This window comes from Danio aesculapii, chromosome 22 (genome assembly GCF_903798145.1).
Source record: "Danio aesculapii chromosome 22, fDanAes4.1, whole genome shotgun sequence".
NCBI classification, from domain to species: domain Eukaryota; kingdom Metazoa; phylum Chordata; class Actinopteri; order Cypriniformes; family Danionidae; genus Danio; species Danio aesculapii.
This window is the reverse complement of record NC_079456.1, coordinates 7,501,553-7,573,641: the sequence shown is the minus strand read 5'-3', so window position 1 is coordinate 7,573,641 and position 72,089 is coordinate 7,501,553. Positions and strand designations below refer to the sequence as shown.

General features: G+C 35.7%; 3 protein-coding genes across 3 annotated transcripts; 1 reads left to right on the top strand and 2 right to left on the bottom strand.

The window, feature by feature from the left end:
* Positions 1-10,787: 10,787 nt before the first annotated feature.
* Positions 10,788-18,310, top strand: LOC130216603 (uncharacterized). Its single transcript, XM_056448496.1, has 4 exons — positions 10,788-11,139; positions 12,346-12,681; positions 13,899-14,029; positions 18,296-18,310. The coding sequence occupies exons 1-4, from the start codon at positions 10,788-10,790 to the stop codon at positions 18,308-18,310; spliced, it is 834 nt and encodes a 277-aa protein (XP_056304471.1).
* A 23,713-nt stretch (positions 18,311-42,023) lies between these two features.
* LOC130216160 (uncharacterized) lies at positions 42,024-59,028 on the bottom strand. Its single transcript, XM_056448052.1, has 5 exons — positions 58,865-59,028; positions 53,725-54,057; positions 51,498-51,833; positions 44,432-44,583; positions 42,024-44,064 (listed from the first exon to the last, which is right to left on the bottom strand). Exons 1-5 carry the CDS (start codon positions 58,914-58,916, stop codon positions 44,035-44,037), a joined length of 903 nt encoding a protein of 300 aa, XP_056304027.1. The 5' UTR covers positions 58,917-59,028; the 3' UTR covers positions 42,024-44,034.
* A 3,695-nt stretch (positions 59,029-62,723) lies between these two features.
* Positions 62,724-70,197, bottom strand: LOC130216602 (uncharacterized). The gene is made up of 6 exons (XM_056448495.1): positions 70,151-70,197; positions 69,757-70,068; positions 68,526-68,813; positions 68,338-68,460; positions 67,350-67,417; positions 62,724-62,774 (listed from the first exon to the last, which is right to left on the bottom strand). Exons 1-6 carry the CDS (start codon positions 70,194-70,196, stop codon positions 62,724-62,726), a joined length of 888 nt encoding a protein of 295 aa, XP_056304470.1. The 5' UTR covers position 70,197.
* Positions 70,198-72,089: the final 1,892 nt, after the last annotated feature.

Sequence of the window (72,089 nt, the reverse complement as noted above, 5' to 3'; positions counted from 1 at the left end):
AAGTCTTCGCTGAGGCCAGCTTCCAGCCTCCACCACTGAGACTGCAGCTCTGCACAAGACGTTTGGCCAGCGGAGAAATTAAAATGGTCGTGCCCAACTGAGCCTGGTTTCTCTCAAGGTTTTTTTCTTCACTTCCGCCTTTAGTGAAGTTTTTTTTCCCTCTCCGCTGTCGCCACTGGCTTGCATGGTTCGGGATCTGTAGAGCTGCGCATCGTTGGATTTGCTCTTCAGTGTTTGGACTCTCAGTAGTGATTATTAAACCACACTGAACTGAGCTAAACTGAACTGAACTTAAACACTACAAACTGAATTACACTGTTCCTATTTACTGTGACCTTTTATGTGAAGCTGCTTTGACACAATCTACATTGTATAAGCGCTATACAAATAAAGGTGAATTGAATTGAATTGAATAGTACTGACAACTCTCTCATTCAGATCATGCAATACAAGTAGGTGTTTTCTGTTGCATGTCTTACACAGAGCCTTTAATGTGCATCTGGCTGCATGATGATTGCGGCCACACAGCCAGCACCTTTTGTTTTTACGAATCCATGCCTCTTTCTGCTCTTTTGTTAGCTCTTTGAAGTTAAGACACCCATTGAGGAAGTGGCTGGAGTTGTCACAATAAGGACAGTAGGCGTGTGACTTCTCTCTATACTTAGTAAAGCTGGGCTTGAAATCTAAAGTAAGCATTCGGCCTTGAGTAGGGTTAGTGGGCTTTCCAGCACCTAGTAGGATATTTGTTGATCTCCCTGAAGGCTTGTGTTCATGACGACCTTCTCTCTGCTTGAAAGGTAAGGGTGGGGCATACATAACTGCTTTGGCAGTGTCATCTTGTACTTGAAGCTCGTATTCTAACCAGTCAGCAAAGTGTAGAAGTGTAGGGAACTGTGATCCTTCAGGGGTGGATATATATCTCTGAAAACTGATTTGCAGCTCATGGGGACCGCACTCAAAGGGCAAAGAGCTTGAAAGATTTAACATCCCCTGACTTAAGGTTGGGACTTTCCAGCACTTCTGCAATACTCTGTGAATGAGCTTATGGGGCTGACCATACATCTTTACCAGAGCGTGCATCGTGTCTGTGTAGGGTCTCACTGAGTTTACAATAAGAGTCTGCCACTAGGAGAGCCTCCTCAAGCTCTAAATGATCCGTCAGAATCTGGTACTTAAAACGTTCACCTCGCATCTGCTGGCAGAATGTTCTCCAGTGCCATACGTAGTCTGGAAAACTGTCTTGGGTCAGCTGTTGTCAAGATGGGAATTGTAGGATTAGGGCCTCGATATATCTGCTCTTGGGTGTGCAGCATCTCCATCCTAGCACCACCTCTGGGCGTGAGGCTGGACTGAATTCTCTTTCTGTCTGAAGGTAACGGTATCTGGGACAAAGGGGCACATTTTCATAGTGTTCTGTTCCTGTAGGCTGGGCTGAGTATGTGTGTAACCTCTGAGCATGTACACCATGAGCATCAAGTGCATGTGACATCCTAGAAGATAAAGTCATGTCTCCCATTTGCTCCGTCAGCTGCTCATTACGGGCTGGTTGAGGAGTAGGAACTTCACAGCCATGCACTGGAGGTTCTATGACTAATGAGGGATGGTGGCAAGTGAGTGCGGGGAGCTGGCACTGGTGTCTGAATGCTGGGGCTACGCTGCTGGATCTCCTGTCTCAATGTAGCATTCTCTGTCTTGAGCCCTTGAAGCACTGACAGGATTTCTGGTAGAATAGAGCTCATTGTCCCTTTTCATCTGCATGCACATAGACTTTATATCAGAGGCTTGCTGGACTTGGGAGTGTCGCTTATCATACCCTGTCGATTCATATCCAGATGGCTCTGGCCATACATCTTGGAGAATTAGATCATCTGCATATGAGGGCTGACTCATCGGAGAAGATGATCGTGATACATTCGCTGACACGGGTGCGACTGCTTCGAACGGCGTATTCACTCAGACGATTAGATACTGGAGCTCTCTTCACAAAGCCTGATCTCTGACTTCGTAATCTGCTAGATATGCAGGTTGGCTTATTTGTCATCTTGGTCTGACAGCAGGAGGATCTGGCTCAGAATTAGACATCATCTCTCTACTGTGACTGATGCTGCGGCTTGAAGGACCACTTGAAATGGAGGGGTTCGTAGATGTATTAACTTTGGGTGTGAAACACAATAGGAAGTCGGTCAGAACTGAGTGAGATGGTTTCTTAATTGAAGAGAGGCACTCAGGATATTTAGATAGATTTAGGTTTACTGAAGGACTTGGTATACAAATGGAACATATGTGTGGTTTCTGAAACAAATAAACAATAACAAATAATCAATAGATGTTCGCAATAAACATTAATAACTGAACAGCACACAACTCAAGTATAGTAAGTAATAATGGCCCAGTAGATAATCTGAGCGCAATCCTCTAAGTGTCCACAAGAGGGCGCCACGAGCACATGAATGCTGCGTGATGGCAGGGCTTTGTCTGGGCATGTGCAACGTGAATGATCACCGCATGTAGCCAATTATCGTAACTTAACGTGCACATACATGATAAACCACAAATATACAGTAGTAGCATGCTAAAATGTGTACATATGAACATATAACTACAACTTGTACTTAAACATTTGATAATTCTCGAGTTTAAGCAGGTAATACAAGCAGTATTGTGCTAACAAGCTGCTATATGTAGTATGAGAACAACAGCTGATCTTCTGTCGATAATAGCTTTATAAACAGTGATCACTTACTTTAAGACACGCACACTGTAACACAGTATACCACCAGTACCTGTTATGTCTCTTTTTGCCGAGTGAGTTAGATAGCAGGTGTGTTATCCAGCGTTATCTCTCGTGTGCACTGTCACTCTCAACTAGTTCTTTGCCCAGCCCACCTCGATGATGCTGCGTTGCATTGTGCACACTGATTGGTTGGTGTCATCCGGGACTTCGACAACAATGTTCACACAAATCATTTTCTTTAACTCCCAGTATTGACATAGTTGAATTTAATTCAGTGTGACCAAGCCTCAGTGTAGTTAGCATAACTTCTTCCTTTCTGTTTCTACCATATACATTTCTTTTGTCTCTAAATATAAATATTATATAGATGCCGTCGCTTCTTATCTCCATCCCAGATTTCTTGCCATTCTTTCTTAATATTTTATTTAATAATATATTCAATTTCACCCTTTCCCAAGAGAACCCCAATATCTAACTTATTACTTTTCAATGCTTCCTTTGCCATTTTATCAGCCATTTCATTTCCATATATTCCTTTATGCGCAGGTATCCAGCAAAACCCTACTGTCCCTCCTTTCCTATGTATAGGATATAAAATTGTGGATACCTCATAAGTTAAATCTTCTCTGGTTGATCTGTGAGTAATAAAGATGATAATGCTGATGCTGAATCCGAACACATAACTACCTTCTCAGGGCATATTCTTTCTTCATCCTGTTAATCCTATAATTAATGCAGTTGTTTCTAAAGAATAAATTGATAATTTATCTGATAATCTTTTTGAAATTCTTATCTTTAATTTTGGAATGTGTACACCTCTGCCTGAAACTCCTTTTCTCTTCCCAGTCCCTTAACTTTTCTATTTTTCCAGACAGGGGTGTAGAGGGCATTTTAAAGGTGCGGGGGACAGCTGTATGAAATCCAAAGGTTACATTCTTAATCACCTGTGTAGAGGCACACCTTTCGTGCATGTTACGTTCCTGTAGCATTCCTGTGTGGGCGTGATTATTAGTATTATTTTTCCTCGCTAGTCTCTCTCTCCTTATGTACCAAACCGTTTGCAGCTTCTATTTCAACACACCAGTATTTGAAAAAAAACACGAGTAAAACCGAATCTTCTTTTTAAAAGGGTTTACTGAAGAAATACAAACAAAAATACAAAGTTACAATAGACTCGATATAGCTCGGTATAGCTCGGTCAAAAAAATGTGTTGCTTCCAACATCCATAACTGCAATCTGCCTTAAACTAATGACCTCATGACGTATTACTGTCGGAAGCCAAAATACCAAAGTAAAGGTTTTTAAATTGTATCAATTATTAAACTATGCATTTTCGATAATACAAGCACAATGAATTCTTATTATATTTAAATATCAATTTCACCATGTTTTAAACCTTTTAACTAAATTATTATCACTAATGAAATTACGCAAAACTGGCTCTTACAACCTGTTTCTAAATGGTCTGCTCTAAAATATGTTCCTAAATGGTCTGTACACCCCACCCCCCCCCCCCCCCCCGGCACCTATGTTACTATTTCCTATTCTCATTCTTCTATAGTTACTAATTATTTTCTACTCATATTCTCATTCTTTACTACCCCTACTTTATTCTGTATAGAATACATATTCTTTGCCTCTTCATTCCATTTTTGTTGCCATTTCTTCTTCTTGGTTTCATGGTGAGTTGCAAACCAACTGTAGAGGTGCATATCGCCACCTACTGTGATGGAGTGTGGAAGAGACTGAACTGGTTTCCTAAATTTATTGTATAATCCACTGTTCGTAATGAATCTTATAATTGCCATTATTTGTCTCCCTGAATATAAACCATCTTCCACTGTCTCTTCTGTTTAAACATATGTTACATAAACCTGTCTGATGTTTCCTTTAAATGTGTATGTCCTCTTCTTAAACATTCTGTTAGAATGCCACTTCTTCCAATTCCATTGATTTTTAACTCCCTTCCTTTTAACGACTGTTTATCAGCAGTACCCCAGTCTTGTCCTGACACTGCTCTCATTAATTGAATACCCTTCTGCATTTCTTTAATATATAATATGATTCTTCCAGGTTAACATTTTATCAAACCATTATCTTAGATACTTAAAATGTTCTACTTTCTCTAAACATGACCCATATAATGTAAGCTGTAAATAACCATACTAACCCAACCTAATAACCATTTCTCTACTATATCTATGGGTTCTTGATTTTATCCATAATAAATGCAATATTTCGTCCTCTTTTCCACATTATTCCATCGTCTGCATACAGTGCTGTATTAATTCCAGGAGCAACATTTTTAAAAATATCATTAATCATAGTGTTAAAAAGTATGGTACTAATCACACTTCCCTGTGGAGTTCCGTTTTCTATATTCACAATTTGTGAAACTTCACTACCCACTTGGACTTGAACTTGAATTGTTTTATCAAATAAAAAACTCAATACCCAATTAAACATTCTTCCTTCAATACCAATTGTCTTCATTTTAATTAATCCCTCTTTCCAGAGCATATCATATGCTTTTTCCATATCAAAATAAATTGCTACCAATCCCTCTTTAACTGCTATTGCTTTCCAATTTGACTAATGCATCTAATGTTGATCGTCCTTTTCTGAAACCATATTGGTATGATGCTAACATTTCTTTAGTGTCAAATATATAATTAAGCCTATTTACAATCATTTTCTCCATGAGTTTGCATAAGTTTGATGTAAGAGCAATTGACCTGTAATTCCCTGCTATCGAAGCATCCTTCCCTGGTTTAGCTATGGGTATTATTATAGCATGTTTGCAAGACCTTGTTAATCTATCTCCTGTCCAAATTTTATTATACAAGTCCAATACTAGTTTAAGTATTTTATCATTTGCAATGCTTAAGCATAATGTGATCATTTCCATCGCTCGTCCATGTGCTGTATGTTTAATCTTATTCAAAACTCGCTTAAGTTTCCATATTTTAAATGTCTTGATGTTGAGTCAGAATTTCTCCTTTTGCCTTCTCCTTTCCATAATAGCCATTTTTCCTTCTCCTGATATTACTGGTATATTTCCACTTTTATAAACTCCAATCATCTTCTTTAACATTCCATAGTAACATAGTAACTCATATATCTAATTGTTACTCTTTTTGGGATGTCCTGTCCCTCAAATTGTAACACAACAGACTCACTGTCCCCTTTAGTTCCCTCTCTTGTTGCTTGGAGTCTTTGTATACTAAGTATACCACCTTTTAAGCATTTACTTCTTCCATCCCTACACACACTGGGATACCCGTAATCACCATTTACTTCATTTTTTTCCTCCCCTGGTCGATGCCAACACTTTCCACCTGAAATTGCTCCAATCTATCTAGTTTTAAAAATCTCTCTCTGACCCACATCTTTTCTTAGCATTCTTGCAGATCTTATATCGCCAATCACTTTCTTTAAACCCACTGTTAATCTGACTGAGTTTACCACTTCCACTCCGCCATTGTCCCTAAACTTAATAACTATTTTATTTTCTTCAGTTTCTCCCTCTTCTAATGTACACATATCACTTTCCACTCAACTCCAAGCTGCCACTAACACCTAGCAAGCTATCCGCCCTTTTCTTTTTTTAATTTAAATTTTTACTTCCTACCTGTTTCCCGAACCCTTTCTTTCTCCTCATCTCGACCTTTCCCATCCCCTTCTTCCATCTCCAGTTCTGTCACAAACCACCTCTTGTTCAAAACAACAAAGGTCTGGTCACTTTGAAGCAATGATCACAAACGAAAATTAATTAGTATCCTCTCAGCTGTTCTGACTTCAACTACTCCAAGCCAAAGTTGTCATAATTACGCTATTCATTATTCTCGTTTTCAAACAAAACACTGCATTTAATAGCGCTAATACTAACGCCAGTTAACACGCTGTGCTGATAGCAAATGCCTTGGCAAAATACACCATAGCACCAAGCAAAAAACCTTAGCACCGCTCAGAACACATTAGCAACCACTCAGAAGACCCTAGTAATAGCCTAGCAACACCTTATCAATCACCTAGCAACCACTCAGAACACACTAGCAACTGCCTAGCAATGACTCAAAACACCTTAGCAACCACCTAGCAACACAGTAGCAACCAAGAATACACTAGCAATGCCTTACCAACTGCTTAACAATTAGCAATTCAGAACATTTATTTTTTCTTTTTAAATCTTGTAAAACTTTGACAAAACATAAATTAGACTTAAACTTAAAACTTTCAAATTTTAGGTTACATGAAACTTAAATCTAACTTTAACCTTAGAGCTACTTAAAATATCTTTTAAACTTTAAGCTACTTTAAACTTAAAACTACTTTCAAACTTTAAACTACGTAAAACTGCTACAAAAACTTTCAGTCTAAGCTTTCTCAAGCCAGCCTAAAGTTTTTGACAAACTTTTTAATCTAGTTCTTTATGTAAACCAAATCAATGCTTGTAAAAGCAATGTAGTTTTCAAGAGTTCACACTTAGCTGATGATTGATTATAAAGCTTGTTTGGCATGCTGTCCTGGGAGAGAGCCCTGAGCTCATAAGATCCTCGAGCCCGGGGCTCCCTCCCGTTTGCAAGGCGAGAAGGGAGTTTGAGCTCAGGTAGATCTCGAGAACTCCCCTGCTGTAGTAGCTAATGAACAGATAGTGATTGCTCTTAAGAGATAACTACTTAGGAGAACGTGCAAACTCTGCACAGAATCGTCAGCTGGCTTGGTAAGGACTAGAACCAGTGACGTTCTTGCTGTGAGGCAACATTGCTAACCACTGGGCCACTGTGCCAACCATCTAGGAAAGGAGGTGGAGTAGGGGTGGAAGGGTTAGAAACAATAGAATAATTAGTTTAGAAATAAAGCTCACTAATTGAAAACAAACTGACGCATACGCACAGAAAACCATTCCCGCACCTCATTTTGCCAGCCCTGCTTGACACTGACGCTCTGCTCCTGCTCCTGGTGTGAATCCTAGTTGTTAACATGTATGCACTCAAAAAACTTGTTACTCACGTGCTGCTCAATTGTTTATGCAGAGATGTCAGCATGCACTAAATAATATGATGATGATTATTTTAACTAAACTGTCTTTTGTGTTCTCCAGAATTGCCATATGGAACTAATATTCAAGCAAAAGACTTGTTTAAGTACTGACATGGAAATCTGTTAAAATGACTTGAGTCAGACAAGAGTTAGAGCAAAGTAAAAAGGTAGTTTATTAAATTATTTCTGCATGACACCTGTTGACACACACAGTGCGGATGTGTAAGAGACTGTCTCAGTCTTCTCAACTGTCAGTTTCATATCCCTCACATTTGTGCCAAATCTAGGAAACACATTTCTAGTGGAGAAAAAAAAAATTGTGTTTTTTAACTCCTGTTTCTACAATGTTTGTGACTTTGCCCTTGAATCGTACATTATGATTCTGTCTGCATTTTACAAAATATGTTGTTTATCAAGATGTTCATTAAAATTTTCCATCACAGTACATTGGGCCACGTTAGATTTTATCCTCATAATGGACTTCAATAGTGAGAACTGTAGTAAATGGTTCACCTCTAGGCTCAGCTGGCAATTGCAGTGTTCTGAATGATGGCTGAGACACCCGAGAGTCATCACAAATACTCTGCTCTGCATGACAAGTCTGTGTTGTTGACGCCACAGCTGGTGAATGAGTAGCGAGCTGCTGGAAAGAGGATGAGAGATGAGCTCATGGCTTGATCAACATGTACAAGCTAAGTTGGAAAAAAATGGCAGAGCTTGTAGGGACAGGAGTGGTCAAACCAGAGTCTTTAACAAGCATAGAGGATACAAGCTTCACTACCTCAAGCTCAGTTTCTGCTTGTTGCAGCTTGTGATGTCCTTCTAGCTGCTTGAATAAGGCTTCTTTTGCTCTGAGAGCTTCCTCATGAATGTGCTGGGCTTCTTTAGCTTGTGCCTGTTGCTGTTGGTATACCACATCGGCCAATGAGTCCTCTGCGACCTGCTGATGAAGACTAGTAGTCTAGACTAGACTAGAAATCTAACTTCCTTTGTTTAATCTTCTCCTTCAAATTAGCAGTCTGAACGCTGGAGAGTTCTGGTGGAAGACCAATGCCTGTGGAAGTGACAGATTGCCTATGTGTCCTGGAATGAGAGCTTGCTCCACTATAAGATGTTTTCCTCAAGCTGCTTCTTGAATGACTGTGACAGTCTGTAGCCAAGTTCATAATCGTCCAGATGAGAAGGGAGATTAGTCTTATGACATGGTCTGTCCATTGTCTGTAGTGCGTCATCTTTTGCTGAATCCATATTGGTGTATAATTGCTCTCCTCCAACTCAAAGGACCATATTATGTAGTGAAGTCCCACTACATTTAAGATTTTAGCTGACTAAGGTGACCAAATATGGATCTGATTTCGGTTAGAAAATCAAGAGTGGAGAAGAGATTCTTGATGATGAGTCATAGATATTTATTTGTCTATTAGAAGGAATGTGTCAGTAGAGCCGCCATTTTAGTACAGGGTGGCGCTCCTTTGAAATGAATGCAGGACCAAGGTGCAGTGGAGGACTGTGAACATCCTAAGCCAGAGATATACACACATATACACGTATATCTATGATCGGGAGTTTTCAAAGTGGTCTGTATATTTTACATCACTTTTCTACATTGATGGATAAGTGACTGCACGGACATTCCTGACAATGAGTGTGTGTTTGTGTGCATGGAAATGTACTATCCTCCCTCCCTGTTTAATTTGATCTAATCCATGCCCTGAAACACACCGCCTCTCTTGCTTTCATTTCTCATTCTAACAGAGAGAGCGATTCGATTGTGAATGAAACTCAGTTATGAACGACTCGTTCACTTAGCCGACAATAATACAAGTTTCTGGCACCGCAGCATCTTGTTGTCATAGTTCATAACATTGTTTGCTTTTTTTATTTAACAAAACTAACATAAGCCTGGTATTAAGTGCGAGTTGGTGCTCCTCTGCCTTATTGTGAATGCAGTAAGTGACTGTATTATCATCAGTAACGTGACTTGTCAAGCACAAAAGTTTCATAACATACAAAAACGTAAATAAACGAAGTCTTACCTATGAAATGTGATACCTTTGTGCTTTGTTTGCTTGTTATTACACTCATAAACAGTGCTAAAGTCCAGCATCTTCACATTGGCTCACTGTCTTGACTAGTGCGGTTGAATGACATTTGTCCTGGGAGCACTGTACAAATGTGGCAGCGCTTATGACGCATGTTCAGGGTCTGTATGCGATATTTAGTGTAAATATCTGATGAGCATTTATATTGTATCTTGAATATTATTATTATTCAAGTGAGAAATGCATTTGTGATACTGCAAGGAATGGTCAACAAAAAGAAATGAAAAAAAATAATTTGTCTAACATTTGTGTGTCACTGTACTAACATGCTTAGAGAAATCAACCAACATAATACAAAATATACATAACAAAGTCTGTATTTTCACCCGTAATGGCACACAAAATGATAGTACACAAAATAACAGGGTACTATAAGCCGGTATGTAAACAAACACTTGCTGCATTCACACGTAATATTAGTATGGAGTGTGATGACGCAGCAAGTTATGGCTAAAATAAACAGTAAACCCTGATCGTCATAAACACTGGAAATGAACAATAACATACATGACATATACTAATCAGAATCAAACATATATATGTACTAATTTGTATTAAATAAAAGCATTATGCAGAGCATAACCTGTAGCAAAAACAATGATTGACAATCATACCGTGCTGTTGTGCATCATGTATAACTGACCATGCATGATTTTCAACGTAAATTCCTATAATAGGCTTTCTGACAAAAAGCGTCCAATGTGGGCTTTGTCTTTACTTTTATTATAGGCTATTTATATTTATCTTTTTTTTTTTCGTACTTCTGCCGCTTGATATTAATTTAACATTAAATTCTTTTGAATGAAGATTTGCTTATTTGTTTGCTTGTTACATTAAGACATTATACATGTTTATCTACTTACAATATCTATGATATACAGTACTATTGTATACTTTTCTTAGACTTATGTTGACTGTATCAATTCTTTCTTCAGGTGTGACGGGTGTTCATGCAGATGTTGTCTTGGTGTCTGTGATGGAAGAAGATTCAGTGACTCTACACACTGGTGTTATAAAACAACAGCATGAATACATCAAGTGGTATTTTAATGACATCCGCATCGCTCAACTCAATGGAGATGTCAGTGATATGTGTACAGATGTTCAGTGTAATAATGGCACTGAGAGATTCAGAGACAGACTGAAGCTGGACAATCAGACTGGATCTCTGACGATCATAAACATCAGAAACACAGATGCTGGAGATTATGAACTGGTCAGTGACAATGAGGAAATGATCTTTAATGTTACTGTCCATGGTGAGTTATTTGTGTATGTTTAAAAAGTTACATGTAAAATATTTAGATTACATTGATGGAACCACTTTATTTAATAATAATAATAATAATAATAATAATAATAATAATAATCAACTGAATTCAGTTCAAGTTTATCTGTATAGCACTTTTTACAATAATTATTGTATCAAAGCAGCTTTACAAAAGGTGCACATTATTGCATTACAATCTGATTAAGTTAAAGTTACAAGCAAACACAAGTTATTAAATATAAACAGTTAGCCTGCAATTTTATATCACATCGGTGATGACTATGCGTACATGTTTAATAAAGTGTATTTGTTGTCCTCAAAGTTCTCTATGGTTCGCATCATCTCTTTGTGATGTTTTATAAACACATTTCAGGAGGAGCACATGCAGATGTTTCATCAATTCAATACATCATTGACAATCATTGTATTATCCGATCAGTATTAAACCAAACCCCTATAAATACCAAAGCTGTCCTCTTGCAGTATCTCACGACTTTAGCATCCCTCCACCACCCCTTTTAAACATTACCTATCCGGGAAGAGCGTTCTGGGGCCGGGCTAGACACTTTGCTCGAACCCCAACTTCTCTCTGTTCCCCGATCAGGGGAATAACACGAGTTGGGGTGTCTTCCCCGAGCTCAGAGCCCTCTCCCTGGACAGCACGCCAAATACGCTTTATTCTTAAACATCTGTAAGTGTGAACTCGTGGATTATGTGTTGTCCTTTAGGTCCTCGATGGTTGGCATCGTCTTTTCGTTGGTCTTGAATTCCATCACTGGTACTGCACAATCTGTAGAGGCCTCAGGATGGGCATCCGTAGGTGGAAAAAGAGAACAGAGAAAATAATTAGTGTAGCTGCTGTTCATAATGTATTGAGCAAGAGATATTAAATGTCAATGCAAAAATTAAGTGCTATAAATTAGGAGTTATAAAAAAACGTAGAAACAAACATATAAAACATAAGCATTTCTAACAAAATGTATTTCTAACAATGAAAAAAGTGCCATTTTAGTATTGTTATTAAAATGCAATGCAAACTATGGAGATGATAATAATGTTTAAAAGATAATTGTATTCATAATAATTAAGATGGAGATGACAGCATCTAATTATGTCACCACATTCTGTTTTATATATTTTTTTCTTCATTATTTTTACTAAAGATAATCTCATAATCTTTTGGTTTGATTTCTAGATGATCCTGCTGCTCATTATAATCAAGTAAAGAAAAACCAGGGAGAATCTGTCACTCTTAATCCTGGCGTGAGAAGAGACCTGATTGTTGTGCTGAAGTGTTTTTTTAATGACATTCTCATCACTGAGATCACTGGAGTTCAGAGTCAGATCTGCGCTGATGTTCAGTGTAAAGAGAGATTCACAGACCGACTGAAACTGGAAAATGAATCTGCATCTCTGACCATCCAGAACACCAGCATCACAGACTCTGGAGATTATACATTCAAGATTTTCACCAGGAGTGACGGACGTTTCAGCATCACCAGAGAGAAGATAATCAGTCTTACTATCATTTGTGAGTATTTTTTAAAAACAAAATGAAAACAACTCATTATACTTTAGCCTGAAATGTTTAGGGCTGTATACAGCACTCTCAGAAAAAAAGGTACGCAGGTTGTCACTGGGGTGGTGCCTTTTCGAAAGGTACAAATTTGTAGCTAAAAGGTCCATATTAGTCATATTAGCCTCAAGGGTACATATTAGTACCTAAAAAGTACAAAAGTGTTCCTCTTAAAATTTGTAGGTACTAATATATACCCTTGAGGTATCAATATGGACCTTTTAGGTTCAAATTTGTACCTTTCGAAAAGGTACCACCCCAGTGACAACCTGCGTACCTATATTTCTGAGAGTGTGTGGTGAACACTATTTATTTCACTGTATTGTGATGGTCTTTTAAAGCTGCCAGTGTGGAAAAAAATATATTGTTAATGCAAATCTGTAGCAAGAGTGTTTTGATTGTCTGCCTTCGCATTTCCTATAAGATTAAATATAACACAGGTGAATATCAGCTGCAGTGTTGTGGGCATTAATGTGACGAGCAATTAATATTTGATTAATTTGGGTTTGAGCATTTGCCAAAATCACTCTTCTCACTTCTTACCATCTTGTATAACATTAAATGTTTTTTCAGTAACAATGAAGTAAATGTTAAAAAGAAGTGGACTTGCCTGATGACTGTTTGATAAAAATAAATAGTATACACCTCTAATAGCATATTATTATTATTTATTATTATTATTATTATGATTTACACTTATTGCAAAAAAATGCTACTTTTACATGGTATAAATATAAATTGAGTAAGATATTTTATTATATCTTGAGTAATTTGATATCTAGAGCTATTTGTACTTTAAATAAGATCTGTTGCTAAGAAAGTATGTTAATTGCACTTAGAAAAAACACATAATTATTATTATTATTATTTTACTTTTGCCCATGGGATACCAGGAAAATGAATACCCTATTAGTTCAATAACCTACAATTCTGCCAGTTCTCCCATCTGATGTTATAAGACCAGCTAATCCTCCCTTATCCCTTATCCTGATGAGTTTTCTATCTCAGAGAAATTAAACTCAAAGTTTAAACTCAGAGTTTTGATTAAACCACCTTATTGAAACTGCCCCCTGATGACCAAAGCAGAGAAGTGTGAATGTGATTTAAAGCTGTTGTTAAATACTGAATTTAAGATCCTTCACTCACTGATAATAATCACTGTTTGTTTTCAGCTCCTCCACCTTCACATCTGTCTGGAGGTGCAATAGCAGGAACAGTTGTTGGGCTGGTTGTTGTTGCTGCTGTTGTTGCTGGTGTGATTTATCATCTTCGCCAGAGGAATGGTGGAACAGCAGCACAGAATGTAAGTATTACACACAACTGATTTAACAAGTATATATATATACAGTTGAAGTCAGAATTATTAGCTCCCCTGTTTATTTATTCCCCAGTTTCTGTTTAACAGAGAGAAGATTTTAACACATTTCTAATCATAATAGTTTTAATAACTCATTTCTAATAACTGATTTATTTTATCTTTGTCATGATGACAGTAAATAATATTTGACTAGATATTTATCAAGACACTTCTATACAGCTTAAAGTGACATTTAAAGGCTTAATTAGGTTAACTAGGCAGGTTAGGGTAATTAGGCAAGTTATTGTATAACGATTGTCACAGGGCGATGATGAGACGAGGACAAAAGGTAGGATTTAAGTGCAGTTTTTTTTTTCCATTTTTGTTTTTTTTATTAATTTTTGTTACAAAACTCCCATGAACATTACAGGAAATCAATTTTTATATCATTACAAAATAGACTTTCCCACCCCTACACCCCCCTCCTCCTCCCCTCCCAAAAAGTAAAAATAAAAATAAAGATAAAAAAATAAAATAATATATACAAATACAGAAAAATAAAGTAAAACTACAGATTGCAGAATATCCTTCACAAATGTAAATCAAAATTAAATAAAAATATTGGAATCCAAATAACAGTCATTTTTACATACCATTCCACTTTATCTATTTACAAATTGCATAAAAGAGGACCACACCTTTTTAAAGACCTCTGCTTTACCTCTTATTCCATATGTTAATTTTTCAAGTGCAAGGTTATTAGTCATTTCTTTAATCCACTGTGAAAGATCAGGTCTCTGGATGTTTTTCCATACTAAAGCAATCACACGTTTAGCTTGTATTAAACTAAAATCTATGAGCTTCTTTTTGCATGCATTTACAGACACATTTTCGGGATATATATGCAATAAACACAGCTTTGATTCCATAGGAATATGTTCTCCTGTCATTTCACAAAGCACATCAAGAACCTCCTTCCAGAATATTTGCAGCTCTCTGCACTCCCACATACAATGAAACAATGTGCCAATTTCATCTTGACATTTTGTTAGGATTAATCCTATGTAATTTGACCGGGGTCATATATGTCCTCATCAACCATTTATATTGTAGTATTCTACATCTAGTGTTGATAGATTGGGTTTGAGCCAAAAAACAGGCACGTTCCCATTCCTCAACAGTGATATCTACCTGTAAGTCTCTTTTCCATGCTGAAAGATATGATTGGGAGCTTTCCTTTAGTCCAGTCAGCAATGTCTTATAAAACATGGATAACATTCCTCTATCGTTAATGTGATTTAAAGTAATTTGTTCTAGTATAGAGAGTTGGGGTTCTGAATAGGTTTTAATTCTTGAATATATATAATTTCTAATCTGAAGGTATTTAAAAAAATGTTTTGGTGGAAGATTATATTTTAAAGCTAACTGCTGAAAAGTCATGAGTGTACCTCCTTCATACAGGTTTTTTACCATACATAATCCTTTGATCTGCCAATTTTTAAACCCCATGTCACTTCTTCCAGGTATAAAATAATTATTGCCCCATATTGGTGAGAAGGGGGAAATTGATATTTTCTCCTCCAAAAAGAAATGGGCCTCATGCCAAACAGACAGGGTATTTCTTAGAAATGGGTTAAGGGTAGATTTTTTAAGTATTTTAACTTCTGCAGAGTATATATATGATTGTAAAGGGAGTGGCAATTCTACTTTTTCAATATCAACCCAGGATGGGCAGTCTGTAGAAAAGTAAAACATAGCTGTTCGAAGCTGTGCCGCCCAGTAGTATAATTTTATGTTTGGCACTTGAAGCCCTCCTCGATCGTATGGTAGGTAGAGGAGGGATAGACGTAGCCGGGGGCGTTTATTATTCCATATAAACCTAGTAAAGTCTTTTTTAAGGGTAGAGAAAAATATGTCAGGTAATGGAAGAGGGATAGATTGAAAAAGGTATAGAAATTTAGGCAAGATCGACATTTTAATTATACTTATACGTCCCGCAATGGAAATAGGCATTGTGTTCCATTTGTCCAAAGATTCTATAACTCCCTTCAGTAAAGGATCATAATTTGAGGGGACTATATTATCTATATCAGGTGTTATTTTAATCCCTAAGTATGTGAAACCCCCAGATTCATTAGTAAATTGTGTATAAGTCAAAGGGGCTTTTCTCTCTTGATCATTTAGTAATAACAGAATACTTTTACTATTATTGACTTTATAGCCCGAGAATCTGCCAAATTTTTCCATAACATTTGTAAGTGCTGGAATGGACTTCTTCAAATTAGTTAGAAATAGAACAATGTCATCTGCGAACAGAGATATATGATGATCTCTCTCTCCTATCTTCATACCCTTGATGTCTGGGCTTCTTCTAATTGTCATGGCCAAAGGTTCAATTGCAAATAAAAACAATAAAGGTGATAACGGGCACCCTTGTCTTGTACCTCTAGCCAAAGTAAATAGCTTAGAAATATTGTTATTTGTTATTACTTGGGCTACCGGTTCATTGTATAAAAGTTTAAGCCATTTTAAATATTTTGTTCCTAATCCAAATCTTTTAAGTGTCTCGAACAAATAATTCCATTCAATTCTGTCAAACGCTTTTTCAGCATCTAAAGACAGAATTGCATGGTCTTTAGCATTTTGTTTTTTATGTAATATATTTAGAACTCTACGAGTATTATTAAAGGCCTGTCTACCAAGAACAAATCCATTCTGATCATCCCTTATTAATTTTGGCATATGAATTTCAATTCTTTTAGCTAAAGCTTTACATAATATTTTAGTATCACAGGAAATGAGTGAGATTGGCCGATAGGATGCTCTATCTGTTGGGGATTTACCTGGTTTTAACACTAGAGTAATTAGTGCAGACCTTAGTGAGGGGGGCAAAATTCCAGTTTCATATGATTCAGTATACATTTCCAGAAGGTGGGGCATTAGTCTTCCAGAGAAGGTTTTATAAATCTCAATTGGCAAGCCATCCGGCCCTGGTGCCTTTCCACTACTCATACTTTGCACTGCATCCATCAGTTCTTCGATAGTTAAATTGTTTTCCAGACCTAATTTCTCTTCTTCTGCCAACTGAGGATATTGAAGTTCATCCAAAAAACTGTTTTGATTTAATGTATTCAAACATTCAGAATTATATAGGTTTTCATAATATAATTTAAAAGCATTATTGATTTCCAATGGATCTGACGATATTTGTCCATCATCTAGCAAGATAGAATTTATAGTCCTGTTTGTTTGTATTTTTTTTATCCTCCAAGCCAGTAGTTTTCCAGGTTTCTCACCTTGATCATAGTAGGACTGTTTTAACCACATCAAGTTTTTGGCTATTTTATTGCTAGTCAGCTCATTGTACTGTGCTTTTAACGAAAGTAGCTTTTTATTTTTGTTCTCGGGGTCGTCATTATCAAAAACTTGTAATTCCAATTCTTTAATTTGTTGCTCGAGGTCCCCTAGTTTTTTATAATATTCTTTGGATTTACTTCTTGTGTAACTCATTATTTCGCCTCTTATATAAGCTTTAAAGGCTTCCCATTTTATAGAAGCACTTGTCTGATTTGTGTTAATACTAAAATATTCTTCTATTCTTTTGCCTATGAAATCTACAAATTTAGAACTTTGGAGCCAGGTTGTTTGGAATCTAAATCTAAATGGGGTAGGTTTTAAGTTACTAAACTGTATTATAAGTGATATTGGAGCATGGTCAGACAGTAAAATACTATCGTACCAACATCTGTCTATTTGACTTAACAGAGAGCTAGATACTAAAAAATAATCAATTCTTGAGTAGGTTTTGTGGGTATTTGAAAAACATGAGTATTCCTTTTTATTAGGATTCAAATTTCTCCAGACCTCTGTTAAATTTAAATCTTTTATAAAGTTTTTAATTATTTTTCTTGATTTTTGGTGGGTGCTGTCTATACCTGTAGAACGATCTAGCTGTGTATCCAGTACACAATTAAAATCCCCTCCAATTACATACTGCCCGGAGAATGTTGATATTGTATAGAAAAAGTTCTGATAGAAAGAAGGATCATCATCATTGGGAGCATATATACTTATTAGGGTTACTTGTGTGCTCGCGATCAAACCATTAAGAATTATAAATCTACCCCGCGGATCGACATGTTGTTTATGTAGCTGAAAGGGAACCGATTTGTGAATAAGTATCATAACCCCCCAAGCATGAGAAGTATATGGAGCGGAGAAAACTTGTCCTGCCCATCTTTTTGAAACTCTACTTGTGTCTTCACTCAACAGATGGGTTTCCTGTAAAAATAATATGTTAACCTTCAATTGTTTTATCCTATCGAGTACCTGCTTCAATTTAACTATCTTATTCAGTCCCCTTACATTCCAGCTACTAAGTTTTATCTCCAACATAGATATCTAAGCTTAAATTGTGTGGAGTAATAGGTTTCTGTAACCAATAATTTGACTGTTTGTTTGAAGAAAGAGAATACATAAAAAAGAAAAAAAGAAAATTAAATAAATAAAATACACAATATATACACAGTACCCGAACAAAAAAACTGTGCATTTCCCTGAACATCCTGCACAAATAGAACCCCTGTTCTAAACTTTGGTTATGGAAAACAATAGATCCACAATATGTGGAGCAACCTTATGTGAATGTGTGGCCAACTTGAAAACGCTACAAATAATATGGAATAACCAAAAACGTTACCCTTATTAAGGAAAAAAGAAACTGAGAGGAATAACCAAAAAACAATACCAATATAGAAAAGGAATCTGAAGTTTACAAGTCTGTACCTGTGTAATTAGAGATTTATGACAGCCAAGTTCAGCTTTCAAAGTTTTGGCAGGTGAGGTCAAGATGAGTAATGTCAGTCATTTTCCTTTTGAAAATTAAACGGTATTATAGTTCAAATGTTTATCCATTTAGCTTTATTCACTTGGTGGCTTTCAGCTCTCGGATGAACTCCTCCACTTCTGAGACGGTTTTGAAGATTTGCCGCTTGTCAGCATGGGTCACTATCAAGTGAGCAGGATAAAGCATTCCGTACCTGATGTCCATGGATTTCAGCTGAGCTTTTACTCCGTCGAAGCAGCGTTGGCGTTGACGAGTCTCCGCTGACAGGTCCGGGAACAGGTTAACTCGCTGATCTCCGTAGCGTAGCTCTGTTAATTTCCTGGCTGCTCTTAGTGTTATTTCGCGGTCTTTATAGTTTAGAAACTTCATCACTATTGGCCTGGGACGGTTCGCGTTGATTTGGCCCACCCGATGAGCCCGTTCGATTACAGGAGGTTTGGAAAAGCAATCTGTCAATACTTTGGGGAGCCAGTCCTCCAGAAAAGCGCATGTGTCCGAACCTTCTGCTTTTTCAGGTAGGCCGACCATTCTTACATTTGAACGGCGCCCGCGATCTTCCAGGTCTTGAATCTTGTTGGTTAATGTCTCAACCGTCTGCTCCAGCTTCTTAGCCTTATGCCGAAGTGTAGTAACATCCTCCTCCGTTTGCGATATTCTGTCCTCGGCCTCACCGATTCTTTTGGAATGTGATATAAGCTCTGCTTTTAAACCATTAATGGCTTCAAGCATATCGGACGATTGCTTAGTCATGTCATCTCTTAATGACTGGATAGCCGAGAGAATTGAGTTTGTCGAGTCACTGTCATTAGTGTCAGTCTGCTCGCTAGCTGTTAGCTTGCTTGCTTGTTCCTCGTTGCCAGAGCCCGTTTGCGGTTGAGATCTCAGCTGTTGTCCCGGCTTTACGTTTTTTGGTGGCATAGTCGGATGTCGGGTTATTCCTTTGGGTTTAAACCGTTGTGGACACTTGTGGTACGTTTTGGACACTTTGTAGGATTAATTTTAAGAAAGTTAGCGTCAGCTCAAATCAACATGACCTAACAGCCGCGCGCCATAACCGGAAGTCCCTTTAAGTGCAGTTTTAATGATACAGTCTTCGTGAAGTCTTACAAAGTGTCACATAAACAAACAGAAAAAACAAACAAAACTCGAACAAGACTCTGGAACAGCAACATAACATCCATATGACATACAAAGACTCCATAATGAACTCACATACTTAAGATGTATTTATAGTCCAAACAATTCATGATAACGGGTTTCAGCTGTGTGTGTGATTAATGAAAATGGAGTCCAGTGTGTGCAAAGCGGAATGTAGGGAATTGTAGTTCATTATGGGTCTGTAGTTCACCAGCAATCTCTCAACATAGATTGATGGCAATCATGACAACGATGGTTTGTTCTGTAGACAATTGGGGAAAAAATTCAGCTTAAAGGGGCTAATAATATTGTCCTTAAAATGGCTATTAAAAAATTAAAACTGCTTTAATTCTAGCTGAAATAAAACAAATAAGACTTTCTCCAGAAGAAAAAATATTATCAGACATGCTGTGAAAATTTCCCTGCTCTGTTAAACATAATTTGGGAAATATTTAAAAAAGAAAAAAATAATCAAAAGGGGGCGAATAATTCTGACTTCAACTGTATATGCAATAAAATTGTAAGTGATATTTAAAGACATAGTTTACCCAGAGATTCTGCCATCATTTACTCCCCTTTGACTTGTTCCAAACCTGTTTTTTATTGTGTTGAGCACAAAAGATGATGTACTGAAGAATGTTGGGAAAAACAGCTTCTGCCCTTCATAGTGGGAGAAACAAATATGGAAGTTAATAGTTACAGGTTTCCAACATTCTTCAAAATATGTTTTTTGTGTGTTAAACAGAACAAAGAAACTCAAACAGGTTTGGAACAGGTCAAGGGTGAGGTAAATGTGCCTAATAATACATTTTATTGTTATTGTTATTATTACTGTGGCAACCCCAGATTAATAAAGGGACTAAGCCGAAAACAAAATTAATGAATGGATGAAAAAAATGTCAAGGGACAAAAAAAGAAAAGTATTCCATAAACAACAGCAGGAAACACAGGAAACTCTATATCAGGTCTAATAATTTATTTTATTTTCTGAATTTTCCACAACAGGAAGGTGCTGCTGGTGTTCCAAGTAGCATTCCTTTGAGGGTCATGAGAGAGTCTTAAAACAGGCTGCCAATAAAACAACACAGCAACACTTTGATACTGAAGAGAATGGTGAAGAAACTTGGTAAATAAACTGATTTGTTTTGGTTTGGAGGAGGCTGAATTATAAACTGTTTTAAAATTTGCAAAATAAGCTACATTTGCAAAACTGGAATATACCCTAAAAACATTTGAGAATACGGGGCCATTTCCAGTCAAAGAGAACTAAATCGTCAGAAAAAGCTGTTTGGGAGTGCAGATGCTCAAGTTAATAAAAAAATAAAAAGTTAATAAAAAATAAAATAAAAAAAAATAATACAAAAATACAATAATACAATAATACTAAAAATACTGAGTCACTGTGATGACGAATGGGTGATTATAGAGTGACCAAAACAAAATTTCAGATGTTTCACAATATGGTCAGTCTGCTGGTTTGTCCTTTTATGACGCCCTGACGCACCCATCATCACGTGATCTATTCAAACAAAATCACATGACTTTTTTATGCAATTCATTTGTTTTTTTATTTTCAGTTTCAGTTTTTTTATTTATCCGATACTATTTTTTTATCCTATTCATTCATTATGCGCATCCAAAATTTGTTTACATTCAAGCATTTTTTAATGCAAGATTCCAAGATGTGCATAAAAACCGCTGGATGAAAACCACTAGTGTTACATATAAAGCAACAAATACACTGTTATACATTCATTTATAAAACTCCACTAAGTTTGATACCTAAATGTGTCTTCAAAAGCTGCTGCAACTTTACTTGAACACACACACATCATCTAACTCTATTTCCTTGACTAACCCCAGAGAGAAAGCTGCTTATAGTCGTTTCACTTTTGAGTATGCTACCTCAAATGTCTGAAATGTCCTACAAAAGCCAACGCAATCTCACGGCAATTTGTAACTTTTTGATTTAGTGGCTAATTCGTATGAATTCGTACGATCTAATTCGTACAATATAGGACGATTTGCTCATCCTCCAATGACGGTTGGGTTTAGGGGTGGGGTTAGGTGCCACGCCTCTTTTTTAAAATCGTACAATTTCGTACGACTGAACTCGTACGAATTCGTACGAATTAGCCACTAAACTGTCAAAACGTAAAATACTTACGTTTTCTCGTGAGATCAGGCTGCAAAAGCTATTGACACTATAACTAAAACTAGGTCTGTGCATGAGACAAATTGCTAATGGCCAGACATAAATTGTTGACATTTGCTGCTTCTGTATCACAGATCCATCAAATCCAGTACGCTGTATTGTTCCATTTCTGATGTGTCTGATGTTGATAATAAGGGATTGCAAAGAAAAGAGCATGTTTTTTTAATAAATAAGTTTTTGTAGGCTGTATCAAATTGCAGTTTATTAGCTTTGTACATGCACGCTACAAACATATGCTGTAGCATGTGATGTAGGCTATGCCATAGTTTTATATTAGTTTACAATTGTTTACATGGCAGATGTTGTGCTCTCTCTCTCTCTCCCTCTCTCTCTCAATTCAATTCAATTCAATTTAATTTAATTCAATTCAATAATTGCTTGATTGGCATGATACATTTTACAAATGTATTGCCAAAGCATTTATAAACTTTACATACAAAAGTAACATACATATATAATAAAAAACACAGTAAACACAGTAAATAGCAGTAATAAAAAAACAACAACAAAAAAAAAACAACATTATATTTATGTATAATAATTAAATAATATCTAAATAATATATCATATCATTATTATTATTCAGTATATCATTATTATTATTCAGTATATCACATTATTATTCAATATATATCACATTATTATTCAATGTATTACATTATTATTCAATATATATCACATTATTATTCAACGTATTACATTATTATTCAATATATATCACATTATTATTCAACGTATTACATTATTATTCTATATATCACATTATTATTCAACATAATACATTATTATTCAATATATATCACATCATTATTCAACGTATTACATTATTATTCAATATATCACATTATTATTCAACATATCATATTATTATTCAACATATTACATTATTATTCAATATATCACATCATTATTCAACATATCATATTATTATTCAACATATTACATTATTATTCAATATATCACATTATTATTCAACATATCATATTATTATTCAACATATTACATTATTATTCTATATATCACATTATTATTCAACATATCATATTATTATTCAACATATTACATCATATTATTCATATAAATCAATAAAAAGAATAGATCAGAAAAAACTACATTTAACAATCAAAATGTGTGTGTGCATTTGCAGGCGCATCACTTATGTTTTTATTGATGTGCTCTCTATTTTTGTGACAGGTGTTAATGTATTGTGCCTCTAGAAGGACACAGTCAGTTTTCCCCCTAGTAAATACTGCAGTTGTGTTTCATTGTCTGACTCAGTGAATTGTGGGTAAATGCTCTGTAGTTTGGGGTAGAATGTTTCTCTGATGTGCTGATAGTTTGTGCAGCGGGTGAGGAAGTTTTCCACCATCTCCACCTCTGACTGGGCACAGTGTGAGCAGATGCTGCTCTCTCTGGTTTGCCAGTTCTGTCTGTATCAGCCCGTCTCTAGCACTCAGCCTGTGTTTGATCCTTGTTGTTCATAATTTACTGTCCTTTACTGCACTCAGATATGTTGCTGTAGTATAATCTCTATTTAGGTCTAAATAACATTGGAGTTTACTTTGTTTTCCGGCTGATTGATTCCAGTAAGTCAGATACTCTTCTTTTCGTGCATTTATCATCTGATTGGGCTTAATTCTGTGGATGCGCATGTCTGTGTCCTGATGCTGCCTGCTGTTAGTCATATTTGCTAAGTTGGTTTGTGTTTGCAGCTTCAGGACCATCTGAATAAGGGGACTTTTTACAATGTCTGTTTCTTGTTTTTTTTAGGGCTTTAAAATGATAAGAGTTTTAATCTTTCTCAATGCACATGAGTAGAGAATACTGGCCTAATTCTGCCCTGCGTTCCTCTGTACCCTGAGGATGCTCCTACAGAACTCTGCATGTAGGCTTTCAATTGGATTTTTATCCCACCTATCAAACTCATGACTGAGGAAAGGACCCCACACTTCACTCTTATATATCACTATACGTTCAATCACTGACTGGAAAATTTTGAGCCAGATTCCAACTGGAATTTCTATTTGTGTTGGCACTTCTCGCTTTCTCTTTCAGTTCATTCACAACCAGATTGAGTTTTCCATAAGCACTTATTTTCAATAAGTGGTCTGATTTGTCACCACTTTTGAATGTGGGTGTTATTAATCCTTTATTCCATATGTCAGGAAAATGACCAGCACTCAGAACCAAATTGAACAGTTTCATTATAGCCAACTGGAATTTGTGATTAATGTTTTTAATCATTTCATTAAGGATACCGTCTGGACCACTAGCCTTTTTTTGTTGATAGGACTTTTTATCTAGTAGCTCTTTTTCTGTGATTGGAAAGTCTAACGGATTTTGGTATTTGCCAAATATTTGTTCTGCATGGGTTAACTTACTACATATAAGCGATTGTTCAGTACTCATGTTTATTTTACTAAACAGTTTTTCCAGGTGTCCCCATTTTGTATTGTTAGCTGTTCACGTTTCTTTTTATTAAGGATGTTCCAGACAGATCCAAACAGATTGTTCGATTGTTTTGAGCTGTTTTTGGGTGTACTTTTCTTTCTTTTTTTTGATCGTGTTTTTATATTTTTGAAGCTCCTCACAGTACCGAAGACGTAAAACTGTGTTCACTGGTTGTCTGTGTTTTTGATTTGCTAGTTGTCTTAAGGTTTTTCTTATGGTATGACTTTGAATGTAAAACAATATTTAATTCTCTTGTTTTTTTTTTAAAGGTTTTCTTAGTAGTTTTAATATTAGATATCATTGCCAAATAATCAAACATGTCATTTATGTTTTCTACAGCTAGATTAACATCATCTCCATTATGAGGATAACTATTTTCCATAAATTTATCCAAAGGTAAACCTTCTTGGCGGTGTTTTTCAGAGCTGTCTTGTACCATCTATAATTATTTTTAACGTTATACAACTAAACTGGATTGTGAAAATATATTAGTATTCTTGTTTCTTTTTATATAAAGTGTAATTTGGCTGTGATCCGATAGAGGTGTTAGGGGTTTAACAGTGAATGCACTGAAAGAGAACAGATCTAAATCTGTCATCATGTACTCAACTGTTGAGCTGCCTCGAAATGAGCTGTAGGAGTATCTGCCCAGAGAGTCTCCTCTCACCCTGCCATTGACCAGATACAGACAGAGGCTTCGAAAGAGCTCAAGTAGGAGCTTTCCGTTCGTATATATTTGGGCATCAGAGTTATTCCTAGAAATATTGCAACCCAGGCTCATTCTGAAAACGTACCTCCATGGACGTTTCTGGAGACCGCGAAATACGTCCCGGCGGCACATTTTTCTGCAGTTTTTGATTCCGCGAATCCGCCAGAGGTCACCGTGTATGCTTTTCGAGATCTCAAATTTCCCTCGCAAGTGCCATTCGCGCCTGCTGTTCTCGCGTAAACCCACCAGAGGGCGCTGTCGAATCACTTTTGGACAGACTTTCTGACTGACTGAGCGAACGATCGGCTGACCCATCCTCCCCCTTCCCTAAACCCAACCAATTTTATCGATTGACCCGCCCACCCGCTTCCCTAAACCCAACCAACACGTTTCTAAAGCAATCCAAAAAAATAAAAGCCCTCGTCTGACTTTTTTTTTTTTTTTAACAACATTCTCACCCTGCTATTCACTTGTTTGTTTTATATTTTGGATCCTGTTTTTGTCTTACTTGCTTTCTGGAACCGCTCTTCACTGGGCTCGAACCCCCGTCTTCGTGGTCAACTCCTCTCTGCATCTCAAATCCGCCAAGGACATGGCGCACTAATGGGACAAACTGGTTGCAGCCGGAATGCCGTCCATACGGAGGTAAGCGGTCAGCTGGCAAGCGCGAAAAGGAACGGCGTCACACCGCCCCATAGCGTTCGTTTAAAGAAATGAAATGCAGCCATACGTACCTCCGCCCACGTAATTCGCTGTCTCCAGAAACGTCCGCAGGGCTACGTTTTCACAATGAGCCTCTGTTGCAATATTTACACGGTTTTGTTGAATATGTATTTATTCCCACTGTCTGTGGTACAGTCAGTTAAGCACCCTGTTCTAGCATTGAGATCTCCACACAGCAGAACACTTCCCTGGGCCTGGAAGTGGATTATTGGAGTCTGGATGGTCTCAAAGATGTTTTCATTATAATATGGAGATTCAGATGGAGGAATGTAAAGAGCACATAAGAATATGTCCTTTTTCGTTTGACTGAACTGATTGTCGGTTTTAAGCCAGATATGAAATTCTTCTTTTTTAATTAATTTGATGTATTTATCGATTTCTAGTTTGTGCCAGATTATCGTGCTCTCATTCATTTGGTCAACAAACAATTATAAAATCCCTTTAGAATAGAACCAATCCATATAAACCATTAAATACCTAAATATCATATATATACATTTATATTAACAAGATTATCTAGAGTCCAAGCCCAAACTATTCCATCAGCCATGTGCAGATTAAGCTGAGCACGTGTTTGATCTCTCTCAGACTGGTGCTGTGTGTATCCACTGACTATTTTAGTGCTGCAGCATAGCTCAGCTTTCCCTGTTCTTGTCTGTGGCTGCTGAGCTGTAAAGCACGCATCTGCTTTTTCCAGGTGTTTCCACCCATCACTGGGGCTCCTCTGAGTCCAAGCTGTTTCCTCTGCTGGTGGTGTGGTCATACTACAAGATTATGCCATTGTTGATGGTGGTATAAGGTCGGTTGAGGGTGTGGAGGCCTAGGGCGTGAGTACTGAGAGTGCAGGCATGCTCTCATTGGGCGTGGGTGCTGATGGTCTGTTGGCACAGGGTGTGGGTGTTGATAGTGTGGGTACACTGTCACAGGATGTGGGTGCTGAGGATGTGGGTGCTGCCGGTGGAATCTTCAAGATGCAGGATAGGGCTCAACTGGATGTGGGTAAGAGGCACTGTGTGTTGATGTTAGAATAGTGTATGTTTTAGATTGAGGGTGGTGAAGTTCTCTTTTGCTCTTTAAGGGACTGTCTGAGGTATGACCAAGAGCAACATCTTTGAGATTTTTAGCAAACACATGCACATTGTCTCTATGTAGATGGACGTGGTCTTGAAGATGGTGAATGTCCAGTATAGGGTGATGTGCGATGCGAATGTTTGGTATTTCAGCACATCTACGTGAGATCTCTATGTTCACTCTCTGTATAGTCCACAGGTGGATATCAGTTCTGGATAGAAGGTTGGAGATGATTATTTTTGAAGATGGGAAAGTCTCTGTTGCTTTAATTGCCACTTGTGTAATGGACTGTGCAACTCTTTCTTGTTGCGTCTTCAGGTCATTTGTCCCCACATGTATGATGATATGCTGGTATTACCAAGTTCCTCTTTGTCCGGCTGAAGAAGGGCACTAGCTGTGTTTGGGCACCAGCATTTCAATGTTTTGTGACTGGGGAATAGCCGTTTCTCATTGATGTACTTGCCATTTGAGTCCATTAGGATAACTGTTTCTGCCTTTCTGGATGTGTTCTCCTGATCGTGGCGGTGTTTGGGCTCGTGTGTGTCTGATCGTGTGTGTTCGTCTCAGGTTGCGTCTGGGTGGTGCTCGATGTAGGCCGAGTAAGGGTTTCTGAGTGTTCTCTCAGGCTTTGTATTTCTTTCTCTCTGATGAGCAAGTCTTCTTTTACAGTTGTGAGCTCATTGTTTGTGTTTTTGTCCCGTTGTAACTTTTTTATTGCTCCTCCAGCACCATCCTTGTATTCTCGTGTGAGCTGCTGCAGTTTGTTTTCAAGTTGTTGAAGGCGTTCGTTAGATGTTGTCTGTGAGAGCACCAGTTCTCTAAACTCCACCAGCTCCATGTCCTGTCGAGACTGGCTGTTTCGTATCTGAGTGACTGACTGCTCCAGCTGGGCATCACAGTCCAGGATCGGTTCCTCCAGCTCCAGGGCCAGCTCCAGCCTGGAGCTCCTGCCATTTTAGCACTGCTGTCTGCTCTTCCTGGTTGTCTTTCCCTCTCTACCAGTGATTGGAGCTCATTAAATTGATCTTGTACAGAGATGAGACAGGCTTCATTTCCCTGAAACATTATTGTTACATTGTGGTATAGATTTACGGTTAAAAAGGTGGTGTCACTTTCCTCATCATGAATTTGGGTCTGTATTCCACAAAGACAGGTAGAGACAGGTAGCTTTGTGTCAAACATGGCCATTTTCTGTATACAGCAGCAAATTAGTGATGGTGGATGGTGGTCTCTTTTTCGGCAGAAGTCGGCCATTAGGGTCTCAGTTTGTGTCCTGAGCAGTTGGTGTTTGTATGTCCTCCTGTCCTTTGTACTCTTAACTTTGGCTGTGAGGGATGCTGCTGCCATTTTTTTAACTGGCACTCTTCTCTCACTCACTGATGCGTTATTAATTTGTCTTTAATTTGAGGTTTTGTCTTTCCTGTTTGTTGATTGAAGCTTGTCCATTTTTGTATATGAGATTTAAGGTTAGGGATTTGTGATTAAGTCTGTTGCCAAATGAAAGCATGAGAATTGACGTCATTCGCTATCGTTTTTAATGACCTGTGATTTAAATTGTCAGATGAAAATCGATCTACCTGCCTACACTGCAGACATGAGGGTATGTTTCCAATTCATATTGGATAAACTTCCACAGGCCTGAATCAGATTTGAGTAAATCAGAATCTATGTGATTTTTTTTCCTGCTTACATGTACATGAGCCATATCCCAACTGTCTCACATGGAGGAAGAGAAATTGGAAATGGGTCACTTTGACCATGCAGTGTGAATGCAGTTAATGCAAGTCCTGCAGTCTAGATGATGTGCACTGTAAGGTTGTTGTATTGTCTCACGTTTACATTTGTGTACTGTTTAGCCAGGGGACCATCATTAAACCAAGACGATACAAATTTTAAAGCGAGCACTCTTTGGCCATTTATTATTTTTTTTTCAATTATTTTTGTTGCAAATACTGAAAAACAATGATGCCTACTCTAAATGGTCCATTTCTAGGAATTTGTTTTGAAATTGTGAACTGAGTGAATTGTTTATATGTTACTTAGCTCATTTGATATACACTGTTTACAAATGCATGACAACTGTAAAGGCATACGAATTCATTGTAAACCTGCTTTGTGCCAATTTGTGTGTTTACTTCTAGTTTTGACTGTGTTTATGCTGATTTTATAATAAAAAACACATTACATGTCAGAGACTCTGTTCCTCATTTTAAGGAAAGCCATGGCTGCTACATATATTACGTACCAATAGGTAAACAAATGTATTCATGTGTTCTCTATGTTTTGTGTTTCTCAGTTTGTGTGAAATATCAACTTCTATAGTAATTGCTTTGCCTACAATGAAAGTCAATTTGTTAATTGTTTTAAACACTCTTCAAAATGTCTTTATTTGTGTTAAATAGCAGAAAGAAATGTATAAATGTTTGAAAGCACTTGCGGGTGGGAAAATAGTGAGTACATTTTCATATTTGGCTGAACAAATTCATATTTACACGTTCACTCAGTTAACTTTTTCATGAAATATAATAACTTGACCTTTTGTTCTGTACAAAAACCTTGTGTAAAACACGTTCTGTCATAAACAAATACTTTTACAGAATGTTAAACTATTTAACATGCATATGACTCCAAACAAAAACTTTCCTAAAGTTAAATGTCTATGAATTCATATAACAAATAAAGACAAAAAAAGGAAAGTTCATGTTTATAGATATTGACCTCTGGTTGTTGAGATACAATACAATCAAGCAGGCGAGTTTAAGGGTAATAGAGCTTTATAGAGGCTGAGAGAGACGTGTATTTTTCTTGCTTCATCTGTTTTTGCACATTCACTATAGCTACACTAGAAGAAGGAAAAATGAGTGAAGAAATTATTAACAATGCATTTTTAAAGCTTTGAGAAGCTCTATTTAGCCTGACCTCTTAACGTCAATGATGCCTTCATCACAGCCTTAAACCTACACTTGAGTAAAGATATAACATTCTTACCTGGTTTTCTTTTAGTTGGTCGTTGTGGCAAGTTTTTACAAAAAAATGCAAACATTATTTTCAATATTTTCAAAGTCTTCATGCAGCTTCTGTTGTACTTTATCATACATATTATTCAGAATATTTTCAACAGTGTCAAACAGTGTTTTTTTAAATCACTAGTTGTCAGAGACAGTCAGTACAAAATCCCATAATATCCCATTTAAGACAAGACCACATTACAGATAGGTTCGGTAAAAACACTGATATTCTTCTATTCTATTCTTATTATTCTATTCTTTCTGTTTATAAAACTGTTATAGGCCCTTTACCCGAATAGCTTTCAAACTTTAACACATAACTCTTTACTGTTTCTTTAACTAAACCCAAGAAGAAAGCTAAAAATGGTCATTTTGCTTTTGATTGCTGTCACAAGTGCCTGTAATGTGCTAAAAATGCCACTGAAATTCTAATCCAATATCTTAATCTGTGCACTAACAAATTGCTAATCAGTGTTTAACTAAGTTTTAATGTATAATATATGTTTTTTCTTGTCTCTCAGGTATTGTTAGATATTCTGCCAGGCCGTCCATTAAAATAAGAATTGTTCTTAATTATTATCCTGGTAGAGTGAATGATGAGTGTTTACAGACAGCTGTTTGGTTTGGTTAACAGAAAAGATATCCTTTATTTTGATAGAGACGCCATGTTCTGTTTTTAAATAGGTGTTTCCCCTGATTTGTATATGCTAGGCATTACAAAATGTTTAAAGAATGCTTCATATTTCAGTATATTATAGTGAAAGGTTTTCCCAGACGCTTGCAGTGATTTAGCAGACAATAGAGTGACCAAATAGTAATTATTAGATAGTATTATAAACCCATTAAGGTTTGCTTGCAGGTCAGTGGAGCTGCTCTATGAATCTCCTCTATCAATACATTTCTGTTAAACTGAATCCTCGGTGACTCTAAAAACAAGTATTATGTGTGGCTGAGAGTTCCTTAGGAACTGAACTCATATTTGACTGTTATTCATTGTATTCTCTCTTTTAAGCTGCCTTAAACTGCATTGTATAAAGTGCTGTATGTTGTCAGCATTGAGTAGAAAATGTAGTAAGGTACTTGCATGTACAGTTGAATGTGGGATTTTGCTCAATTTACTATCGTTGACACCAGTTTATCTCAATCTAAAATTTGCTGTGACATTTTAACACTTTACACCTTTATTTTTATAATAAAATCTTCTTTACAGTACAGTATACTCTGAGTAATCAGGGCTCAACAGTAAGAACTGCCCGATGGCCCAGGGCCAGTGTGAGAGACGCTTGGGACAGTAGACAGGATCATTACTGGCCCGATTATTTGTTAAATAATTATGAACTGTAGTAAAACACCTTCACATGTTCCATACTGCACTTTTTGTTTTGTTAACACAGAATTTTGCTCATTATAAATTCGTTAACATTTTTTAAATATTATTTAAATACATTCATTCATTTTCTTTTCGGCTTAGTCCCTTTATTAATCTGGGGTCACTACAGTGAAATAAACCACCAACTTATCCAGCAGATGTTTTACACAGCGGATGCCCTTCCAGCCACAACCTATCACTGGGAAACATCCACACACACTCATTTACACACACACACACACTACAGACAATCTTGCTTACCCAATTCACCTGTACCACGTGTTTGGACTGTGGGGGAAACCGGAGCACCTGGAGGAAACCCACGCCAACATGGGAGAACATGCAAACTCCACACAAAAACAGCAACTGACCCAGCCGAGGCTCGAACCAGTGACCTTCTTGCTGTGAGGCAATCGTGCTACATTATTTAAATAATTGTAGACATTATTTTTTACACATTATTTAAAATATGTGGCTAAGAAATAACTATTAATTTTTATTTATTTTATTTTTTTGGTGGGAGATATATTTGGTGGGCAGTGAAGATATTGGCAGGGCAAGTAAAAATCTGAACTATTGACCCAATCGGACTAGCGGACTAGTAGAAAATTGTTGTGTTGAACCCTAGTAATGTTTCAAAGTTTTTACCTTGTCTGCTGATTTACTAAACTTGCTCTAAACAGGACTTTAAGCTTTGCTGTTGTCTCAGTACTATTTTGATTATTACATCTTATTTTGAAAATTAAAGTGCAGTTTAATAGAGTGACTTTCATTGTGAGTTTTACGTTGTTTTTATGTTATTATATTAAATTATGTATCTAGAAATAAGCCTGTAAAATAACAGGAAAAATTTTGAACCTAACTTACCTTGTCATTTCCATATAAGGGATATACAAATTTTCCAACTTGTAAAAATGCAAACAAAAGTGCATTTGTTAAGCTCAAATACAAAGGTGATGGCTATACAACCGATTATAAAGCATCAAGGCTTCCTCCCAACTGGATTGCAAAAGGGATCATTACTGTGAGATTTTATTATTTGCTGAACTGTGACGACATCTACTGGTCACACTCATGAACTGCACATTGCACTTTTGGTGCTGCAGCTGCAGCTATTGATTCCCATTTAGTTATTTTAGGAAAATGACATGTATAATTAAATACTTAAACACTACTGTTTCTTTTTATATATGGAAAACTTTCTTCAGGCAATCCATCTCATAAAACGTTGTGATAGTAATTGTAAAACAAACATCACTGCTTATTATTCACATACACACTCATTTATTTAACATATTTTACTTTGAAAATTTGCACATAACAGCTGCACATATAACATATATAGTAGTATATTTGTACATACTCTTGTAAATTTGCATTCGCTATTTACTTCTATTTTTATATATATTTATTATCCATTTTTTATCCTGTCTCTGTCATTCTGTTGCACTGTAGAAGCTCTGTCACGAAAACAAATTCCTCGTATGTGTGAACATACCTGGCAATAAAGCTCCTGAATAAACCAGTAAGACATGAAAAATCTCCCAAATAAACTAAATAATTTAAACCTTTAGATTTTTTTTTTACAAAGTGTCTCATGCAGGGCTTCTGCATGGTCTTAAAAAGTCTTAAATCTCAAAATCCAAAATTTAGGCCTTAAAAAGAAATATTGTGCTGTAGGTCTTGAATCTTGCAGGTCTTAATTTTTCTTAGTATTTCATGTATTGCTACCAAATCTGGCCAAAAACTATACAATCACTAACAATCATCTCAATCTTTCTTTTTAATTAAGAAGGAAATTTTAACTCTATTTATCATAATGGTTTAATTATTTACCTTACGATAACATAAGTTTAAAATTTCTCCATGTATTTACTGCTGAGGACACTGACCTGAACAGATTGTTGTGCATAGATTTAGTTTATTATAGTTAAAACATATAATTTTCTTTTTTGTTTTAAAGAAAGTTTATGTTAAAAAAGGTGTATGAATACAAGTAGAGCTTGCTTGTTTTTACACAATATTTAAAACATTTTGCTATGAAATAAAATCTAAAATATTTTAATACTTTAATATTTAATATATTAAAGTATTAAATTATAAAAACTAATTTTTGATAGGGCAAATGAAAATCTTTTCTTTCTAGGCCATTCGAAAAAAATCCTTAGCGTTTAACCTTTTATGGGTCTAAAATTGCATTCATAATGGTCTCATAAATGTCTTAAGTCTTAAATTTAACTCTGTGAAACCTGCAGAAACCCTGTTATTAGAGATATTAAATACAGCCTAATAATGTTCTAATAAAATCAGTTGGCTAATTATTTATTACTGTAATGAAGCTACAGATTTAGTACAGATGAGGTTTTGAAATAAACCCAAAATCAACATTTTTTCTATTTTACACACTGCATATGGAAATAAATACAATTCAAAGTCTCGTTTATCAGTTCTTTTGCTTTTTGTGATCATCACAGGAAAATGTTGCTGATAATTCTAATAACATTTATTTGATGGGCATATGAGAGATTCATAACTCAGACTCAAATTAGGCCACTGAAACAATAACATCACTTTCATACTGAAGAGAATGAAACAAGGTAATGGAGAACCGTGATGAAGCGAATAAACTCAGCGCTAATGAGCTGATTCTCCTCGCAGGCAGGGTTAAAAATAATATAGACTAGTTGATGAAATAGTTGATGGTTAATTTTTTTGTCTTGTCTTTTTTATTTAAAGTAAACTAGGCTTTCAATTCAGTTATTATTTTTAAAGTAAGAGTTTTTGAATAAATGCCACAAGCACACACCCAGCAAGCATTTTTTGGTCTAAAAGACGTCTAAACATAGCCTAGACGTCTAGGCTAAATCACGGCTAAATTTGGGATGTCAGTGAAAATCTAATAGACGTCTAAGCATAGCCTAAGTTTAGATGGCTACATATATATATATACGTCTATTAGACGGTGAAATTTTGGTCTAGGCTAAATCACGGCTAAATTTGGGCTATCAGTGAAAATCTAATAGACGTCTAAGCATAGCCCAAGTTTAGACGGCTACATATATGGCTACATATATACGTCTATTAGACGGTGAAATTTGGTCTAGGCTAAATCACGGCTAAATTTGGGCTGTCAGTGAAAATCTAATAGACGTCTAACCATAGCCCAAGATTAGACTAGAAGTGATTTAGACGCCTTTTCAACGGCTTTGGTCTAGGCTAAATCACGGCTAAATTTGGGCTGTCAGTGAAAATCTAATAGACGTCTAAGTACAGTCCAAGCATAAACAAGTCATCAAAATTTCAGCTAATGAATGATTATGTTTTTACATTTAATAAACAACACAAATACACATTTACATATCAACATTTTTGATCAACAGGTTCTTAAAAATGCAATCCATTCAAACTAATTAATCAAAGCTTTTATTAATGAAAGCAACATTAACAAGATTAAAAACATTAAACAATACAAAAAAAACATATATAAAAATGTCAAAGTTATGACAAAACAAATAAGATAAAAACTATTTTTTTTCCTGTTGAACACAGAAGAAGATATTTTAAAGAAAGCTGAAAACCTGTAAAAAACATACCATGGAAGTACAGGTTATATACCAATGGTTACAGGTATTCAGCTTTCTTCAAAATATCTTGTGTTTAACAGAATAAAGAAACTCAAAGGCTGTTATTTTTTCTTTAAGCATGTGGTCTGTTTTGAGGATGTTTTAGGTTTTTATCTGGACTTTAAACAAGTTGGGCCCATTGCTGTCTATAGAGAATGAGAGCTCTCAGATTTCACCTGAAGTATCTTAATTTGTACTTCGAAGACAAATCAATGTTTGGTACGACACGAATAATTAAATGTTTTCATTTCTGATTAAAAAAACCCTTTAAGTGTACATGAACCCAAAAAGTCCATCCAATCTATATGTGACACTCAGCAGGTTCTGCAAAACTTCTACACCACAATCTGTAGGTCTGTCCCCAGGACCAGCATCCTCAGCCCAAATGATAAAGATCTCCACTGTTGTGTGTGCGATGAGATTCAGCCACTTTCAGTCCTGCAGAAAAAAGGAGAGAAAATACTGAGATGTGTTCTAAACTCAGTCCTGTGACTGTGAGTTTTACAAATACATTTATGAAAGGAAGATGGGTTGACACACTTACCACATATTCTTTTACAAGTCTTCATTGAGGTAGATGCACAGACTCTTCAAATGAGGTAGGTCTTCAGGACACAATCACGCTTGATGGTTTCGTATTAAAACTAGAAAAAAACATCTATTAACATAAAAAATAATTAGTCACAGGTTTACAGCTTAAAGCTTTTTACTTATTTACACATTTTAATTCAATTATTAATTCACTTATTTTAACTATTTTAGTATCAATGTGTTATATTCAATGTTTCTTTCTGTCAACAGCAGTTATATGGATAATGTATAAATATTGTTTAATATTCATTCTGTGTGTTTGATGCGACTCGAAAGCTTCATCCAGCTTGTGAATGCACATGGGCAATCTGCATATGGACAGGGAAACCAGCAAATGTGGTCATAGTGTAAATGTTTTAATCTAAAGTGTTTAAGCAACTCATACCTGCTAGACTGCTCATTTTACACAGCCACACTTAAATATCTGTGGAGAAAAAAAAACAAATAATTACAAATATTAGAGAAGCATTATAATAATAATAACTATCAGCTTACTTTTTACTAGATTTTACTGTGACAAGTCAAAATACAGTTACTCATATTACTAAAAAAAATGACATTTTCCATAACATAGTAAAGTTTATTTATAAAATATAAATCAATAAAAAAAACAGAAATTAACTTGAATTGATTTTCTAAAAACAGAATTAACTTGGTGTTTGTGTTTAAAAGTCTCTAGTTATGAAATCACAAGCAAACATGATTTAAAAGTCAGAACTGCAGAAATTTCATCTCATGACTGACTTTTTTATTTGACTTCATGAGGCAAAGCTAAATTAATTCAAAGCTAAATTATGGCTACAAATAGAACATGTCACGAACTTACACCTTAACACTTACTGATAATGCGTGCGTGATGTACGCGCTGCACGGCCAAAAACAGTGAATCAGTTTAGGCTATCAGTGGGCTATAAATAGCCGGCCGGATGACGAGCTAATTCAAGGCTCAGACTATGAAAATAGCATATATTTTTAAAAGCCCAAACACCCTATATGCGATTGGCTTTCCCTACTTGAAGGAATATCATACATATCACAAGGTATTTTGCCAAAAAAAGCAAATTTAAGGGTTTTTGGGCTAGAGGTGAGTTACACATAGCCGGACTAGATTGGGTCATACTTCACCGAGAAACTGAAACTACGTCTATTACTTGCAGGAACCTCAACGTTATTGACTTTTCTTACATGATGAAGTATCATACATATCATAAGCTTTATTTAGCAAAAAAACAACATACAACCAAATTTAAGGTTATTCAGGCTAAAATTGGGTTACACGTAGCCGGGCTAGATCTGGTCTATACTTCACCTAGCCGGTGAAATGACGGCTATTGCTTGCTGGGATATACTGTATGTAGCCGTCTAAATAAATACTAGTCTAATCTTGGGCTATGCTTAGTCGTCTATTAGATTTTCAATTACAGCCCAAATTTAGCCGTGATTTAGCCTAGACGTCTAGGCTATGTTTAGACGACTATTAGGTGTCTTTTAAACCAAAAAATGCTTGCTTCAACCGCACTAGTCAAGACAGTGTTTCTACGTGAAGATGCTGGACTTTAGCGCTGTGTATGGGTGTAGTAACGAACAAACAAAGAAAACAAAGCACAAAGGCAGAACATTTCATAGGTAAGATCTTGTTTTTTACGTTTTTGTACGTTATGAACTCTTGTGCTAAACGGGTAATGTTATTGATGATACTACAGTCACTTACTGCATTTGCCATAAGGCAAAGTAGCACCAACTCGCACTAAATACTTGGCTTATGCTAGTTTTGTTGAATAAAATAAGCAAACAATGCAAAAGAACTATGACGAGACGAGCGCTGCGGTGCCAGAAACTTGTATTATTGTCGGCTACGTGAAGGAGTCGTTCATAATGGAGATTCATTCACAAACAACTCGCTCTCTCCGTTAAAATGAGAAGTGAAAGCAGGAGAGGTGTTGTCTGTAATGTCGTGTAATCTTGTATGAATGGACTCGGAGACTGTCTCTGTAACTATGTTAGCTGTTTATTGTCTAGCATCCACACTTGTTCTACACCAGTAGAACTATAACAGTGGTACCATACTCCACCTTGTGGTCAGAGTCAACCAAGCACATACATCACATTGTCTTTCAGGACACGGATTAGGTCGAATTTAACAGGGAGGGTATAGTAAATTTCCATACACACAAACACAAGTTTTTTGTCAGGAATGCCTGTGCGATCACTTATTCATCAATGTAGAAAAGTTGTGTAAAATTATAATAATCGTAATCTAAAAAGAAATGCACACTGACCTCCGGGAAAACTCCCGATCATAGATATGTGTGTATATGTGTATATCTCTGGCTCTGGATGGCCACAGTCCTCCACTGCAGCTTGGTCCCGCATTCATTTCAAAGGAGCGCTACCCTGTACTAATATGGCGGCTCTACTGACACATTCCTTTTAATAGACAACAACAGAGTAGGCGACATCTAATATATATATATATATATATATATATATATATATATATATATATACATATATATATATAATGTATGGCTCCAACCGAAGGTAACCATATAAGGGCAAAGAGGCAGAGCGTGAGTGGAGCTACAGACACCTGCTAGCATTTTGCTTAGATGGGCTTTTCTATGGGAGAAATGCTTAATACTTTGTTACTTGCGACTCCTTTGTGTTCTGACCACATGTGCTTGGTTGTACACTATATCAATAAAGTGTTTAGACTTTTAAAAACACTGTTGTAAATACATTGAGTCACTAAACATTGTTCTTATGACGTTTTTCTGCAGGAGAAAATGCAAATTACTTCAAATATAGTCTGTGTTAGTAAATGCAAGACTATTGATGAAATCCAGGCATAAATCACATTTCACATGACTGTTCTAGAGCCTACAGCTCATGAATCTGTCAGATTCTAAAGTGCATTACAGCTCTAAAGAACATCATAAATTATCTTAAATAAAGCAAATACATTTATAGAGATGGTATACAAGTATATAATTTCACTCACCTTGGAAATGGAGGCCATCTGAACGGTTTGTTTTTTGAATTTAATGCGGTATGCAACTGGGAGCTAATTGAGGTCATACAAGATTGGGGTTATATGAGCAGAACGTTTGGTATGAGTGAGTATTCTAACCGCAGAGTTTTGAATCTATTGTAATCTGGAGATGAGGCTGGCAGGCAGACCAATGAAAAGGGCATTACAGTAGTCAATGTGTGAAGGGACAAATGCATGGATGACAGTTTCTGCTACTGATGAAGGGAAGCGGTTCGGAAGTGTGACGTGAATGAAAGATTTAATAATCAAGTTTTGTTTCAGAGAATTTGAGTAAAGCCAATCATTAATGCAGTAGATACAGTAAATAACAGAGCGTTTGTTTTTAGTAAATTAATTTTAAGATATTTAAATTTTGTGGGATTTACATGACTGATTGTACGGGGTGGGCCATTTATATGGATACACCTTAATAAAATGGGAATGGTTGGTGATATTAACGTCCTGTTTGTGGCACATTAGTAACAAACATTTCAAGATGGGTGGTGACCATGGTGGCCATTTTGAAATCGGCCATCTTGGATCCAACTTTTGTTTTTTCAATCGGAAGAGGGTCATGTGACACATCAAACTTATTGGGAATTTCACAAGAAAAACAATGGTGTTTGCATCCGTAGTTTCAGGTGCTGCATATCTTGTATCTTCACACCATAGACAATTGTCTTCAGATGACCCAAAAGTCTAAGGTGGTCAGATCGGGAGACCTTGGGGGCCATTCAACTGGCCCACGACAACCAATCCACGACAACCAACCAGGAACGCTCGCACCTGACAACCATAATGTGGTGGTGCACCGTCTTGCTGGAAAAACTCAGGGAACGTGCCAGCTTCAGAGCATTAAGAGGGAAACACATTATCATGTAGCAATTTTAAATATCCAGTAGCCTTGAGGTTTTCATTGATGTATCATGGCCCCACTATCTTTATTGTCTATGGTGTGAAGATGCAAGATTTGCAGCACCTGAAACTACAGATACTGAAAGCCTGTGCTGGCTTCGCTGAGCCGGAACAGAACGAAATAATTCTATATCAATGACTAGATCTGTATATTTTAAATCAAGTTGGCCCTGGCTGACGGAATACTAAGAGAAATCCCACCCTTCTAAACCAACATTTAACTGTTAAACCATAGCTTTTAATCTCTTCCAGCATCAGCAACAATGCCAATAAAAACACCTCCAGCAGACTGTGAAGAGCACTTGTGTGGTTATGGCATTTATCAAAAACTCTTACTTAAAAAATAATAACTGAATTGAAAGCCTAGTTTACTTTAAAAAAAAATCAAGAGGAGACAAAAAAAATTAACCATCAACTATTTCATCAACTAGTCTATATTATTTTTAACCCTGCCTGCGAGGAGAATCAGCTCATTAGCGCTGAGTTTATTCGCTTCATCACGGTTCTCCATTACCTTGTTTCATTCTCTTCAGTATGAAAGTGATGTTATTGTTTCAGTGGCCTAATTTGAGTCTGAGTTATGAATCTCTCATATGCCCATCAAATAAATGTTATTAGAATTATCAGCAACATTTTCCTGTGATGATCACAAAAAGCAAAAGAACTGATAAACGAGACTTTGAATTGTATTTATTTCCATATGCAGTGTGTAAAATAGAAAAAATATTTATTTTGGGTTTATTTCAAAACCTCATCTGTACTAAATCTGTAGCTTCATTACAGTAATAAATAATTAGCCCACTGATTTTATTAGAACATTATTAGGCTGTATTTAATATCTCTAATAACAGGGTTTCTGCAGGTTTCACAGAGTTAAATTTAAGACTTTTTAAGACAATTATGAATGCAATTTTAGACCCATAAAATGTTAAACGCTAAGGATTTTTTTTCGAATGGCCTAGACAGAAAAGATTTTCATTTGCCCTATCAAATATTTGTTTTATAATTAAATACTTTAATATATTAAATATTAAAGTATTAAAATATTTTAGATTTTATTTCATAGCAAAATGTTTTAAATATTGTGTAAAAACAAACAAGCTCTACTTGTATTCATACACCTTTTTTAACATAAACTTTCTTTAAAATAAAAAAGAAAATTATATGTTTTAAAAACTATAATAAACTAAATCTATGCACAACAATCTGTTCAGGTCAGTGTCCTCAGCAGTAAATACATGGAGAAATTTTAAACAAATGTTATCGTAAGGTAAATAATTAAACCATTATGATAAATAGAGTTAAAATTTCCTTCTTAATTAAAATTAATTAAAAATTAAGACCTGCAAGATTCAAGACCTACAGCACAATATTTCAGTAAATTTAAGACTTTTTAAGGCCTAAATTTTGGATTTTGAGATTTAAGACTTTTTAAGACCACGCAGAAGCCCTGCATGAGACACTTTGTAAAAAAATCTAAAGGTTTAAATTATTTAGTTTATTTGGGAGATTTTTCATGTCTTACTGGTTTATTCAGGAGCTTTATTGCCAGGTATGTTCACACATACGAGGAATTTGTTTTCGTGACAGAGCTTCTACAGTGCAACAGAATGACAGAGACAGGATAAAAATGGATAATAAATATACATATAAAAATAGAAGTAAATAGCGAATGCAAATTTACAAGAGTATGTACAAATATACTACTATATACGTTATATGTGCAGCTGTTATGTGCAAATTGTCAATGTAAAATATGTTAAATATATGAGTGTGTATGTGAATAATAAGCAGTGATGTTTGTTTTACAATTACTATCACAACGTTTTTATGAGATGGATTGCCTGAAGAAAGTTTTCCATATTTAAAAAGAACAGTAGTGCTGTGATTCTAATAATTATAAGTATTTAATTATACATGTCATTTTCCTAAAATAACTAAATGGGAATCAATTGCTGCAGCTGCAGAACCAAAAGTAAAACCGTTCATGTGCAGTTCATGAGTGTGACCAGTAGATGTCGTCACAGATCAGCAAGTAATAAAATCTCACAGTAATGATCCCTTTTGCAATCCAGTTGGGAGGAAGCCTTGATGCTTTATAATCGGTTGTATAGCCATCACCTTTGTATTTGAGCTTAATAAATGCACTTTTGTTTGCATTTTTACAAGTTGGAAAATTTGTATATAAATTATATGGAAATGACAAGGTAAGTTAGGTTCAAAATGTTTCCTGTTATTTTACAGGCTTATTTCTAGATACATAATTTAATATAATAACATATAAACAAAGTAAAACTGACAATGAAAGTCACTCTATTAAACTGCACTTTAATTTCAAAATGAGATGTAATAATAATCAAAATAATCCTGAGACAACAGCAAAGCTTAAAGTCCTGTTTAGAGCAAGTTCAGTAAACTAACAGACAAGGTAAAAACTGAAACATTATTCGAAGTATACTGTAAAGAAGATTTTAGTATAAAAATAAGGGTGTAAAGTTTTAAAATGTCACAGAATAGTTTAGATTGAGATAAACTGGACAAGCCAAAACCCCACATTTAACTGTCTATATATCTTACTACATTTCTACTCAATACTGACAACATACAGCACTTTATACAATGCAGTTTAAGGCAGCTTAAGAAAGAATACAATGAATAACAGTCAAATAAGAGTTCAGTTCCTAAGGAACTCTCAGCCACACATAATACTTGTTTTTAGATTCACAGAGGATTCAGTTTAACAGAAATGTATTGAACGAGGAGATTCATAGAGCAGCTTCACTGACATGCAAGCAAACCTAAATGGGTTTATAATACTATCTGATAATTACTATCTGGTACCTCTATTGTCTGCTAAATCACTGCAAGCGTCTGGGAAAACTTTTCAGTATATTATACTGAAATATAAAGCATTCTTTAAACATTTTGTAATGTATTGCATATAGAAATCTAGGGAAACACCTCTTTAAAAACAGAACATGGCGTCTCTATCAAAATAAAGGATATCTTTTCTGTTAACCAAACCAAACAGCTGTCTGTAAACACTCATCATTCACTCTACCAGGCTAATAATTAAGAACAATTCTTATTTTATTGGACGGCCTGGCAGAATATCTAACAATACCTGAGAGACAAGAAAAAAACTAAATTACTATATACATATAAGCATAGTTAAAACACTTGCTAGCAATTTGTTAGTGCACAGATTGAGATATTGGATTAGAATTTCAGCGGCATTTTTAGCACATTCCAGTCACTTGTGACAGCAAACTCAAAAGCAAAATGACCATTTTTAGCTTTCTTCTTGGGTTTAGTTAAAGAAATAGAGTTAAAGAGCTATGTGTTAAAGTTTGAAAGCTATTCGGGTAAAGGGCCTTTTACAGTATTATAAGTTATTGAATATCAGTGTTTTTACTGCGCTGATATGTAACATGTTGTTGTCTGAAATGGGATATTATGAAATATTCCAGTGTCTGTAACACATACATTAAGCGTCATCTAAACCTTTTAGCAAAGGTGTTTGCATTATTAAACTGGTGTTTCCTTCAGGGTGAATATTAAATACTGCTATAACTTCATGCTTTTATTCTGTACTCCTTAATGCCTTTTTCTATACCAACTGATTGTGTTTATGTAAGATTAAAGTGTTTTAGTGTAGTTAATAAAGCATTATTTATATCACACTTGAAGTTGAGTATCTGCTCATAACTGGAGTCCCTAATCATGCAGGTCTTGCTACATGCTGTGTAGTTTTATATTCTAACCAGGTTATTTCATATGACACAGAAATCCCTATTTTTTGAACAAATAAACACTTGACCCAAAGACGTCACGTAAAAGCATATAGCCTATGTAAATATTATAATTAATGATAACTAATTATGATTAATTATTGATATTTCCATATTTATATTTAGAAAAAAAGCCTCACACTGGCTTCTCCTGCAACAGCAAACTCCTTTTTGTTTTGGGATATTTGCAGTCAGTTTATCAAGAAGCGGCTAATTTGACTCTGTGGATGGAAACTGTGCTTGTTTGCAAAGGTTTTATGGGATATTCCAGGTTTGCGCATAAGCTTCATGTGCATCTTTAGATTTAAATAATGTCCATTTTAAGAGTTTATAATTCAATGATGAGTTCTGTAAGGTGCATGAGTAACCGTTCTTGGTGCAGGTCTCTGGGATCCTGGACAGAGTGTATAAATTGTGTATTAATTCTGGCCACAGGCTTCTGTGTTGAGGAATTGTCCCGTTAACAAGATGTTGAGCACAGAAAGCTGAAGCTCAGCTTGTTTATCTGTTATTCACCTCTTCACGATTCTCTCATAGCATATTCTCTGCAGCAGCGTCTTCCTGTTGGAAAAATTCACAAATTGTAAAAGAAATGGTTAGACCTGCTAAAGAGGTCTTGGGTTTGTGCTTCCTGCTGTTGTTTGTTTATTAAACTGTTTATTGTGATGAAGTCAAGTGTAAGTAATTATATCAGAATGTTCATCTCTGGGTAAACTATACTTTTAAATACCAATTAGAGTTTATTTTGTTCAAAATATTCCACATCTTGTTAAATGAACTGTGTGTAATTCCAACACAATCACATAGCAATTCGTAACTGTTTGATTCAGTGGCTAATTCGTATAACAAATTTGTATGAAATAGCCACTAAAATGACAAAACGTAAAATACTTATGTTTTGTCGTGAGATCACGTTAGTAAGTCTTACATTCTGTGCTGGTGCTTCCTTTTTTCTGTAGCAAAGATAGTAAATCACACCACCAACAGCAGCAGCAGCAGCAGCAGCAGCAGCAGCGACGACAACAACCAGCACAACTATTCCTGCTACTGCACCTCCAGACAGATGTGAAGGTGGAGGAGCTGAAAAGAAACAGTGATTATTATCAGAGAGTGAAGGATCTTCCTTTTAGTATTTAACAACAGCTTTGATTCACATTCACACTTTTCTGCTTTGGTCATCAGGGGTCAGGTTCAATAAGAAGTTTAACCAAACTCTGAGTTAAAACTAGAGACCTGCACTAGGGGTGGGCGGTACACCGGTGTCATAGTCATCACCGGTGTGACATTGCGCCACGACATGGATTTTCTAATACCATCAATACCGGTATAAATCAATTATGCGCCTTGAATGGCTGCATATACATCAATAATAGCTAATTCTAAATAATAAGGCATTCAATTTTCTTCAAACGTTCAGTTGTGGTCTGAATACATGTCCTTATACTACAGGGCTCGAAATTGCAACCATTTTGGTCGCATGAGCGCCCGAAATGTAATCTATGCGCCCTCATAATATATTTGGAAGCATTTGTGTGTCTGAATTAGGGCTGTGACGGTAATGGAAGAAATCATGCGGTATGTCGGTTAACCGCGCAGATATATAAAAATAAGCATTTTTAACGCACCGCTGTAATTTCTATATCCCAGTCCCTTTATCAACATTTTTAATACAAGTCATTATTTTAAAGATTATGACTTGAGAATATGATTTTACCTCAGCGCTGCACTTTTCTCCTTCTCCCTCGCGCTGAGTTCAGGTGACGGAGTGTTGTGAAGTAGTTAAACTCTCCTCAGTTTAATTTACAGTGTCAAACTGGCACAAGAATATCAGTATGTTAATATAGGCTTTGCTAAAATGCTGGTCAAATGTGGGTCTTTTTTTACAGAAGCTATAAACAGACGCGCATGCTGCGACCGGTGATGAGTCAACAATCGCATATATGTTGACTTATTTAAAGTAGGCTATAGGCTAGCATATAATAATTGTGTGTAAAGAAGTTTATTAAAAATGTAGCTAATATATCACAGGGGTTTGTGTAGCAATTACAGTGGAGCATTAATTAAATCCTTTTTTCTCGTGGAGCGAAACAAACACTGCAGTTGTGTAGTGGATGGAGACGCACAAAAATATACAATTCAGATATTTTTGTCGGCAGAAAAATATTCTTTGAACGAATTTTGTTTTGTACAATTTGTATCTTACTTTTTGGCGGTCAGTTATTTAAAAAATAAACAAGAATAACTAATAAACTGAAGTGAAGCGATGTGCCTCAGGGTCCGCTATATGCCGCGGCCAAAACACAAACTAAATACAATCGTAATTAAAATAAAAGTGAAATATTCAGTTTCGAATATTTCAAATAGGCTGCTCTTTTAATTTTGATCATACAGTTAACAAAGATTCCATATTCAAAACTGAATATTTCACTTTTATTTTATTTATATTACGATTGTATTTAGTTTGTGTTTTGGCCGCGGCATATAGCGGACCCTGAGGCACATCGCTTCACCTCAAAGTTTATTAGTTATTCTTGTTTATTTTGTAAATAACTGACCGACAAAAACTAAGATACAAATTGTACAAAACTAAATTCGTTCAAAGAATATTTTTCTTCCGACGAAAATATCTGAATTGTATATTTTTTGTGCGTCTCCATCTGCTACACAACTGTGTGTTTGTTTCGCTCCACAGGAAAAAAAGGATTTAATTAATGCTCCACTGTAATTGCTACACAAACCCCTGTGATATATTAGCTACATTTTTAATAAACTTCTTTACACACAATTATTATATGCTAAAGCCTATAGCCTACTTTAAATAAGTCAACATATATGCGATTGTTGACTCATCGACTCACCGGTCGCAGCATGCGCGTCTGTTTATAGCTTCTGTAAAAAAAGACCCACATTTGACCAGCCTTTTAGCAAAGCCTATATTAACATACTGATATTCTTGTGCCAGTTTGACACTGTAAATTAAACTGAGGAGACTTTAACTACTTCACAACACTCCGTCACCTGAACTCAGCGCGAGGGCGAAGGAGAAAAGTGCAGCGCTGAGGTAAAATTATATTCTCATGTCATAATCTTTAAAATAATGACTTGTATTAAAAATGTTGATAAAGGGATTGGGATATAGAAATTACAGCGGTGCGTTAAAAATGCTTATTTTCTGTGGAGCGATTGATTTGAGTTAGTAGGTCTGCTTTATTAAAATAAGCTTAAAAAAAAACAGCCTATGCTGGTTATAAAAAGGATTCAGTGTTTTCGTTTTGTAATCTAAATTTGTAATTTAAGTGGAAAATACTCAGGGCAGGCCTTTTATTCCTTTTATTAAGTTTATTCTGTTTTTCTATACAATCCTGAAAGATTCACAAGCAAAAATAAATACTAAACTAAAATGGGCGGTGATGACTGTAATAACCACATCACTGCGGTTGACATCTCATTATGGCGGTGATGCGGTTACCGTCACACCCCTAGTCTGAATATAATGGTTGTAGTGCAATCTGATTTGATTTTCTCTAAAAACTTGCTGAATCGCGCTACCCTGCTGAAGTATTGGTTATTAGCTGTCAATCACTCAACGCTTCCCGCTGTCAGATAACAGGGAGCTTTTGTTACTGCAGGAAATGCAAAGGGCTGAAGAGTGAAAAGTGCACAGGTTTGCAAACCTCACCTAAAGTTATAATAATAATAATGGCGCAGATGACAGCGATCATAACATGAGGTAAATGTTGATCCGCCAGCTGAGATCAATCGAGTGTTTTTGGAGAAGGTGCCCGAATCTCGATGCGTTGCATTCACCGCATGCTCAGCGCAAATGTCCGCTAAATATAAAGTCTAATACTGTAGACATCATCGCCAAAGAAACTCACCTTTACTAAGTTTACACTGAAACTACGGCTCATAACAAGAGCGGAATTGCGCTGGTGGTCATCATGAGAATCCTGCTCTGTCTGCTCATAAATTGGTGCGGCTGACTCGCCTGCTTTATTCCACCAACACAGAGAAATGAAGATCAGCTCATAACGAGACTGAGCATTTACAATGACCCAAACCAAAACTTTTAAAGAGTGATAAAAGTGAGACTTTCTTTTGTCCGTTCTTCCTTGAGATGTATATTATTTTGCTATTGAAAGTAATACCGTGATATTATACCGTCACCGTTCAAAAGATGAAAAATACCGTGATATTAATTTTAGGTCATATCGCCCACCCCTAACCTGCACCATATAAAAGGCCCACAACACAGGGTGGGCCATTTATATGGATATACCTTAATAAAATGGGAATGTTTGGTGATATTAACATCCTGTTTGTGGCACATTAGTATATGTGAGGGGGCAAACTTTTCAAGATGGGTGGCGACCATGGTGGCCAGTTTGAAGTCAGCCATCTTGGATCCAACTTTTGTTTTTAGGAAAGGGTCATGTGACACATCAAACTTATTGGGAATTTCACACAAAAAACAATGGTGTGCTTGTTTTTAACGTAACTTTATTCTGTCATGAGTTATTTACAAGTTTCTGACCACTTATAAAATGTGTTCAATGTGCTGCCCATTGTGTTGGATTGTCAATGCAACCCTCTTCTCCCACTCTTCACACACTGATAGCAACGTCGCAGGAGAAATGCCAGCACAGGCTTTCAGTATCTGTAGTTTCAGGTGCTGCAAATCTTGTATCTTCACACCATAGACAATAAAGATAGTGGGGCCGTTCTTCATCAATGGAAACCTCAAGGCCACTGGATATTTAAAATTGCTACATGATAATGTGTTTCCCTCTTAATGCTCTGAAGCTGGCACGTTACCTGAGTTTTTCCAGCAAGACGGTGCACCACCACATTATGGGTGTCAGGTCTAAGCATTCCTAGATGAACAGTTTCCTGAAAAGTGGATTGGTCGTCGTGGGCCAGTTGAATGGCCCCCAAGGTCTCCCGATCTGACCACCTTAGACTTTTATCTTTGGGGTCATCTGAAGACAATTGTCTATAGTGTGAAGATACAAGATATGCAGCACCTGAAACTACGGATGTAAACACCATTGTTTTTCTTGTGAAATTCCCAATAAGTTTGATGTGTCACATGACCCTCTTCCCACTGAAAAAACAAAAGTTGGATCCAAGATGGCGGATTTCAAAATGGCCACCATGGTCACCACCCATCTTGAAAAGTTTGCCCCCTCACATATACTAATGTGCCACAAACAGGACGTTAATATCACCAACCTTTCCCATTTTATTAAGGTGTATCAGATCATTTAGTGTTATTGCACCCAAACTCTGGAACACTCCACCCGGCTCACTCCGTTCTGCTAATATCTCAGAATTCAAATCTCTACTTAAAACTCACTTATTTTCTGAATGCTTCACTTCTGATCTGACAAACTGACCACTTTATTTGATGCACTCTGCTCATTTCTCTCTTATGTCTTGTTTTTTTATTTACAGTTTGTTATATCTGTCTTCTCGTATGTTTGTGTATCTAATGCTGTCTCTACATTTATCTGCTTGTACTATCTCTTTTTGTCACAAAGGCGCTATATAAATAAAATGTATTATTATTATAATTGTTACTGCACAAAAGCAACAAGAATGATTAAAATAAAAAACTATTTACAGGCAAAAGGTCAGAAGCTAATCCTCGTCTGGTTAATGCATGGAACTACAGGCTTCTAGCACTCCATCAGAAAGATTTCAGTATTTAAGGCCACATACTCAAGCAAAGATGCATTAATCTGAAACCCTCATAAGTGATTGACATGCTACTGCTGCATGAACACATTGAGGAGGCTTCCATTTTTTTAGTTCATTCAGTTTATTTTTATTTATTTAGCTAAATAGTGAAACTTGGCCTATATTTTAGGGCTGCACAATATATCGTTTCAGCATCGATTTAACAATGTGTGCATTCGCAATAGTCACATCACAGAATCTGCAATGTGGAGTTGTGATTATTATTGTTGGTCAGCATTTACATTTTACTTCACATTTGATTATTCAATAATAAGTGCAGGACAAAATAGCGATATGCATGAGGCGGCGCTTCTCGTAATGGCAGATCATGCATATATCAATGTTGCAATTCTAAGAAATATATGTGCTGTTAATACAAAAAATATATCTTATAACTTTTTGATTCATTTTTCCCTCTTCATTTACAAATATGACATGTTGTAGATCGTTTTCTTGTGATACATCGTGGATATCGGGATCTATAATTATCGGGGGCAAAATATCATGATAGTATCGTATCGTATTACTGTACCTAAATATCTGACTACTTACAGTTGAAACCAGAAGTTTACATACACTGTACAAAAAGGCACATAACCATTTTAAAAAACACAGATGTTAATGTCAATAAACAATTTCTCTTTTAGGTAAGTTAGGATTATCAAATTTGTTTCTGTTATGCTTAATAGCAGAATAATGAGAGAGATATTTGGAGAAATTGTTATAACTTTTTTTGAAAGTCAAGTTTACATACAATAAGATTATTACACCTCTGAAAAAGCTCAGATGATGGTGTCAAGGTTTTGGAAGTCTCTGATTGGCTAATTGACAACATTTGAGTTAATTGGAGGTTAACTGTAGAATAGTATTCAAGGAAAACCTCAAACACACTGCTTCCTTGTGTGACAAGATGGGAAAATCAACAAGCCAGAGTCAACAAAGAAAGGCAGATCACAATTAGCTAAATTACACTGGTAAAGACTAATTTTTGGAGACACGTCCTGTGGTCTGATGGAACTAAGATTGAACTGTTTGGCCTTAATGACCAGTGTTACATTTAGAGGACAAAGAGGAAAGCTTACAAGCCTAGGAACACCATCCCAACTGTGAAGTATGGGGGTGGCAGCATCATGTTGTGGGGCTGTTTTGCTGCAGGAGGGACTGATCCACTTCACAGCATAGATGGCATCATGTAGAAAGAACATTATGTAGAAATACTGAAGCAACATCTCAAGACATCAGCCAGGAAATTAAAACTTGGCCACAAATGGGTCTTCCAAACAGACCATGACCCTAAGCATACTGCCAAATTAGTTAAAATGTGCTTTAAGGACAACAGAGTGAATGTTTTGGAGTGGCCATCACAAAGCCCTGACCTCAATCCTATAGAAAATTTGTAGGCAATAGTTGAAAAAGCTTGTGCGAGCAAGACAAATTTGACTCAGTTACACCAATTCTGTCAGGAGGAATGGGCCAAAATTCCTGCAAACTATTGTGAGAAGCTTGTGGAAGGATACCCAAAACACTTTAAGTGTACCAAAAACTGTAACCAAAGTTATACAGTTTAAAAGCAAAGCTAAAAAAAATACAAAGGAAATGTGTGTAAACTTTTGACAGTCTAGAAATTAAAGAAAAAATATATTTTAAAAATTCTCTCATTATTCTGGCATTTAGCAAATGTAAATCGTTAAGGTAATCCTAACGGACCTAAAATAGTAAACGTTTAGTATGATTTACCATCAGACATTTTTTTTTTAATTGTTATGTTCCTTTTTTTAGAGTGTATGTAAACTTCTGGTTTCAACTGTATTTCACTTCTCTTTGCTCTCATTTTTTTATTCTTGCATTTTCTTTGATTCCCTCCTCCACTACAAGATTATTTGAATCAAAGTTAATGATTTTATTCCAAACAGAGCTATACAAGTCATCTGCAAAAATTTTATTTATATTGCAATATAAATCGCAGCAAAATAAAATATTGCAATGTAAGACTTTTCCAATATCATGCAGCCCTACTATATTTATTTACAAACAAGGATAGTTGTGTTCAATGTTTGCACAAGGCAAAAAGATACTGCACATTCTGAAGCAGTATGAGGCCAAATCCAGCTTCAGAGTACAGTGAAAACAACAACAACAAAGTTCTTGAAAGTCAAAGTTTTACACTCTACTAAACGATATTTAGGTTAAAGTATAATGAACAGTTTTAATATCCCCCTCAAGGAAAATTAAGGAAAAGGGAAAAAAATACTCACAAGTGATAGTAAGGTTGAATCTCTTCTCTCTGATGATGCTGAAGCGATCGTCACTCCAGATGAAAATCTCTAATGTATAATTTCCAGAGTCTGTTATTTTGGTCTTCGTGACGGTCAGAGATGCAGTTCCATTGTCCAGGTTCAGTCGGTCTGTGAATCTCTCTTTACACTGAACATCAGCGCAGCTCTGACTCTGATTTACAGTGATTTCAGCAATGAAAATGTCATAAAAAAAATACTTAATCCCAACATTTCGTTCTCTTCTCATGCCAGGATCAAGAGTGACAGATTCTCCCTGGTTTTCCTTTATTTGATAACGATGAGCATCAGGATCATCTAAAAATCAAACCAACAGATTATAATTTATGATATGACTTTTGGTAAAAAATAATGCAAAACTAAGTATGCATGTATGTGTATATACAGTGGTGTGCAAAATATTTTAATTTTGTAAGAGGCTAAATGATCATATGCTTTTGTTTATATAACAAAACATGTTTTTTTTTACTCAAGAAGGTCCATACTGACTCCAAAGGCAGATACTGATAAGATCAGGGCCTGGTGTGTGGACTTTAAGGGTTTTACGATGTGGTCACATGTTGATTGGTCAGTTTGAGTGTCTTAGTATTTGGGCTTTAGTTACATGGTCAAGAAAGATACAAAATAGGTGTAAAACTCTGCTCTGGCTCTTTTCTTTTCCTGGCCTGTCTTTTCCTGGTCTGCTTTCCTCCTTTGCTCCTCTGGAGTCTATCTTATCTAACTCCACTGCAATCAGGCTAACTTCTGGGCCTGCTCTCTTAGTCTCTCTCTCCCTCCCCCTGTGTCTCTCCTTCTACCTCTGGTAACTTTAATTTTACATTTAAGCTGGGTACAGTTTATCTCATATGCTTTATCATTTCATATTTTATCATTTTATACAGTTATTTTGTAACTAATTCAGTTGTAACTATAGAGAATTATTGTCATTGAATCATTTCATTATCAAGTATTTGTGAATTACTTTTGATTTAACATCAACATTTAATTGTTCCATATTGCAATACAGTACAATCACATAATATCAACGCTCTCCCACATTTATAGCTATTAATACTGCCCTTATTTCTGTTTTTGGTATAAGATTGCAGAAGAATGATTTGACTAGAATGTACAGTTTTTACCATCAATACTGATAATTTTTTAGTCATTCGGCAGAACTACAGTTCGAACCGCTGTGGTTTAAAAACCTATTCCTACATTTTAATGTTTTAGATTATCAAACAAATTGAAATATTAGTCAAAGAAAACAAAGTAAACACTTTTAAATTAGGTTTTTATATTAATAGAAAAGAACATCCAAAAAGTTATGTCCGTTTTGTAAAGTTACATCCAAATAATTCATTTCTATCCAATAAACTGTTATGATGTTTGACATTGAAGAAAACACTGTCCTGACCTTTTTTATTGAACACGCATGGAATTGATTCGATATAGGGTATATGCCGAAGTATGCTAATAGGACTTTTAATTTTACCAGTAACCTGGGTAAAGGGCTTCTGGTGAACTGTATGCCAATGCAAAAATCGGCGCATTTAAGGTCTGTTTTCTTTAAAAAGCAGCGATCTCCACTGGCTGAGTGATATCAGATATAAAGTGGGTCTCAGATTGTACAAGCAGCACTGCATTAAATAACATTTCCCCCGCCATGTCTTTATGATATGAGCATTTATTTTACCTCAGTATATTTAAGGGAGCTTCTGTGCTAGCCTGCCGATTCTGACGGGTGCGTGCGAGTAAACGGCTTTTTGTCTCGTTTTACGCGTGAGCAACTTAATGAATGGCAAAGGCATTGAATAGCAAAATAAATGGCAAAGGCATAAAGGCATGAGAGACACGATAAGACATGATATAAAAATTGTAAAACTTAACAGCAAGTTAAAAAAACTTTAGTATTAAATCAATGTTTGATGTAAACTGACAAAAGTGCGTGTGCTTATTAATTTTTGTTATTAATTTAAGACTATATACAGTACTGCATATGAATCAAAATACACTGTTAATAATAGACATTCTAAAGGTTTCTTAATATGACCATTTGCTTTTTCTTAGTGGTTTGGTTTACATTTGAATAACACTAAAATGACACTTTTTATTATTATTAAATAAAGTGGTTCCATTGATGTAACCTTAAATTAAGAGTGCAGATAAAGAAAATCAAAAGTTCTTCAAACATTCCTGAATAACTCACCATGAACTGTAACATTAAAGATCTTTCCACTATTGCCGTTGACCACTAGTTGATATTCTCCAGAGTCTGCGGTGTTGATGTTTATGATGGTCAGAGATCCAGTCTTACGGTCCAGCTTCAGTCTGTCTCTGAATCTCTCAGTGCCTTCATTACACTGAACATCTGTACACATATCACTGAAATCTCCATTGAGTTGAGCGATGCGGATGTAATTAAAATACCATTTAATGTCTTCATGCTGTTGTTTTATAACACCAGTGTGTAGAGTGACTGATTCTCCCTCCGTCACAGACACCAACATGGACACAACAGCTGCATGAACACTGGTCACATCTGAAAAAGATAGTCAACATAAGTCAAAGAAATATATATAATATTTCCTAGAGATTTAAAGTTAAATAAATATTATATATACTATCTGCTATGATATATAGCTCACGTTTCTGTGACAAAAATAATAATTAAGACAACTGCGGTAAAGTTGGCTTTATTCACATTCAGACATTCTTTGCAAATGCTAAATGGTGAAATCATATTAGCAGCCAATGAATATCAACATACAACATTGTTTACAGTCAATGAAATAGTGCTAATGTTGTTTTGAAGTCATACTTATATGTGATTTCAGATCGAATATTCAAAGGACCATGGTAAACAATACAGGGAGCATGTCACAAGTTGTCACTGAACAAATGTGTGAATATAAAACCAACTTTACCTCAATATTAACACAGTGCGCGCATCTCTTCAACATCTCAACTATCATAGAGATTAAAAGTAAAATTTTATATCTGATAAAATATATATAGCTTACGTTTCTGTGACGAAAAATAATATTAACACATTGTGCGCATCTCTTAAACATCTCAACTTTACCATTCAATTTTATGTGAAGATCCCAAGAAATAAGCGTTTCCCCCCTATTAAGACATAACAACATTGCTATTACAAAAATAAAAAACATATTAGCTGGCACTGAATATTAATAAAATAATTGTGAAGGTATAAACCCAACAAACACACAACGTTGCCTAAACGTAGCGACCTGTTTTATGACGTTGTAACAACTTTGTTAAAAGGTTGAGGATCTACGTTGCTGCTGAAGGTTTTCACAACGGTGTTATAATGTTGCCATTTAAACGGCTGTTTCTTTAGGTTGTGCTTAGGCGGCATGGACGACCACTGTACAACATTTACTCGTCATCAGTGAATCAGTTTAATTTTCAACAGAGTGTTCGGCGTCTCATTCATCAACGACTGAGGAGACCGAGTGAGTATTGCTTTATTTCTTCTTGCTAAAGAAGACATCAGTGGTCATGGGTGTAGTTCTGTTGTGTCAAGCTCTGATCGGTCCTCTTGTTCGCTGCCTATGTTGACTTGTGTTTGCTGTGGATTTCTGAACTGGATTCTCTGCTGGATTTGTTTCTTTCTCCGTACCAACAACTATGCCTGACCTTCGGCTGCGCTACCCTGTCTGCTGTGTTCTCCAGTCCAGATGCCCAGTGTCTGCATTTTGATTTGCTTTCTTGTTTCTTGTTTTGTATGTTTACTTTCTCAATTTTAATTTAGCCTACCCTTTAACTATAGATAAATATTTTATATAATATAAACATTTTATACAGTTTGGTTATAATTAGATGTGAACTTTATGTATTAAATGTGAAATTTCTAAAAAATAAAGTTTGATTATATACATTTGTGTGGCATTTTTACACTTCAAAGTTTATATAAAGTTGAAGTCAGAATTATTAGCCCCCCTTTGAATTTTTTTTCTCTATTTTAAATATTTGCCAAATTATGTGTAACAGAGCAAGGAAATTTTCACAGTATGTCTGATAATATTTTTTCTTCTGGATAAAAGTCTTATTTGTTTTATTTCGGCTAGAATAAAAGCAGTTTTTAATTTTTTAAGAAACATTTTAAGGTCAAAATTATTAGCCCCTTTAAGCTATAATTTTTTCGATTGTCTACAGAACAAACCATCGTTATACAATGACTTGCCTAATTACCCTAACATGCCTAGTTAACTTAACCTAGTTAAGCCTTTAAATGTCACTTTAAACTGTATAGAAGTGTCTTGAAAAATATCTAGTCAAACATTATTTACTGTCATCATGGCAAAGACAAAATAAATCAATTATTAGAAATGAGTTGAAAAAAATCTTCTCTCCGTTAAATAGAAATTGGGGAAAAAATAAACATGGGCTAATAATTCTGACTTCAACTAAGTCGACTTAGTTGAAGTCAGAATTATTAGCCCATGTTTATGTTTATGAAGTTAGTTTATTAAAATGGAAAAAATGAAGAAAAGATATATAATATTAAGCAATACTGGAAAATTATTACTGTTTATCCTGTATTCTAGGCAGTATTGATAAACTGCCAGGGGGAAAAAAAGCATAATTACAGGTTAAAACGTCGTCTCACGGTTGCTGAATGTTCAATTCAATTCAATTCACCTTTATTTGTATAGCGCTTATACAATGTAGATTGTGTCAAAGCAGCTTCACATAAAAGGTCACAGTAAATAGGAACAGTGTAGTTCAGTTTGTAGTGTTCAAGTTCAGTTCAGTTTAGCTCAGTTCAGTGTGGTTTAATAATCACTACTGAGAGTCCAAACACTGAAGAGCAAATGTCACACGACAACGTTGCTACAGCCTTCTCACGTCTTACATTTCTACGTTGCAACAATGTAGCGAGCACGTAAGTCGCTACGTTGCCTTTGAAAAAAGTGCAACGCTGTACTATGGAATAAAATCACTGTCATTAACATTTCGTGCGTAAATAAAATTCACGCATCCTTAATTATAAAATCGTAAAGGAAAACGGAGCGTACTCGTAATTTTACGAGGCTACAATTTCAAAATCTGCGATTAGAACAGACACAGATACGACATTTTGTTTTTCTGTTTGTTTATGACTGATACATTTACGATGGGTGTACTTTACAAACACGAATTAAAGTTTCTCCACGGACACGAAGTCCTGATTACGAGTACGAATCAAACAGCGAGACTTCACTGTCAAAATTACGTCACCGCTGTCACAGGCATTAATAAACAAGCGAGAGTCATCGATCATAACGGCGCGCCTGCTGGACGTTCGAGCTTACACACACCGTCTCAGATAAGATTTCTGTTATTCCCTCTTTGAGAAATGTCCGTCATGAGCTGTAATAAAGGTTGAGACTCAATGAGGTCCTATTTCGCTGTGTTTCTTGGACGTTTTACTGAATCAAAATTAAGAACGGGCAGAGGATAGAGAGCTAGCATAATGTCAGTTAACGTTACAGGCAGCGAGCGCAGAGTCTCTCAGTGAATCACTTAACTATAACATGACATATGTTGATTAAGTCACCTATTTTAACTGTTTAAATAACTCTCAAATACTCTAAGATCACCGAGAACACAAATTAAATTAGACAGATTTATCCAGTATAGGTAGATAAAACAAAGAAAAGTTTTACTCTTATCAATTAATTAAATAAACCAGAATAAGCAAAATATAATGTGGTAATTAAACAATCACCAATATAGAACAAACACACACGGAAAGAGAGAAACACACCGAATAGTATACGGCTAAATGGTAATATAAATGTTTATGGTAATAGTTTATTAATTATAGTAATACACTATAATGTAACTAACAGTTTAATCAAGTAATATAACAAACAGATAATAACAAATAACATAACAAACATTTATATCAATAGTTACTAATACCTTACTTTGTACAAATTTAAAGATAATATATATATATATATATATATATATATATATATATATATATATATATATATATATATATATATATATATATATATATATATATATCTGATCTTGTCATCTCCTCTCCATACATCAATGAGGAGCTTAATTATTCATCTTTCAGATGACATACAGGTCTGTTTCAGATGATTGCCCCTCATGTCTGGTTTTGTGGTCCGGGGTCACATATTTAACATATTTATTATTTATTTATTTTGATTCATAGTCTCATAAATGTTTAACGTTACAAACTTCTGGTGAGCACAAACCCTCAAATATTTAAACTGCCTTTTGCTGATATCTTCATTACATAATAGATCAATATTCGATCTGGCTTTAAAAAAGGTGACTTATTCAACAGATGTCATGTTATAGTTAAACACCGTTCAGTGATTCACTGAGAGACTCTGCGCTCGCTGCCTGTAATGTTAACTGACATTATGCTAGCTCTCTATCCTCGCCCCGTTCTTAATTTTGATTCAGTAAAATGTCCAAGAAACACAGCGAAATAGGACCTCATTGAGTCTCAACCTTTATTACAGCTCATGACGGACATTTCTCAAAGAGGGAATAACAGAAATCTTATCTGAGACGGTGTGTGTAAGCTCGAACGTCCAGCAGGCGCGCCGTTATGATCGATGACTCTCGCTTGTTTATTAATGCCTGTGGAAGCGGTGACGTAATTTTGACAGTGAAGTCTCGCTGTTTGATTCGTACTCGTAATCAGGACTTCGTGTCCGTGGAGAAACTTTAATTCGTGTTTGTAAAGTACACCCATCGTAAATGTATCAGTCATAAACAAACAGAAAAACAAAATGTCGTATCTGTGTCTGTTCTAATCGCAGATTTTGAAATTGTAGCCTCGTAAAATTACGAGTACGCTTCGTTTTCCTTTACGATTTTATAATTACGGATGCGTGAATTTTATTTACGCACGAAATGTTAATGACAGTGATTTTATTCCATATTGTTCAGACATCGCTACAACGTAAATGTGTTTGTTGGGAATTTCAAAACATGATCCCCATTTTGTGTTTTGCGGGTTGACATTCGTAGTGCGGTACACAACACAATGCTTAAATATGAAAACTGTGTACAAAGAAATCACATCACTTTCGGATAACAACACGAGCTCTAATTCCAAATCAAATGTTCTGCAAAAGATTCAAAGCTTCATGAAGCAGTATTCAAAAGCGCCCATGACTATTATAAGATCAGTTTCCTGTTAATCTCTACTGTTATTTTATGTTTTATGATCAAATCACTTACGGCAGCATAGTCAAAACCAATATATTAGCATGTGGCTACTGATATGTAAATGTTTTTAGATTGCGGGCGACGCCTTTGTGGAAACAAAGCGAAAGTCTTACCAAGAACAAGTACAATCGAGATCCATGAGAAAAAGTTTAAGACAGGTGTCATTTTGACGACGCATGCACACGGTGAACATATTTTGATTAATAAGACGCAGTTCTTTAACTCAAACGGTCACTATGAAAAATAAGCGGAAAAAAAAAGACTTCTTGTTCCTCGTTTTTACCAGCAGCGTGCATATTCTTCTTGGTTTTATGGCGAGATGCTAACCAACTTTAGAGGTGCATATCGCCACCTACTGTGATGGAGTATGAAGAGATTAGCTGGTTTCCTAAATTCTATTGTATAATTCGCTATTTTTAACTGCCTTTATTTGTCTCCCTGAATCTAAACCATCTTTTAATAAACCTTTAATTCCTCTTTAAGAGTTCTTCTTTCATTTTTATATGCTTTGCACCTTTTTAAAACATGTTCCACTGTCTCCTCTGTTAGACATGTTTCCCCATTATATATAATGTTTGATTTAAATGTGTATGTCCTGTTCCTAAACGTGTTAAAATAACTTGTTCTCTTCGACTAAGATTATATGATATTTTGCTTTTCTTTATTGTTTTTTGGATCTTATAATAATGTCTACCTGTGTTATTGGACTCCCAAACTTTCTGCCATTTCCTATTACAAGCTTCTAAGTTTAAGCTTTTCCCTTCTGCTCTGCTTAGTGAAATGTGTATAATTGGTTCATTTTGTTGTAGAGATTCTTTAGCTATTTTATCCGCCTCCTCATTGCCCTGAATTCCAACATGCGCTGGTACCCATATTAGATGAGTTATTACTTCCATCTGTGTCAGATTATTAAATTTGATCATGATTTCTGTTAGGATGTCACTTCTTTTTGATTCCATTGATTTTAAACTCATCAAGACACCCATTGAATCAGAACATATTAGAGCTTTAGCAGGTCTGGTTTCATATGTCCACTCTAATGCCATCAAACTTGCAACCATCTCAGCGGTGTATACAGAAGTTCCATCTAATATCCTTCCAGCCTCCCTCACTTCAAGTTCTGGGATACAGAGTGCTACTCCTGTCCTTCCTGATTCCAAACTCTTTGAACCATCTGTATATATTTGTAGATATGAGTAATATGCATTATTAATGTAGTTCGTGAGATATGTAATTATGTTAACAGCTTCTTCCATCTCTCTTTTTTTTGTTTTCATGTAATTTTAAATCTACTTTTGGTTGATCAAATAACCAAGGTGAAATTGGTGACATTATATTTATACTTCATACATCATATCTGCTCCGCGGATTTATACACATACAACACAAAAACATCCTGCCAAATCTTGAACAGTATAGACAGACTGAATCCGGTAAAGCACAGGTATGCGACTTTTATTTACCATTATGTTGGATTCGCTAAATTTAGCGACTGAAGGTCCAATCCCGCCGAATCCGAACAAGTTGTTGCTGTCACAAATAAGTTATTGACAGTTTAAAATATCACCCCTGCTGATAAACCAGCTTAAACCATATTAGCTGGTCAACCAGCCTGGTTTAAGAGGGGGTTGGCCATTTTCAGCCTGGTTTCAGCCATTTCCTGCCTGGTCTTAGTTGCTCAGGCTGGAAAATGACCAGCTAAAACCAGCTTGACCAGCTGGGCATAGCTGGTTTTGGCTGCGCTTTCAGCTGGTTTCAGCTGGTCATCTCCCAGCCTGACCAGCTATGACCAGGCTGGAAATGGCTGAAAACCAGCCTGGAATGGCCAAAACCCTTCTAATACCTGGCTGGTCAACCAGCTACAAGCTGTTTTTTTAAGCAGGGATGTAAATCAATATTACGTTAGCTAGTACATGTATTTCCCCCACATTTATTATATTGTACTTAAAATCCCAGCTACTTTATCAACAGTAATTAGGTGGTCCCTACAGTAGTCAACATTTAAAAAGTATTTTAAAATGCGTCCTAAGACAAGTATGGGTGTTGTTCTTTAGTTTTCAGACAACTTTGATGAAAGGCTGTGATCCACTTCAAATGTTGACTACTGTATTTCCTACATAACTGGTAACGACTTGTAAATGGATATTTTACCCCAAAACAATGGGGAACTCTGTCATCATTACTCATTATGTAGCAAAAAAGGTTATTGAATCCTAGTTGTATTTGGATTAGCATCAGACGCCAGAATATTTCCCTTTACTGAGCTGATCTCAAGTTGGAGGTCCAGTATATTCAGTACCTTTTTGAAAATGGTCCACACTTGTATCCTAAGGCAGTGTTTCCCAACCCTGTTCCTGGAGGCACACCAACAGTTCATGTTTTGGATGTCTCCCTCATCTGACCCATTAACTTCAGGTTTTGGAGTCTCTTCTAATGTTCTGATGAGTTGTTTCAGGTGTGTTTGATTAGGGAGAGGATGAAAATGTGTACTGTTGGCGTGCCTTCAGGAACACGTTTGAGAATCTCTGCATTAGAAGAGACTCAAAAACCTGAAGTTAATGGGTCAGATGAGGGAGACATCCAAAACATGAACTGTTGATGTGCCTCCAGGAACAGGGTTGGGAAACACTGTACTTAAGGTACGTACATATTCAAATAGTAAATTTTTGGTCTTTCTAGGTACTCTATACTTTTAATGGTACCAGTATGAGCACCCAATGACGGTTTTTATACCTTTATTTCTGACAGGTGCAGCAGACCTTCAGCAGGCTTTATCTAGAATTTACAATAGTTAAAGCAACTAATGCTGAGACACTGGCAATGTAAATCACACCCACACACGGAAATTCTATATATAAAATATTTATTAATTGTATTAAATATGAGCAAGCGAAGCCCACATTTTGACAATTTCTGTTTTACCTTGGACCACAAAATGGATAAAAACACTGTAAATTCCACATATCCGTCAGATATCAGCATGATAGGAGCCACTAATTAAAATGGCATGTATTCACATTGTATGTTTAAAGACAAAGAGGTAAAAAAAAACAACAACAACAACAACAGCATGTTTTCTTTTTTTAAAAGTGAAATCAAATTAAATACTAAAGCCAAACCACATCAGCTCATCAGCAAAACCACAGCAGTCATTATGCTTGTATAAGTTTTTGATAGTTTCATATTTCATGGTAATATTACTACTTGATTTGTTCGAGAGCTGATCATTGAGCTGTATGTAGAGCAGAAGTCAAACGGTGTATGTTTTTGTGTCATTTGTAAATGAGTTGGAATGGAAAAAGCAACCACGAGTTTTTCACACATACATGCATTCATAAACAGATCAAACGGACATCGCATTTTCACAAGCTCTTGCAGAAGCTGTTAGTCCAGCACATCAAACCACAGACATAAATAGAAAAACTGAGAAATGTGCATTCTCACACCTGGTGAGTATTTTGCACGTACGTTTCACACTGATGTTTCACCTGAGGTACACTTAAAGCTTTAGTAGTCTATCATTAAAATAATGAGCCATGTGAATTAGGCAATTTCTTAAAAAACACTGTGATGTGGACAGTAATTCGTTTTTTAAAGGGATAGTTCACTTAAAACTGAAAATGCCATAATTTAATCACCCTTTACTTGTTCCAAACCTGTTTGAGTTTCTTTCTTTTGTTAAACACAAGAGAATATATTTGGAAGAAAGTTGAAAATCTGTAACTATTGACATCTATAGTATTTGTTTTTCCTACCATTGAAGTCAATGGTTGCAGGTTTTCAGCATTCTTCAAAATATCTTATTTTGTGTTTAACTGAAGGAAGAAACTTGTATTAAGATTTGGAACCACTCAAGGATGAGTAAATAGAAACTTTACATTTGTGTGTGAACTATTCCTTCATTCACAAGTGCAAGCCCAAAACTCTTAGACTCCCAATCTGAGGTAGTTGCCAAAAGATTAACGTTTATCTTCAAGTCATGATTTGGCCATACAGCACCTGATGATCCTCCTCATTACTTTTCTGTGAAAAACACATAATAAAACAGATTTGTTAATCTAAAATTCATCCTGATCAGCTTTAGATACAGTATAAATTTGGAGATCGATATTGTAGAATTAGTATATGTGAATGTAATTTTAGTTGCTAGACTCTCATGTTGATATTTCGACAGAAAAGTACTGCTCCAATGACAGCTTTTATTTCTGAGAAAGTGTTTTACAAAATAACCAAAGTACTTGGTTTAGTGTGATATTTTGTGGAAAACACTGTGTAGCTGCCGTCAGAAGCAATTCGTATATATTACACTCTATAAATATACACTTTACAGTTAAAAGGTCAATAAATGGTTAAAATGTTCAGAGTAATCATTAGAATAAATAAGTAATGTATATTTGTTGTTAATTCATGTTAATTTATTTAAAGTTATTTAACTAAAACTATAAGGGGGAGGGGTGAACCTTTTCTTGTTATGTTTAGCTTGGGAATTATTTCATTGTGGCAATCAAGATATTCTTCCGATGATCTACAAGTAGAACAGACACAAGGTGCTGTGCTAATAACACCGATTAAGGATTAAGAAGTACAAAGAAGTTTGTTAAAGAGAAACTGCTACCCCTCAAGTTTATTCCTCTTGAGTTAGAGAGGCCAATGAGGTATGTGTCGTATAGTGTTAACGGATGTGAACATGTATGTTTATGTGTCCGTATGTTAATGTATAATTAGCCAATTAAGTCTATTTCTTTACATGTTGAATGTGCACTTTATCTTTTGGTTGTATGTATGTTGTTCATTATGTGCAACATCACCTTTAAAGGGTTAATTTAAGTTTATGTATTTCTTTTCATAGTTCTGTCGGCATTATTGGGACATAGAGGAGTGCAAGGCTAGAATGTACTAGACATACTACAGAATCGCGTCCGAATAAATGTCTGTTAAAATCAAAACGACTTGAGCCTTTGTTTCATCTCGAGGGGAGTAACACACTGTGATCAACATTAGAGAACGTCAATGACTGTAGCGTGAAGCATTACAGTGAGCATTTCTGAAGGTTACAGCAGTCACAAATTATTAAGAAGAGAGCAAGAGTAAATCAGAAAATACTACAGGACATCACTAGGTTTCTTTGGTCTTTTTGAAAGTTTGGTTTCTTATCCAGAAGTTTCTTTGCAAGGATTTTCTAGAGATTTTCAATCGGGTTTAGATCGGGACTATGGGCTGCCATTATATTATTTCATTTTTTAGTTTCAAGAAACATTGCATTAAACATTGCATTTTGTTGTGTTTAAGGTTCATCGTCTTGCATGAAAATAGTTCCAAATAATAGATCACCAATCACTATTCTATCACTGCTATTGGAGGCTTCGATTGCTATAGAAACTGTTCAAATGCACATTGGCTGATCCAGCTTTAAAAAATAAGCTGTTTGAGCATAGTAAACAACACTTGTGATGTGGTTGTAGTCTAATATGTTTTGTGCTTTTATATGCAAAATTTATTTCATAAACTGCTATTAGGTGAAATGAAAAGACATTGAAAGTGTTTTAAAGATGGCTGCCAAGTCTTAAAGGGACATTGGACATGTGCAAATACCCAGACTTGTGGTTTTAGCCACTTGAAAGTGCATGCAAGCAACATCAAGTGCTCAAGACAGGACTGGAAAATAATAGTTAACTTTACACACACTAAATGCACATATGTGGTATTTGAGGCTAAATGTATTCCATCATGCCTCATGTTCTGGATAAAAAAGCACATATTTATACAAAAATACTTCCATCATGCAGTCTTACATTAAAAAAGGACTTTTTTAGTATTCCTCTTTATTATACTTATTGAATTTTACAAACCCAAAGGTCAAACTGCGAGTTATGAAATCAGATGAATTACTTTTATTATTTCAATCTTATTGACTGTCAACTGTCCTGTGTCATATTGAGAGATATCAAAAGGAGTAAATGGAGGTGTGATTAGCCTGGTTTTAGCTGGGCTCTCAGCCTGGCTAAGCTGGTCAAGCTGGTTTTAACTGGTCATCTCCCAGCCTGACCAGCTATGATCAGGCTGGAAAGGGCCAAAACCCCTCTAAAACCAGGCTGGTCGACCAGCTGAAACCAGCTAACCAGCTCAGGCTGCTTTAAGCTGTTTTTTTCAGCAGAGAAGTTAAGTTTCACATGAAAATGAGTAAAAACATGTACTGTAACACGTTTTTAAAAGCGCGAAAGAATACTCATGCTGTAGTGTGTTTGTGTGTGTACGCTGAAAAAAGTGCTGCATGCAAAACTGTTGCAAACAATTTATCTGTGTTGAATTTAAACAAACAAATTAAATTTAATAATGTTCAACTTAATTTGTTTGTTTAAATTCAGCCCAAATTAATTGTTTATAACCACTTAACATAAAAAATGAGTAAATCCAAGGAATCATCTTTGAATATTTTTTTCAGTGTACGCAGAGACAAGCAGAACACGCACACACATGTAGAGTCATCATCTTAAAGTGAGTGCCTAAATTGTCAAATACATACATAAATGTTTCAAAATGCACTGCTTAGTGATTATTTACATTAACCCTCAGTGTTCTCTAGGATTTCTTCCAGCTGTGGTGGCAGATTTACCAACTACCTATGGCGTTATTTCAATGACAAATGGAGAAATGTCGTGAGCACAGTATTACAAGTCGAGATCGCATTTATGTAATACAAGCGTGCAAATCTCTTTGCTTGCGCGCCGATTTACTCTGCTTGTGCACGCTGCTCAAGTGGTGATTTTCTTGTGCGCTCTCAAATAAATGCTGCTGAAGTGTGATTTAGTGCGTTTGTGTAACAAATATGTCTCCAACATGTATTAGATTTGCTATGAATATTTCTGAATGTCTCCAATAGACCTACAGAGCGGCATTTATGCATCCTGAAGTAAAGTGAAACGGCTTTAAACTCCAGCAAGATAAAGTCATTGTATGCAGAACCACAGACCTTTATCAGTATAGTATAATTATGAAAACTGTGTTCATCATAACTGAAAGCTAAGTCGTGTTTGCTGGCCTCACGCATTACGCACTTGTCAGTCAGCATGTCACCTTAAAGGGTTAAACAAATAACGCACAGCACTACTATGATTACAGAAAGGTTTGCGCTGTTATAATTCACTTATCTTTTAATATGCTTTGGTGTGATTATAATCCGCTATTAAAAACAACAACTGAATGTTTTGAATGAGAAGCTGTAATGTAGCCATGGCGGGGTGAATTTTGGTGTTGTGCCTCTTCATGGAAGAATGAATGTAGCGGAAACCATGACATTTGTTATGAAGAAATAATGGAGCATAAAGAGTTCAGAATGAAATGAATTGAAAGTGAAACCAAACTGAACTGCTCAAAGCAACACTAAGCATACACTATATTCCTGCTGGTGAGTGGCGAGTAAGGACAAAATCACGCACCGCTCTTGACTGAAGGACTCTTAATTAATTTTAATACTTACAGTGAGGATGCATAAAGCAGGATGTGTTCCATTGATATGTTTTTATATTATTGTATTTATTTCCTTTCCAGAATTATGAGAACTTTGTCAGTTTGTCCCATTCTGCTTCAGTCTTAGAATTGTAAAATTTGTACAAGGGAGGTCACAATACTGGAATTCGGTACCAATTGATACTGACATTTTAAAAGCATCCATTTCCTGCTAACATTTGAGCGATGTTGAGCGCATTCTTAATCAGCGCTGATTTGCCATTGTGTTCACGTGCTCAACAGAAATGACTGATTGGTCGTGAAGCAAAACATCCATTTCCTGCTAACATTTGAGCGATGTTGAGCGCATTCTTAATCATTGCCGATTTGCCATTGTGTTCACATGCTCAACAGAAATGACTGATTTGTTTGTGAAGCTCATCAGTTCACCAAACTCATCGCTGTTTACTGAGTTTAACCACAGATACAGAGACGCTGAATCGTTTTAAAGCAGAGATTCATCAGTGGATGGCTCATATGTCAGCTTATAGACAAACCAGCTGATCGACGAGACTTTGAAACGCTCCAGTGTCCCTGTATCTGTGGTTACACTAAGTCAACAGCGGTGAGTTTGATGAACAGATGACCTTCAGGGCCATTCAAAGTCATTTCTGAGGAGCACATGAACACAAATGGCAAATCAGCGCTGTTTAAGAACGTGCTCAACGTCACTTCAATGTTTGCAGGAAATGAACGTTTTTAAAATTTCAGTATTGATTAATACTAAATTCCAGTATCATGACAACCCTAAGGTGTACTATCAACTTTATTTACAGAGGGGAAAACTATATTGACAACTGAATTTGGACAACTTTAAAAGAGATTTTTTTTTTCATTTATTAAAGTTTAATTTTTATGTTTCTGAGCATTTAGATTTTCAAATAGTTTGTATTATCATATCCTAACAAACCATACAAGAACTTAAAGCTTTATTCCGATTTCATTTGATGTTTAAATGTTAGATATCAGAAGTCTAAATAATAAAAGACCCTTGTGACTTGTTTTGTAGTCCAGGGTTACATATGGACAAAAACAAGAGCTGATCCACTTACACACTGACAATAATCATGAATGAATGTTAAAGTGTCTTACGGATTCATGCTCACATCTTTTGTTGAACACCGTCTCAGCATAAGTGATCTCCTCTGATCGAATCTCAACTGTTTAAATAAGAAAAATACATTGAAACATTATGTTGGGACAACATGAAGGAATTAAGTTAACTTATATTTAAGTGGATTGAACATAAAACAATTAAGTCTTAAGTCTTAAAAAAAAAATCAACATTTGCTTTTGAGCTCATTTTAAATAAGTAGTTTGAACAAACAGCAAACATCTTTTTTCACTAAGGATTATATATATATATATATATATATATATATATATATGTATGTATGTATGTATGTATGTATGTATGTATGTGTATATATATATATATATATATATGTATATGTATATATATATGTATATGTATATATATATATATATATATATATATATATATATATATATATATATATATATATATATATATATATGTATATATGTATATATATGTATATATATGTATATGTATGTATGTATATATATATATACTTGTATGTATATACTTATATGTATATGTGTGTGTGTATATATACATAAACACAACAGACATAGTTATTTTAAGTTTAATTAAACTATTTGTTTACCTGAATATTGCTAGACTCCCAGACAACTATAAAGCGCTGTTTATTTCAATTATATCTTTGCTCTTCTGTGTTTACCAATGTCTTTTTTTTTTCTATTGGTTTTTATATTTTATGGCCATATACTCCCCTACAAATTCATTGCAATCAATCTAAAATTATGAATTTATTCCAAATAGAGCTTTTTATTTCACCTGATGAAATTACACTCAATATTGCAATATATGAAATAAAATATTACAGAAAAATAAACTATGGCATTATCGTTTTTTTCCAGTATTGTTTATTTATTTTAATAATTGGGGTTTAACTGTTTAGTTCACTGAAATATTTAGAATATATTTTACCATATATTTATTATTTTATTATTAAAAGCAGTAGGTGACACTTGCCATCTTGATTAGTTTTTCTGTGTTTCCTGCAGATGCAGAAGATCCCGACTACAAAAATCATCAGCAGAGATCCAGCAGCAGCAGTAGAGATCAACACTAGCAGAGATCCAGATTCTGCAGGACCTGAAGGAGACCATTATTATTGCAAGTGAATTTCTACTTAAACTAGTATTTTGGCACTACTATACCTTCATAGAGCTCACAGAGTGTGTTGATGTCCAGATGTGTGGTCTGGTTGCTGATGGTGTTGTTGATCACACAGCTGTAGGTGTTTTTATCCTGATATTCCACCTCCAGAGGTAGAGAGAGACTGATGCTGAGATCAGACACACTGATGCTGGACAATAAACTGTTTCCTTTGTACCAGGAGAGACTCACAGCACTCACATTCACCACTGAACACAACACTGAACAATTAGACTGGAATGAAGAACACTGAGAAGAGTTGAAGATGAGGACAGGAACAGGCAGACGAGCTGGAAAACAGCAGAGAACTCAAATTAGATGAATTAACTCCTCAATATGGAAATAATGCTGCTTTCAGTGAACTCCACTGTATCAGTACGTTAGTAAAGACACATTAGGTAAACAATATGAAGGTTAACTTTGTGTATTTAAAATCTTTAAAAGAACTAAAGCATTGTTGTTACTTTTTTATAAATTTGTTTCCATGAAAATTTAACAGCTTTACACACAATTTAAAGTTGATTCTTCATTCTTTTCTTTCTTACTTACTCCCTGGGCCATTTAGATGGAAGTTGATATTTAGCCGCACCATGTTGGTGTTTCGTAACATCTAGTTTTTATGAGGAGGGTCGTTCGCCCAACACTCAACCTCCAATCTGGAGTACCAAGACATACACTAATAGACATACACTACAGACAAGTTAGCATACCCAATACCCCTATAGCGCATGTCTTTGGACTGTGGGGGAAACCGGAGCACCCGGAGGAAACCCACGCCAACACGGGGAGAACATGCAAACTCCACAGAAATGCCAACTGACCCATTTCCTACTGCAAATATATCATTTCTAAGTACTTTATGTAGACAGTTTATTTTTTCTCAATATTTTGATGTTTTTGCATCCTAGATTTTTTAAATCGTTGCGTATCTCAACAAAACAATTGTCATTTCCTAACAAATCAAATCCAAAAATTCAGCTTTCAGGTGTATGAATACAAATTAAAAATATATATTATAATCTAAATAACTTTTATGACTGGTTTTCTGCTTTGCTAGCTTATAATCTATTAGCATTACAAGTTGTGCACAGATAACTCTCGATTTCTTTGTGTTTGTGAATATAGGCCACTTATTTAAATCCTGCTGATGAAGCTTAACTTTATTACTGTGTTAAATATTCTTTTAATAAAACATGACAGTTTGATCAGTCACAAATGATGATCTCTACTCACCATAGACAGAAACGCTGAATGATTTTGTTGTCAGTTTTGCTTCACTGATCTGCATTTTATAATCTCCAGCATGTTCAGATCTGATGTTCATGATGGTCAGAGATCCAGTTTGATTGTCCAGCTTCAGTCTGTCTCTGAATCTCCCATCAGGAACAACATATGTGGAGAGGTTTTGCCTCTTTATTTTAAATTTAGCTATGATTGAGTTTTCAGCACCAAATGTCCATCGTATGTCATCTTTAGGTATTTGAGTATCAGTGTTTAGAGTGACCGAATCTCCCTCCGTCACTGACACAGACTCGCCAAACACACCTGGAAAACATTCAGATTATACACAGTTTAAGGCTTCAGTTTGAGGCTTCTCTCTGTATAAAATAAAACATATTAAACTCACCAGTTAAACACCACCAGCACAAACATAAAGCAAACATGCGAAACATTTTCTCCAGACGATCAGTGAAAGATTAGTGGATAAAAACTCACCTCTGAAAACATGACTCCGCCCACAAGAGAGTTTGACCCTCCTATTGGCTGAAATGAAGACTTTCTTCTTTAGGAATGATGTATGATTACATATTAATGCTATTTTAGTTAATTGTTACCTTAAACCTGCAAATAGTCTTTGATTTATAATTTAACACTTAAATATTTTACAACTGCAAGGCAACCTATTTTAGTTAAAGCGGTGGTTGAAGTAGTAATACTGAATATTGTGTACATACTCTTAAATTTAGTTCTAAAGTGCGGCTTATTTATTTAAAAATGTTTTTAAAGTAATAACAATAGATAGATTATTTGCTATGTGTGGGGAAAATGTTAATAATGTCTGCTGTCTCTCATTGTGATTCTTGCAGCTTAAACATGAGTCAAACTGCAGCCTGCGGTCGGGTTTTCTTCAGAGATGTGGTCTGATGGCAGTTTTGTAGGTGAGGGGGATGGGCTTTAGTACACGTGTGTTTGGTTTGTAGGTGAAAAGGTTGTTCCTGTCCTCTTATGAACCTCACAGTTGATGCACTGAAATCTTTGCAAACCGTAAAATCTGCAAAACAGATTAAGCTTGATTTAGCAGATTTACCACATTTAGTTATTTTAAGAATTTAAAACATTTTTAAAACATTCAAAGCTTTTATTATTTTATTTATTTATTTTTGCATGTTACTCATTTCATGACAGGACATAATACAAGTCCATAGCAGGGCTTCAAATTTGAAAGATAAAACCTCAGATGAACAACATGATGACAGCTCACACTGTGTCATATTTACTGAGCAAAAACGAAACCAAGATGGAAAAGGTGACAAACTGAGGATTCAGACATCTTAGATCCACTTAAAGTCTTCATCTTCTCTGTAAAGTCATTCTGGGGGAGATTTTGAGTTTATTGCAAATGAAAGACAAAAAAAAAAAGAATTTCACAGGATGTCCTGGCTTTTTTCACACGACTCTATATTAGTTGAAGGACTGAAATGTTTGTTCCAAACTCCCAGCTAATAATTAGGGGAGTGCGGGGCACAAAGTAACGCAGGGTTAAATGTAACACAGAGTTTTAGTTATTTGCTCAGGGCTGAACCCAAAAGAGCACATGTCACTCCGCTACTCACCCGTTTGCACTGGCTGCCAGTTGCTGCTCGCATCAAATTCAAAGCTCTGATGTTTGCTTACAAAGCGACCTCTGGCTTTGCTCCTTCATATCTGCTCTCACTTCTGCAGATATATGTGCCCTCCAGAAACTTGCGTTCTGTGAATGAACGTCGCCTCGTGGTTCCATCCCTAAGAGGGAAGAAATCACTCTCCCGAACTCTCACATTCAATCTGCCCAGTTGGTGGAATGAACTCCCTAACTACATCAGAACAGCAGAGTCACTTACTGTCTTCAAGAAACGACTAAAAACTCAACTATTTAGTCTCCACTTTTCTTCCTAATCTTAACTGCCTCTCTGGCTATACCCCTAACTGTACTCTCTCTCTCTCAAAAAAAAAAAAAAAACTTTACTAATGCTTTGCTTCTTAGACTTTACACACCTGAAACTTGTCTATAGCACTTGTTCACTGCTGCTCTTATAGTTGTGTAAATTGCTTCCTTGTCCTCATTTGTAAGTTGCTTTGGATAAAAGTGTCTGCTAAATGTAAATGTAATGTTAACCATGGCATGCTTTAAAGGTTTTCACCACAGTGTCGGCAGATGTCTTCCTGCCAATTATTAAAAAAGTTCCGTGAAATTTGGATAAGAAACAAAGGAGAATCCATTTTTGCAGCATAAAAGTATTTTTTATTATGGACAATATATATATATGTATTTTTTTTTTTTAAATCTGTGAATGTCAGTAAAGTCT

Bases quoted from the DNA above. Each gene is read 5' to 3' on its own strand.
- LOC130216603 (XM_056448496.1), top strand. From the start codon at position 10,788: ATGTTGACTGTATCAATTCTTTCTTCAGGTGTGACGGGTGTTCATGCA. The intron at 11,140-12,345 runs GTGAGTTATTTG...TTTGATTTCTAG, and splicing joins CTTTAATGTTACTGTCCATG to ATGATCCTGCTGCTCATTAT. The intron at 12,682-13,898 runs GTGAGTATTTTT...GTTTGTTTTCAG, and splicing joins AATCAGTCTTACTATCATTT to CTCCTCCACCTTCACATCTG.
- LOC130216160 (XM_056448052.1), bottom strand. From the start codon at position 58,916: ATGACACCTGTCTTAAACTTTTTCTCATGGATCTCGATTGTACTTGTT. The intron at 54,058-58,864 runs GTAAGACTTTCG...TATCTTTTTCAG, and splicing joins CTCGATTGTACTTGTTCTTG to ATGTGACCAGTGTTCATGCA. The intron at 51,834-53,724 runs GTGAGTTATTCA...TTTGATTTTTAG, and splicing joins CTTTAATGTTACAGTTCATG to ATGATCCTGATGCTCATCGT.
- LOC130216602 (XM_056448495.1), bottom strand. From the start codon at position 70,196: ATGTTTCGCATGTTTGCTTTATGTTTGTGCTGGTGGTGTTTAACTG. The intron at 70,069-70,150 runs GTGAGTTTAATA...AATGTTTTCCAG, and splicing joins GTGCTGGTGGTGTTTAACTG to GTGTGTTTGGCGAGTCTGTG. The intron at 62,775-67,349 runs GTAAGACACTTT...TGTTTTTCACAG, and splicing joins AAAGATGTGAGCATGAATCC to AAAAGTAATGAGGAGGATCA.